Here is a 72,089-nt window from a genome sequence, read left to right as displayed (position 1 = left end):
TTGTGAAGATAACAATTGACCTGACCCCTGATGAAGCCAGCCACACAAAATATCCGTGAAGAGAAGAGAGTGGCAGGAAGGGAGAATAACAGGGGCAAAGGCTGTGATGCAGGAAAATCATGAGGAAGGCCAGCATTTCTAGAGTCCAGTGAGCAAAAGAAAAGTGGTGTGAGAAATATTGGAGAACAAGGTACCTGAAGAACTTGAATATCGTTCTAAATACAGTGAAAGTCCATTAAGAGTTTTATGTTCATGGTTGACAGGCTCTTTTAAAAAAATATATAACAAGTGATTTTTTTAAAATATCAATTGGATAAAGAAGGAGTTGCCAGCAAAGGAAAATGAGAAGAAATGAACAGTGAGATGCATGGAAAACTTGGAAAGTCAGGTGTCAAAAGACAAAGCCGAGAGAAGAAAGAGAAAAAAGTGACTCTCTGGGTATAATGCAAATTAAAATCTTGAATGGAAGAAAAAGAGAAACATATGCATTAAATTCTGAAAGATGGGAATCATTGGCAAATATGAAAATAGCATCTTGAGTGGAGTGGGAGAAGGCAGCCAGACTGCGGGGGCTTGAAGTGAGCTTGAAGAATGACTGGGAAATGAGGAAGTGGAGACAATGAGGGGAGACAACCTTTCAAAATGTTTTGCCTTGGCCAAGAGCCAAGAGATGAGGTGGTAGCTCAAGGCGCTGTAGAATCCTGGAGTGAAGGAAAAAGAACGTCAAGTTGTATGCTAGTGGGAACTTCCAGTTGAGAGGGAGAGGGCGATGATGATCAAGAAGAGATGTAGACCTTAAAAATATACAATAAAAAAATAAGAAAAAGAATGGAAGAGGGTGTCTGACTGCAGTTGCACATCGTGGAGAAGAGAATGGACTCGGGGTATTTCATACATTGTAAAGGTGGGGGAAATGACTGAGAACATATATATATATGTGCATGTATAAATATGTAAATGCGAATCTGGCTCAAAATATAAGGAAGTTTTTCTGTATTCCTTTACATTTCTCAATGAAGAATGTACAAAAAGAGATGGGAGAGGGGAAAGTTTGAGGAGAGAGAAGAAACTATTAAGTAGACTTTTTTAAAAGTGGGAAAGTGCATAAGGTAGGTACCAATCTTATCTCACAGCATTGTTGTACAGCAAATGTAACTTTCTATACTCTTTTATAATAAAGCTTAATCTGCAAAACTCCACTAGGTGATGGAAGCTTAATGTTAGCCAATTTGGGAGCTTACTCTTTTCTTAAAGATTATATTTGATTTCTAGTATTGGCTGGGGGCTTAAATAGTGCCTGGGCATGAGGGTTGTGACCTAGTGGTTATCAAAACCACTCCGGCATCCACCAAGATGTCTTTGTTCCTATTCTGTCTTGACTCTTGAACTCACAGAGATCATCTTAAAGTTGTCCCTGGTCTCCAGCTACAAAGCTCTTTCAAGGCCACTTTACCCTTAACTAACTTTGTTCCACTATGAAACATGAGATTATTCCACTGCCAGAAGTAAGGATTTTAGAAGTATTAATGTCAAGGATTGGGAAGAGGGACAGACAAAAGGTCATTTGATGTGTGGATATTAAAGAACTGATAGTTCAGGCTGTTAACTGGCTCATTTATATGGATATTACAGTTATCATAAATGATGACAGAACTAGAGATAAGAAGACAAAAAGCAGGAGTCAAAGTCATATAGGAAAGATTGCAGGACAGGAGGCCAGTAGTCAGCAGCAAGGTTAAGAAAAAATGATAGAAGAGTTGAAAGCACCAAGTTTCAAAGGACCTGCATTTTTGTTTTGGGGTTCTTGTTTATTTGTTCTGAGACAGGAAAGAAGAGACATGGTTTGGAAGCAACAATTGAGAGCCAGGGATACGCCTACACCATTTTCTGGCCTTGAGTTTTATGAGACATGAGAGAAAAACAGGGTCTTTATTTGAGAGAGCCGTAAGAGAAGCCTCATCATCAAAGGAAAGCCAGGTTAGAGAAAAGGCAAGGATGTAGAGGGAGCATTCAGAGAACCATTTGAAGATACAGAGAAATCAGCAAATCACAGTGGAGAGAGGAGGCTAGAGGTTGGATGAGTCTAGAAGTTGCACAGAGTAGGGGAAGATGAGCATCCAGTGTTCTATGGTTTGAATGTTCACGTCCCTCCAAAACGCATATGTTGAAACCTAGCCCTCAAGGTGGTAGAATTAAGAGGTGGGGCCTTTGAAAGGCTATTAGGTCATGAGAGCTCCTACCCAAAAGCGATTAGTGCTCTTATAAAACAAGCTTATTGTCCCCTCGCACCATGTGAGGACACAGTGAGAAGATGCCATCTATGAGGAAGAAGGTCCTCACCACACACTGAATCTGCCAGTGCCTTCATTTTGGACTTCCCAGCCTCCAGAACTGTAAGCAATAAACTTCTGTTGCTTATAAGCTACAACGTCTAAGATATTCTGTGACAGTAGCCCAAACGGACAAAGATACAGTTGATAAAAGATGACAGGGAAGGCATGGATATATGACCATCCCAGATTTCTTCAACTCCCTGATCCTGAATTACTTCTGTGTAAATTACTCTACTATGGAAATTACTTCTGTGCATATACTTTTCATTACACATAGAGTAATGTACATAGAGTAGATGTAAAAATTAAAGGAAAGTACTGGGAAATATTTAAATGCTCAAGCCTGTAAAGAGGGGCATAGAATCAAATGTGGACAACCCAATCAACAAAACCAGAACAATCTAAGAAAAATGTTAAGATAGAGTAAACGTTAAATCTCAGACGTCCAAGGGTGTGGACTTTCAGAGGGAAGAGTGGACAGGAAGAGCTTTGATATATACTGCCCGATGGCTCCTGAAAGGTGGAAACTTACCTGGGTCTAGAAGCCTAGATGGAATTAGTGCAGAGAGAAGAGAGAATATTCCAGGTACACCAATCTTTAAATTTTTTTTAATTCCCTTGTCGCTCCCTTTTGAGGAATAATGCTAAGGCTTCAGGCTCTCTTACATGTGATTCTTTCCCCTGAGTATCTTGGAATGATGCTCCCTTTTATCATCCCCACATTTTCTCAGGATCTACTCTCCAGATCTAATTAGTTCGGCACTTTAAAGCCAAAGACGCTTCTCTCTGTGCTCTTTCAATATCTTAACATCAACAAGAAAAGTTATCTTTCACGTATCATCTTTTCATCATACCCCTCATTTTATTTTTTCTTTTTCTCTTTAGATTTTCATTTTCTATTAATGCATTCATAGAGTTTGATGCTGTGTTTATTATAAAAGGCAGGTGGTACCAAATTATAAAACAACAGGGGCTATACAGGAAGAACTAAAAATCTTTTAATATTCTTTTCAGAACTTGAGAGTCTTTTCATTTTTCTCTTTTTATAGCACATAATTAAAAATAACTGCCTCCTGTTTAGAGCTCACTATGTGCCAACCACTGGCCTAAATACTTTCTATATCTTATCTCGTTTAATCTTCTCATAAACCCCAATGAGGCAAATACTACCTGTATCTCTATGTCCCCGATAAGAAATTGAGGTTAGGTTCAGAGAGGTTAACTAACTTGCCCAAGATCACAAACCTAGGAAAGGGTGGAGCTGAGGCTTGAATCAAGAGCTTAACCATGACCATTTAGTGTCATGGTTACTTGTTGTGAAATATGAGCCCCTCTTTGACACCTGTGAGTAAGCGAATCTAGGCACAGGCCCTTGAATCTATAGACAACCAACATCAGTTTTCCAGATCTTCAAGGCTCTGTATTGCAGGCCACAGAAGACAGCTAGAATGATTGAAGGATTCGTTGAGGAAAGTTCATGAAGAAGCCACTAGTCTTTTGAATGCAAGCTGCAAGATGTCACTCAAACAATTGCCAAGAAGATAAAAAGCATTGCCTTCTCTCATAATTTATCTAACTCTGAAGCTAGTTGGAAGGAAACATCTAAAATTAAAATTATAAAGAAAATTTGAGGAGGAACATTTGTGCTCTGCATCTAAAACCATGCTTTCAAAGGCATTGCTGTTGTTTCATTAGGTTCATTCTTATTAGCAAAATTAAAAAAAAAAAAATCTAGCTATAACAAGCCCCAGAACTTTTGGATCTCCTGTCTGACAGGCAATTTTGCTTTCTTAAGCATTTTGATAGGTCAACTTTGCTCTCCTGCCAAAAAGCCTCTGCTGAGAACACCCCGTTATTAGTACAAATCTAAGGAGCTATCACCCTGTCCTATTTTCAATTGAACTTGACCTTGGAGAAATATTAAAAATGACTTGTTTAGAAGAGAGAAGAAGAGAATTACTTCATTCTCCTGCCTCTGTCAGCTCTTCCTAATCAGAGGAATTTCACACCAAGAGGAACCTGTGACATAATGAATTACTAAAGTGTGAAATCTACCAGAGGAGGTGTGCTGCTGCTCTACCATGATGGGGCTGAAAATGTACTACTGTAAACAGATTTTTATAAGACATCCCTTGTCATTTTGCCTTGTGAGATGAAGTAATTTCCCCATCACTGAATCTTTAGATTTGGACTTAGGAGGAAAGCAAGAAAATGCTTGGTTCTATTTTTAAGAAAAAATTGTTATTATAGTTCACCTTCAATTTGATCTTCAAATTTATAAATGATGTTACTTACATTTTACAATAAAAGAACAAGAAGTTATCAATTTTACCAGCCAGAGATCATTTTAAATTTAACAAGAACTCATATTTTTTTATTTGGGATTCTTCAAAGTATGTTCAAGTCCCCTCTGGGGAGAGGTGGATGTTTCTGATCATCTTTTGGGATCCTCAACATTTCACATGCATCAGCCCCACTTCAAACTCATTTTCTTTTGCTTTGTCACCAAGGGCAATGTCTCATAGTCACTGACTCGATTTTCTTCTTTATTTAGCACATCTAGTCAGTCCTCTGCTCCCCTCAATTATTTTGAAGGTGTCTCATTCTGTCTTAGTCCATTTGTGCTGCTATAACAGAATGCCACAGACTGGGTAATTTATAAAGAACAGAGATTTATTTTTCCACTGTTCTAGAGGTTGAGAAGTCCAAGATCAAGGCACCAGCAAGTTCAGTTGTCTGGTGAGGGCTCTCTGCTTTCAAGATGGCACCTTGTTGTTGCATCCTTGAGAGGGAAGGAACACTGTGTCCTCACACAGGGGAAGGCAGAAGGGTAAGCTAGCCAAATGCTGTGAGAAGCTTCTTTCATAAAAGCTTTAATCCCATTTATGAGGAAGGAGCTCTCATGGTCTAATCACCTCTTAAAGGCCTCACTCTTATCACATTGGCCAGTAAGTTTCAACACCTGAATTTTGGAAGGGACAGTCAAACCATAGTACATGCCTACCCTTTCACTCCCATTTCCATTACTACCACCCTTCTGGAGCTGGTCTTCGCAATGACCTTTATATAACGGAAATCTGGCCCTCCCAGCCTGTAGTCAGTTTCCAACACCATCAGAATAAAGTGCCAATGCCTCAAAAATCACTTACAAAGCCCGTGGTCTGGCCAAAAGTTCCATCCTCAGCTTGGTCTCCTAACTTCTGCTTCTCCCAAATTCTGTCCCCATCTTCAATAGTTATGAACTGCTTTTAGTTATTCTTCCTTGCTGAGCGGCCAATCACTATGTTCTCTCTCACTGCTGCATCCCCCCCTTCACCTCACCCCTCCATCCCTTGCCTGGTTTCCCCATTTGCTGTCACCCCATAGGTCTGGTTCAAAGCTGCTCCTGTAGCATCTGTACTCCCCATAATAGGACATTTCCATGTTATCCTATTGCAGACTTGCTTATTTCTCCACACAGAGGAAAATAAACGAGTTTTTGTGATGTTTGTTTGTTTTTTCATTACATTTATTCCTAAAGCCTGGCTCAGTGCCAGATTCATAGCTATCACACAATATGTCAAATAAATAGATAGAGTAAAATTCATTATCTAACATTTACCTAAAATGTTATTACCTGCTAGTTTTCTCTCAACATTGCTTGGTGTTTGTTTTAGGCAAAATAATGGTCTCAAATATCTCCATGTCTTAACCTCCAGAACCTATGAATAACTAACATCGCAGATGGAATTAAGGTTGATAATCAGCTAACCTTAAAATAAAAAGACTATTCTGGATTATCCAGGTGGGCCCAATTTAATCACAAGGGAATTGAATGGGAAAGAGGGAGACAAGAGGATCAGAATGAGACATATGACATCATAAAAAAGACTCCACCAGCCATTGCTGGCTTTGAAGATGGAGGAAGGGAATTATGAGCCAAGAACTGTGATCAGCCTCTAAAGCTGGAAAGTCAAGAAAGTGAGTTTTCCCCTAGAGCCTCTAAAAAGGAATGCACCCCTGCTGGCACCTTGAATTTAGCCAAGTGAGTATTGACCATTTCAGACTGTTGACCTCCAGAACTGTAAGTTTAAAAAGAAATGTATTGTTTTAAGCTACTGTGAAAGTTGTCAGAATTAAAATGGAGTCACTAATATTAAGAAAATGGTGACAGGCTGGGCGCAGTGGCTCATGCCTGTAATCCTAGCACTTTGGGAGGTCCAAAAAGGCAGATTGTCTGAGCTCAGGAGTTCACGACCAGTCTGGGCAACATGGCAAAACCCAGTCTCTACTAAAAATACAAAAAAAAAAAAAATAGCTGGGCGTGCTGGCACATGCCTGTAGTCCCAGCTACTCAAGAGGCTGGGGTGGGAGAATCACCTGAGCTGGGGAGGCAGAGGTTGCAGTGATCTGGGACCATGCCACTGCACTCCAGCCTGGGTAGCAAAGCAAGATTCTGTCTCAAACAAAAAAAGAAAATGGTGACAGATAGAGCTGAGGAAGGCCATGAAGAGAGGGTTCTCATGCCTGTATATCTGATTTAAAAAAAAAAATCAGGCACTACAAAAACTAACAATTTGCAGAAAGACCTTCCACAAAAAATACTTCTGCAAAGAAATATGCCCAGTAACTCCCTGTCCAGCCTTGGACTGGCATCACATTTGTTATTGATCTTTGTAGGCAAGGATAATTGCTTCAAAACAATTATGTAATTCTTCTCATTTTTAATTTTAAAAACTATCAAGCAGGTGCACTGGCTTACACCTGTAATCCCAGCACTTTGAGAGGCCAAGATGAACAGATCACTTGAGGTGAGGAGTTCAATACTAGCCTGGCCAACATGGTGAAATCCCATTTTTACCAAAAAATAGAAAAATTAACCAGACATAATGGCACACGCCTGTAATCCTAGCTACTAGGGAGGCTGAGGCAGGAGAATAGCTTGAGCCTAGGAAGCAGAGGTTACAGTGAGCAGGGATCATGCCACTGCACTCCAGCTTGGGAGACAGAGTGAGACTTTGTCTCAATAAATAAATAAATAAATAAATAAATAAACAAACAAAATAAAGTAAAAATTTCATCTTCCTTTACCTCCCTGAATATGCACATAGGTTACTCCCTGAATATGCACATGTGTATTCTCATTGCAATGCTCTATTCCCAAACAAATATATTTTCTTTTAGAGATTCTCTCTCTGTTATTTAGGTTGACATTAAGTTTGTGGCGATTTGCTACAGCACCAATGGGAACCTAACACAGTCTTCCATCAAATTTTCATCTTGGCTTAAGTTCTTTTTATGTAGAAATGTTTAGCAACTTCCCCAATCTGGGGTAATGCTTCTTCATGGAGGGGTGTGTGTGTCTGTGTGTGTGTGTGTGTGTGTGTGTGTGTGTGTGTTGGAATGGGGCATAGAAGGTGAATAGACATCAGATCACCCCAAAAGTTCTTCCAAAATCTACCATCTTAAATAAGGCAGTGATAGAACGGTGTATCAGGAAAGAATTGGAGAATATTTTTCAAAATATTCAAGTCTCCCTCTACACACAAACATACACAACAGAGGACCACTGCTCTAGAATCTGTGACTGTTGACCTTCTAGTCCTTGAACCAATACAGTTTCCTCCATTCAGAGAAAAAAGTGTCTGACAGTTCTCATAAGGATACTAGGGAATGAAGCCCAAAGCCAGGATGGGAAAGAAAGGAGTCCTATTTCCAGGTTTGGGGGTGGGGGGAAAGAGCACGGTGAACTAAAATGGCACAAACTACTTTTGAAAACAGTATGAATGCAAGAGATGATGTGCTCTTTCTATTTTAATAAACTACATTCCACCAACAAGAGACTTAAAAAGACTTCAAGGCTGATGGAAATTCAAACATTCCTAGAAATGGCAACTGCTTACTCACTTAAAACTGGCTGTCAGGACTGAACTGGTTGGGGCCCTCAGAGACCAGAGTTCAAAACAATCATTTTGTAGATGAGGAAATCAACATTAAGAGGGGGACTTGTCCTAGTCACACGTTTGTGGCGATGACAATTTCAATTCCAGTTTCAGTGCCTTCTCTCCCTAGCCCACTTTCTCTATAATCACAGGTATGGGGCAACACATGCAAGCCTCACCTTCAAATGATGTGATTTTGATCCCTAAAATAAACCCTGAACTTCCAAACCTGCACCATTAGAAAGCTGACTGAGAACCCTCTGCAGCTTTCAGGAAGTGCACACTCTCCAGTGACTACTTCAGATTCAGTAGTAGACAATAAAGAGCCAAAAAGGATTTCTAAAAGACACCACTGTAGGCCAAAGAAGCTAAATGGTAAGGGACTCCTTCCAGTGGGAAGAACCAGCACTACCAGATAGAGCTGATTAAGGAATTTACTTCACTGCTTAGGTTGGGAAGTATCAAAACACCTGCTGAGTTGGATTTGCTAGATGACATAGCTATCTGTGATTCAGTACATCCCTTTCTGCACTTTTCTGAGTGAAAGTCTTCATGGTAATTACCCAGTTCCTACCCTCACCATTGCCTACTGTGTGGAGTTGGGGATGAGGGGTAATAGACCATAGGGTGACTCACCCAAATCTGATAGAAATGACTCACATCACCCTGAACTTCTGGGCCCTCCTAATGCAATTTACCAGATGAGACTTTGTAGTTGTCTTTCTTGATGGGAATGGAGCAGGTGCTGAAATGTGTTCTATCAGTGAGAAGAAGGGTGCACATAGGTATTTGGCTGGAAGACAGATAAGCCATGGCAGAGACTGCTATATGTCTCTCATTCTCTCCTTCTCTCTCATAATAATTAAACTTCATGTTCTAGCCATGGGGTAACATGCCCCTCAACAGAATAAAGACCACCTTTCTTAATCTTTGTCATAATTAGATGTGGCTATGTGACTAAGTTCTAGCTATAGAATTGTGAAATAAAATGATATATGAGACAATGAGACTTACAAGTTACGTCCTTAGAATAGACATGCTTTTTCTCCTTTCCACCCTCCTGCTCTCTGGATTGTGGAAATAATGGGAGGAGCTGGAGAAAACCACCTTGATCACGGAAATGGATGCTACACATTGAGAATGGCAGAGCAACAGGTGGAAAGAGCCTGGATCCCTGATGAGTGAATACATTCATCATAATAGCACTAGACCACTTACCAGAGAAACAAACTTCTGACTTACTCCAACCACTATTATTTGCAGTTTCTATTTTAGATATTGTGAAGGGATTGTGAAACAAGTTGATGACTGTACCTGCAGGCCTGTGATGTTGGTTTATAATTAAGAGTTAAGCAGAATAACAAAAACTATAATATGATTAAGTTCCAAAATATCTTATAAACTGGATTCATGAACTTTTTATTTAGAGTTATGGCCCCTTCTAACAGTGATAAAACAAATAGAAATACAATCATTATTTAGATATGTAGATCAAGAAAGTGGAAAAAGAACAAGCCAAACACCTAAATAATGATGGACCCACAATCAGAATTTTTAGAATTTAGTGCTACTGATCACAACCTCATTTCTTCTAATAGCAGCTTCATCCTGAGATGGTCAAGAAGACATTATAGCCCGGCGCGGTGGCTCACGCCTGTAATGCCAGCACTTTGGGAGGCCGAGGTGGGTGGATCATGAGGTCAGGAGATCGAGACCACGGTGAAACCCCGTCTCTACTAAAAATACAAAAAATTAGCCTGGCGCGGTGGTGGGCGCCTGTAGTCCCAGCCACTCATGAGGCTGAGTCAGGAGGATGGCGTGAACCCGGGAGGCAGAGCTTGCAGTGAGCCGAGATCGCACCACTGCACTCCAGCCTGGGCGACAGAGTGAGACTCCGTCTCAAAAAAAAAAAGACATTATATACTTTTTATCTTTACTGTGATATTTGCAGTTGCACACTACAATGACTAATACGAAATTCAATCATTAAATGCAATGATGTTAATTTAAATGTTAGCTTTAACTTCTTATGGCATCACTTCTAAAAATTTGTCATATGAATAGTCACATGTGAAAAACTGCAAAAACATCATAAACAACTTAAATGTCCATCAATAGTAAACTAGTTGATATGGTCTGGCTCCGTGGCCCCACCCAAATCTCATCTTGAATTGATCTTGAATGATAATCTGAATTTAATCCCCATGTGTCATGGGTGGGACTAGGTGAAGATAATTGAGTCATGGGGGCAGTTACCCCCATGCCATTGTTCTCATGATAGTCAGTGAGTTCTCACAAGATCTGATGGTTTTATAAAGCGCTCCTCTCCCTTCACTCTGCACTTCTCTCTCCTGCCAGCTTGTGAAGAAGGATGTATTTGCTTCCCCTTCTGCCATGACTGTAAGTTTCCTGAGACCCCCCCACCAGCCATGCAGAACTGTGAGTTAATTAAACCTCTCAGTTCTTTACAAAGAAATAGCCAATTTCAATAAATTTCTTTATAGCAGTGTGAAAATGGACTAATACACTGGTTGAACAAATTATAATATATTCTTATAATTAACAACTATACAGTGGATAAAAAGAATGAGGATATTGTGTGTATGAATGTAATCACCAGGCTAAAATGTTAATTGCAAAAAAAAAGCAAGAATTGTTTTAGAAATTTAGTCTATTTACCAAAGGGTAAACAAATTATATAAATGAATTATACAAATCAATCTAGTAATATGGATTGGCTTTGTGCTGGGAAAATGAGTGGAGAAGGGACAGAAGTGGTTAGGAGACTTTTCACTCTAGATCCTGATGTACCCTTGGGAAATCTCAATCATAGGACTCTATTACCTATTCAAAAAGTAAATCACATTTAAACCATAGGATATTGTGCAGCCTGTATTGGATGGAATTTAATGTACTTCACAGTGATTACCCCATTTGGTTTGAAATGCCAAGGGAGTAGGAGGTATTTTTATCCCTCTTTTGTAGATCATGAAGATCAGGCATGGAAGGGTAGAGCACTTAGTTCTGAATCAAAACCAAGAGTGAACCCAAACAAATATATATGGGACTTAGTGTTTGTTTGGTGAAACAATATGGCTCAGTGAGTAAAATCCAGGCTCTGACAGCAAATGGCTGGATAGAAACCCAGCTCTGTCAATTACAAAACAAATTCTTAATTAAATCTCATTTTTTCATCTATAAAATGAGTGATAACAATAGTATCTACTTCATACACATAGGGTCAGTAAAGACTGGATTAAATAATTATTGTTGTATTTGCAGCATGTACTAAGAACTTAGTAAATAACAGATATTATTTATCCCCCTCATTATATTTTAACAATGACTTAAAAAGTCTTGAACTAGTATTAAGAGTTAATGTTTTCACTGGTGCCAACAAATAAAATAAACCAAAGAACAACCACTGTGTCATGTGTTCAATAAAACCCATCTCATTTTCCACTTGGCCACACAGGAAGACTCATTTTTCCATACCTTGTTATAGTTGGGCTGGGACATATGGCAGTTTTGGCCAATGGAGAGTAGGTGGAAGTGACAGATAAAACATTCTGGCATGACTTACAAAATCTCACCGCTTGAGTCTCCATTGTCACTTCCCCCTTTTGTAGCAATCTTGGAGACTGCATGCAGAAGATGAAGATATCACAAAATGGAAGGAGCCTGACCCTGTAGGACTGTGTGCACAAAGTCCCTCTGCTCATTGGCATTGGATTGTGATGCAAGTAAGCAATAAACTTCTTTTTTTTTTTTTTTTCAGTAGAGATGAGGTCTTGCTATGTTGCCCAGGCTGGTCTTGAATACCTGGGTTCAAGCGATCCTCTGGCCTTGGCCCTCCAAAGTGCTGGGAAGCACCTCTAGCAATAAATCTTGAAGCAACTCAGATTAGGGGTTGACTTGGTGTTTTTCATTTGATTGATTGGTAGTGTTGGTAGAGCATAGCAGAGCCTTTGTTTTACATGGCTTTGTGAAATAGCGCTACCTGTCAGTAGCAATATGTTAAAAGGTTTCAAATGTTTTCACCTCATGAGAGTGAAGAGACACTCACACTCTCATGAGTAACTCTCTTCCATGTTTTCTGTTTTGTTTGTTTCCCAAATGGCCATAATATGGAATTGAAATGTTTGCTATGGTGCTGGGTTTATAGGACAGTGTGTCCCTCTAAATTTCTGGGGCCTTTGTTGCAATATGCACAGATTGCCTTAAATACTTACAGCCAGTGGGGAAAACCAGCTCTTCTAACTAGAAAATGTTACCTGCTAAGATGAAGGCATAAAGATAACAATAGAATATTTATTGGTTATTCCAGTTTTTAGAGGGTGAACTTCAGATATTTCCTTTTGCTTAGACAAGGAAATAAGTAACATGCTTCACAGAGATATCCTGAGTTTCTTGGATAGCTCCCAGTGCTGCCAAATGTTTAGAAATATTCCCAACTACTGAGCATTTTTACCTAAACCTTGTGGTTTTAGAAAAGTCCACACAAATCAAAGTTATGGGCAAATGGAGAATTACTGAATTGTATAATTTGGCTGATCCCTTTAACGTAAGGCACCCTTATTTTAGTTCTGTCAAAGCCTCTCATTTATTACCCACTGTGTTGCTGAATCTTTAAATTTAAAATAAACAATACCAACAAAACCAGAATGACTCAGAATGCCAATGCAGTATATTTTCTTTATTGAAAAAAAAGTGCACTTGAATAACACAGCTGTGACTTAAAAAGAAAAGAGAGAAATTATTTTAAATATATGGATAAAGAGAAACTGACAGAGATAAAAAGAACCTAACCCATTTTTTCCTAGTGCAGTAGTCAAATGTGTCCTTCAGTTTAACACACAACTGGGCTAGAGAGAATGAGTCAGAAACTGTAACATTTTCTGAGTGTTCTCATAGAGAGTACTTACAAATGCTGTATGCAGGTTGACTTGACAAATTATGCTTCTAGAAGTTTCCCAGACAATATTAAAAGTTCTAACCATCTACAGGAAGAAATAATTGGTGGTTTCGAGGACATTTTTATAACAATAAATACATCAAGAAGTTCAGTTGCTATCACAATGAATGAAAAGCTTAAGCGATTCTTTGCCTTCCCATTGCTTGAATATCCTTTCCATCTTGGGTCACTATTCTACAAAAGTCTGTGAAGACTGAAGAGGGAGTAGCTGATATATGTTACATACTCATGATTAAACTTCGATAACACTTCAGTTGGCATTGGCCATGTATTTTCTCAAGTTTAAAAGACAAATACAAATAATACACTAAATTCTTTTCTGCATTTCAAAAAATATATTGGAGCTTGCCATTCATTTCTGAAGCCCTGATGAACAGGTAAGAGGTTTCTTGGCCTCAGAATATAGGTTCATATCTCTTACCATGGTCATCATCATTACTATGACTGTCTGCATCCAGATTATTGGGACTAGCAGATTTGTTCCTGCCCTCTTTAAAAGAACATTTTTGAGGTGCAACATATCCACTGATTTTTAGCATCTGTTCAACAGGTTTTTATACCTATTCATAGAGAGCAGAACAATGCAGATACTCTATAATCTCTGAACCATATTCTCGGAGGCCAGATTCATCTATATATTTACACTATTTATTTAGGAATACTGGGGTGGGGATGGGGGTTGTTCGATATTTTACCAAGCAGCGAGTTGAATGCTTGCTTTAGGGAACATCAGTTAGATCTTAGAGATGGAAGCCCAATGGGAAGGAAAGAGTTCCAGGAGTAGTAGCCAAACCCTGATGAACTCGTAACTAGAATTGCTCGCTGTAATGCACCCCACTAGCAAATGATAAAAGCAGTTTACGTCTGACCTTTCTGTAAATAAAACTGATTATCACAAGAGAAAGAAATACCTAATTTTCCCATTTGAGGGAACTCCAAAAATAATGCAATAACTCACCACATGTGTTTTAAATTTGTTTGGTATTGTATCTATGCATACACAAGTGTACATAAAGATATACATACATACATATATATGCTATATAAATAGATGAATGGATGAATGAAGAAGAAAGAAAGAGAAAGAAGGAAGGAAGGAAGGAAGGAGAGAAAGAAAGAAAGAAAGAAAGAAAGAAAGAAAGAAAGAAAGAAAGAAAGAAAGAAAGAAGAAAGAAAGAAAGAAGAAAGAAAGAAAAAGAAAGAAAGAGAAAGAAAAGAAAGGGAAAGAAAGAAAGAGAGAAGGTGAGGAGGAGAGAGTGAGAGGGAGGGAGGGAGGGAGGAAGGAAGAAAGGAAGGAAGGAAGGAAAGAAAGAAAGAAAGAAAGAAAGAAAGAAAGAAAGAAAGAAAGAAAGAAAGAAAGAAAGAGAAAGAAAGAAAGAAAGAAAAAGAAAGAAAGAAAGAAAGAAAAAAGAGAGAAGGTGAGAAGGAAGGAGTGAGAGGGAGGGAGGGAGGAAGGAAGGAAGGAAAGAAAGAAGGGAGGGAAGATAAAAGAATGAGAAAAGTTTTTTACCCAAATTCTTCCATGGAGTGGTCAAATATACAATATAGCTATAATGGTATTTGTTATTTTATACTTTGGATAGCACACTACCTGTCAAAACCCCAAAAATATTTTTTAAATAAGTAACCCTGGGCATAGTGGGATTTTACCTCAGTGGATTTAGACTGCAATTTCATCTCCGCATGTGAAAATTATCTTTCATTTCAGCCCTTCCCTGTGTTATATTCACTAGGCAGAGGTAGCAGCATGTCTGGAAGTGAGACAGCTATTCCTCTCTAGGCTCATCTTGTCCAAATGTGCACATGCTCCAGAGGTTCCTCCCTCATCGTTCCACAGAATACAAACCAGACACATTGCAAATATATTAAGTCCCTGGTTCATTCTGCTACTTATTTTCCTTGTTCATCTGCCTCTGGGTCCTTGATTTCTCTTTCTATGCCCTGGAAGTTAGGGCCATAGCTCTTTAGCTTGATTTCCTAACCTTTGCACCATACAACCACATGCTCACCAAGATGTATATTGAATACACTTTGATGATTAGAGCTTTCCTAAGGATACATGAGTCGCTGTTTGACATGTCACCATGTACCTCTCTCTATAAGCAAAATGAAGGAGGAAGGTTGAGAGAAGAAGTCCCATGGCCTAGCATCTAGTATTTTGCATGGGACTAATTTTCTAGAAATAAATGTTTCAGGTATACTTCTCCTGGTGCTCTTTTTTGACCTCCACCTCACTCTAGCCCCAATGCTTTAGCCTAGATTTTTCTATATTAAGATTGAAGCCAAAGAGAATAGTTTTGGTTTTCTCTGATTCTGCTGAAAAATTTCAAGCACTTTGAGATCCTCTGGTTTTATCTAAGCGTTTGCCTGTTTAAATTTTTTTTCATATGTGTGAATAAGGAGTTATATGGAAAGACTCATGTCATGCTGTGAACACTAATATTATATTGGAGGGAAAGTCATTGATTATGTTTGCCTTTATATGTCTTTGTGCAATATTGTTCTAGTTGTTTCCATTAGATTGTGTCACTATTTTAATTTGCAAAAATCAAATAAGAACTTTTTAGAAGTCTTCTTAGTATTTTTGTAGTACCTCTAGTCTCTTTAGGGTGAACTAAAATATGTCTACATTTTCTCTCATTTTGACATTATAACATAAGAGGCAAACTTAATTATGTGGGGAAAAATTTTCCCCCAATAAATCAACTTGCCACTCAAAATATTTGCAATCTATATGAGGCTTGTTCTGAAAAATAAATTAAACTGTTACTTTTGGGGATTTAGCAATGGAGATTGTCAAATTTTTCCTGAATAGTATGGTGACAATTACTGACAACAGAACTGCCAGAGCCTATTCTAAAGCCAGAAAGACTTCCCACCCCTTCCTTTCCACCCTAACTTAACTCACCTTTCACTGATTTATCCTCTCCACCTCTCCCACAAATTATATGCTGCATTCTTTCACTGCTAACTTCATGTGACCCTGAGACTTGCAGTCAGGCATCTTTTTCACTTTGGAAATAATATATACCATATCTTCCTATTGAGCAAGTAATTACTGACTTTTACCAGATCTCCACAAATCCCTTGGAGAGTTACCCTCAAATAAGCAAATTCCAGACACTTCTTCCTACCCATGCTATACTCTAAAGCCTCCTTTTTCCTTAATGATATTATTTGTGTGGAGTAACAACCATGCTTGGGGTATTCTGCAAAACATCCAATTAACCTCCAGTAGATAAAGCAGGTGGAAAAGCTCTGAACCATGAAGTCTACTGCAGCTCTATTACTTACTTTCTGTGCTACCTGGGATGTCTTTGATGGCAGGGGGCTCTTTGAGTCTCAACACCTCCAGGAATGAAACATGGATAGGCTGACTGACCTTCCTATGGCACATCAGTGCTTTGGACATTAACTGATTTCAAATTTTGGTGTTAGCAGGAGTTCCCTGGAAGCACAGAATGAGCATTTTTCACTCTGGATTATCTCAACCTAATTAAACCATCCAGAAATAAAAAATTTAACTCCTATATCATAATGACCACTGACTACTAATATGCATACTCGGAACAAGGAATCAGGTGGCCAGATGAAGAAAAAAAAAATTCACCTTTCCTTCTTCCTAGTGTCATGGATCCCAAAGTCAATACTTAGTACATCTCTTAGGTTGATACTTAGGTTGCGATTGACTCTTTTGTTTTGCCCTGGCTCACTGCTCCAGGATTGGTTGATCTTCCTCTCATCAGTAAGACTGTTTCAGAAGAGCAGGTCTTATGCTTGCACACCTAGATATGTCAACTCCTGCAGAGGCTCTGTTGTTATTTGGTGCTGCCTTTCTGCTCTGGCTTTATAGCTTGTATTTTTTTAACCATTATCATTAATAGTCATTTGCCTAGAACTTTGAAGATTCATATATTATTTGACCACTAGAAAATATTTTAAGAATTTATTGTTAATTTCCATTTTCAAATAAGCAAACCAAGGCTCAAAGAGATCAAATTGTTTTCCTGAGGCCATGTTGTCAAAGGTATAAAGAGTGATTCCTTAACCCTGGTGGTCTGATTCCAGGACCAGCTCTCTTTTTGCTATATCATGGTGCCTCCACGTATTTAATAATACGTTTTAAATTTACACCTTCCTTAATTACGAGAGTGGATATAATAAACAGTGAGATCATGGTGCTTTACTCTGTGTCTCTCCTCTTTTAATCTGTCTGGAGACATTTATTTTTAATCACCTACAATGAATGACTGCTTATTATATAATTTTATGGTCCAGGTCTAAAATCTACTGAATTGCCTTTGGTAATTATAGCATGTGGAAAAAAATCTATCACATTTGCTTACTTTGACCTACTTTAACGAAGTGATAACACTCATTATTTGCAGCTGTACGTCCAAATGTTCCCTATCTCCATGCAAGTTTGTCTCAGCCAGAATAAATGCCCAGTTAATCAGAGGTGTTTAGTTTGCCTTCCTAATGCTCTAATAATGCTGGTGCTTAATTCTCTGTAGCTATTACACAACTATCCTTCTTCCCATAATATCTTTGAAAATAATTGCATCTGTATTTTAATTTTTGCATATTTTTTTTACTCAGGGAATAATATACCAAACATGTCATCTAGAAAATAATACATTGACCTTGACAAGGAACATGAGATAGATGGTAAATAGCCACTCTTCCACCTCACCATTTGGTCCTCTTCCCAGCTATATCATGGATACCTCCACTGAGGAATCCCTGAGTGGTTCCACAGAGCCCCTCCCATCACTGTTGGGCCATGAACTGGAGCTTCCAAAACAGCCTGGGGATGACTGCATATCACAATGAGCACTGGCAGGGTTTTTCACGTGTAAAGAAGCAATGGACTATGATGGTAGTTCACAGTTTGTCCTAAGAAAACTAAATCTTTAGATTTTCCTTTCCTACCTGAAAATACGCAAAACATGATATAAATGCTAAGAGAAGCACTAGACCTTGCCTCTGAAAAATCCTGAAAACAGTATTAACACTAATGGACTCTCCACTATCAAGTAACTCTGGATTAAGGCAGTCTCCCTTCCCTCCCAGTTCTTTGGTTCCCCAGTTTACACCAACCAGAACAAGCCAGGAGTTGGGGGAATATTCTATTTGTCAATGCAATATTCACAGTGCAGCCAAAAAAAATTGCCCTGGACATAAATATCTACATTCTGATTCCAGCTCTGTAATGAACTTCAAACCTCTGGCAAGATATATATCTTTTCTGTTTCTTATTTGCTGAATAAAAAAAAAATGCTTAACCTAATTTTTTTTGAAAGGCATTGGGAAGTTTAAGCCAATAGAGGTGAAAATAATCTACAAAGCACAAAACAATTTTTCTATGGAAATATAAAATATTACTAAACAAAGTTCTTAGCCTAATGACTGATCGTGTATGTTCTGTTGTATTTTTGTTTCCCTTGTTAGCATAAGAAAATAGGAGTACAACATTATTGATTAATAATATTTTATACTTCCACAGAAAAAAAATTGTTTTGTACCTTTTAGATGATAGAAGGTACAAAACAACTTTTGTACCTTTTAGATTATTTTCGCCTCTATTGTCTTAGATAAACTTCCCAGTGCCTTTCAAATCAAAAAGTGGAATACATTAAAGCCACCAGAGGATGCTCATGTCATCAGATATTGTTAATACCCCTTCTCCAACTGCATAGCATGAGGGTTGGGAACTCAGGTTCAAGGGTCATTCAGACCTGGGAGAAAATCTTGCCCCTGCTGTGACCTTTACCAAATTATTTTCTATTTCTGAGCTTTAATTTCTTCATCTGAAAATGGGGTAATATGTTCATCTGTCAATCTCACCTCATAGGATTGTTATAAGGATTAAATGAAGTAATTCCCATAAAAAGCATTTAACAGCAAACCTGACACATAGTGAGTACCTGGCAAATGTGGTAAATACTGTCTCTTAACATTTCTTCCTCACAATGTAAATAGACTCTCCTGGAAATAAAGAATTCCTGACTCAATTAAGTTTGGAAGATACTGCTTTAAATTAGTTCTTAGGTGAAGAACCATTAATGTATTCACGTATGGGACAATTCTTCAAAAAAGAGATGATATCTAACACTTGCCTAAAACGTTTGGAGATTAGAACACTTTATTTTTGCAGTAGTTTTGCAGGACTAGGTTTCTGGGGATCATGCTTTGGGAAATCTTGTTCTCACAAATCAGATATTCATAATATTTTCATGAAATCCCAGGACCTCATTTGTCTCAAAATAATGGGGAGAGATGGGGAAGGAAAGAAGTGGATGAGTGTCAACATGAACCACAATATGCTATGGGTTGATCATTGTTGAAGCTGGATGATGGATACATGGGAGTTCATCATAGGATTCTTTCTCTTTTGTACATGTTCAAAAAATTCCATTAAAATTTGTTAAAAGATATTAAACAAACCAGAAATATATATGTATACACACATATATGTATTATATATACCTACATACATGCTGTATCTTAATACATACACCAAACTCTAAGAGAAATGGCTAATCTCCCGAGATCTACAGACCCACTCAAGCAAAAGTAAGTCATCTGCTTCTTTCACTAACTTGGCAATGAAGCTCTTCTCACACTTCGGAGCCTAATGAGGTCAACTGTGGTGAATGGCAGTCAAAGGAAAACCTATCTGGGTCATTCAGAGGCAAGTATCGTCTCTACTCATGTCAACCTTCTTCCCTTCTTCCCCATAAAGCCTTTTACAGAAAAAAATAATGGAATAGAAATTATATTTTTAACTTAATTTTTTTCTGTCATATTCCTGCCAGATGTGCTACTACAGTCAAAATCAACCAAAGGTTTTGACAGGAGGAAAAACAGAATCAGTTCCTGAATAACAGAGACTTGAATCACCAAACATTCAACGGACGTGGTACAACAGTAGTTTTGACTTGAAGACTCGTGTTCATCTGTCATTTTAACTGAAGCTGTCTTTTGGGAGTGCCAAGGTTTCTAGCTGCCAGGGAATCCTAAGGTCTTGCAATTGGCCTAGAACCCATTTCACTTGCCAAAGTACCTAATTTATTATATTAAGAAAATTCTATCTCCTGACAACAACAAAATCACCAATCAACTATCACTTTTTGGCTTTTTAGACAAAAATTCTCCCTAACTTCTCTCTTGTTCTAAATGTTATTATTTTAACCATACCTCATTACTTTTTATTATGCCCAATTAAAGGTACTTGCATATTTGCATCATGTCTTTCATGGTTTAAACTCACTTTGGCACATTGACAAAATCCTATTATTGTTTATTTAACCTTTAGAAAGTTCACAGATAGCTAACCTACCTGTCACCAAGATTTGTGTTTATGCATTAGGCATTTCCCAACTGGATCATTTCACAGACTCCTGGCTGGCCCTTCTCATTCATTCATTATGTGTTTACAATTCACTCAAAATTTACAAGATGCTTGAGTTTGTTTCTATTCTCTAAATTTCCCCTTTCCACTCTCCCCCTGGCCTGGCATAATGACTTTCTTCCTTATGTAAGAGTTATCTTTAAAATTAAGGTAGAGACTTCTTACTTTGTTTCTGTTGCATAGTTTCCAACAGAGTAAAAAGAAAGAAGGGAAAAAGCTATTTTATTGAATTATGGGGATAATTTCGATCGCATTTTTACAAAAAAAAATTGATTCAGGTTGTCTTAGCTTAACCTCTTATTCTTCAAAGACTTTTGAGAGGAAGCATCCCAAAGAGCTTTAAGCAGGAAAAAAAACACATACACAAGGAAGTAATTCAATTTCAAGAACTGGACAGTTTCTGCCTACATGGAACTCACATCTGGAAACCTGCAGTTAGGCTGGGGCAGTAACCTACACATTAACTGTAGTAAGAATATTTGGGGAATAGAAAGCCCACACTCTCCTCACTGAAACTGGAGCTGACCTTGAAAAACTTGAGAGGTGTTCAGATGCTGTGGTAAAGGCATCAGGGACAAACCCTACTGATGATGCTTCTTATCAGTGAAAGACCCCCCTGCACTGCTTTGCCAGTCATAAAAACAGATTTTCACCAATCCACACTCACCTCTGCCCAGTACATCATCTGCAATAGAATAAATCAAATTACAGATGTGGAGTGTGGCTGCTCCAATCAGAGACACAGCCTGATCTCCTTGAATCAGGCTTTCCAGGCCAGCTTTCACAAGCCTCAGTTCAGAAGAAAGTGAGGTCCTTACTGACGAGACTGAGGTGTGCACTGCAGGATGTTTAAAGCATGGGTTTCTAGCACTCTCTAGTTGTAACTCTGCCACTATACTAGAGTGAGATAACTCAGCTAAGATACTTGGATAATCCTAGGGTGCATCATTGTTTTGATATTCTTTGTGAATTATTTTTTCCTGACAGGGTAAGTGGAGTGGAGGCGAGAAGTCAGAAAAATAACATTTGTAAGTTAATTTCTCTGCATGTGCCAGACGCTGTGTAAGCACTTCAGATGCACTCTTCACAACCAGAACATTTGTTATTCCCACTGTAGAGAAGAAAAAATTGAGTTTTAGGGTGAGGCACACAGCCAGTAAGTGGAGAAAGTCCAAAACTAAATTCAGAGCCTAAACATACCCCCCACACACCAAAAGAACCAGGATTGCGATGGACATTGACACTGAGATGGCTTCTCCCAGAACCCACAGAGTCCTCTTTCCAGGTGCATCCCGCCCTGTTCCCTTCCTGGATGTTCTAAAGGCCACAATTCTAGTTCAGGCTCCTTTCTTACCTATAGAATCTCCAAAGTCTCCCAATACATATCCTGGTCTTCTACTCCTAAGCATTGCCTAGAATGAAATGCAACCTCCAAAGACTAACCTGTAAGACCTTGCAAGATCTTCTCCCTACTCACCTGTACTGCCTAATTTTCTCCCATATACCCTTCCTTTTTATTTTTTAAGAATTTTTTTTTACCAGAAGAGAGCATGAACACAGTCCTACACTACCACAAATTGTGCAGTAGAGTTTCCCATATTTGAAGGTATCTCAGGGATCAGTACATCTGTCCTGAAATAGATAAGCCTTGCCCTGGGAAAACAATCTTAGGAATTGTGGCGTCTCCCTGCCAGGTATGTATCTTCTCCTACATACCCTTCAATCCATCCAATATAAACTTTTGTCTGTCTTCCAGTATGACTCAGCTGGGGCTTCTGGTTATGTCCCTCCACCTCCTTCTATGCCTGAAAATTTAATCTGTTCTTTAAGCTTTTGCTCAAATAGTGCTTCCTCCTTGAAGCCAAACTACCTCTCCAACCCCTGACTCTGCCTTTTCTGTTTAAGTATAAGCTCCTTGAGGGTTAAATTTGTGTCTCATTCGATATCAATATGCAGTCACATACTGGGCCACGGCCACATAACTAACCAGAGGCAGAATTCAGTTCTGATGACTCTCTTAGCTATGTTCTTTTCAACAAGTATGCGGCTTGGGGCTTTGCTTAGATCACAGCAGGATTTTACGCTATTTTCTTGTGTTATTCAGAGCAACCAAGGCAAACTGTATCCTCAAAGGTGTGTCCTTCAAAAACGGGAGAGGAAAGTCTTATCCCACTTTTGGATTATCTAGAACAGATTAGCTTGTGGAGTTGTGAAGACTGAAGATGTCATTTGGAGGATTTGAACAACAGAAGTGTGGGAGGATAAAAACAATCAACCAAATAATATTTTTTCACAGTATAAAAAAAACTGTAATGATGTTAATTCATGAACAAATTTTTATTAGCTCTCATGGCCAATCTGCCTACAGAACAGACTCCATCATGGAACTACACTGCCCTTCTTGCCAGGCTCCACAGCACTCTCATTTGGCAAGACAATTTCAAATACACCCTGTTACATACCAGCCTCTTCATCTCAAGAAATACAAATTCCAACCAACTACTCTGGATGTGCCTTTGAGTTTCTATGGAACTAAACTGGGCACCCATTTCCAAAGTGGCTATCATGTTTCATTTCAGAGCAAAAACTGGGAAATTTATTGAGCAAGAATCTGAATTAATCTAGGACAAAAGATAGGAAGAGTACAGTTTTGGGTGTGAGGAAAATATTCTGTGTCTCATATCAATAGCCTAAGTCATATTTTTTTCAATAAGGAAAGGCATTTCCTTTCTTCTTGCTAGCCACCATCCACATTCAATGAATAACAAACTCTTGTCCATGTTTATTTCCAAACTACTTCCAAAATCTCTCTGCAGCCCAGGTACCAGCATTCAGACCCTTAACAGCCCTTCTATGGATGTATTTTCCCCCGATTTCTTCTTAAAACTATCCTTCAATGCTTCTCAAACTGTGGAGTGTATAAGAGTCACCTGGAATAAGAATCCCCTGCTTTTTTTTTTTTTTTTTTGAGACAGAGCCTCACTGTCACCCAGGCTGGAGGGCAATGGCGCCATCTCAGCTTGCTGCAACCTCCACCTTCTGGATTCAAGTGATTCTCCTGCCTCAGCCTCCTAAGTAGGTGGGACTACAGGCACATGCCACCACGCCCAGCTAATTTTTATATTTTTAGTAGAGAGGGGTTTTGCCATATTGGCCAGGCTGCTCTTGAACTCCTGACCACGTGATCTGCCCACCTTGGCCTCCCAAAGTGCTGGGATTACAGGCATAAGCCACCATGCCTGGCCTCACCTGCATTTCTTAAATGCAGATTTGTAGCCACTATTCCACAGACAGTTGGATGTATGAGGTGTGAGTGGGGCCCAATGATTTACATTTTAACCAAGCATCCCATGAAACTCTAATATAGGTACTTCAAATGCTACATTTTGATGAGAACAAGGACAACATTGGCCTGAAACTATAGGATTTAAAATAAAAATCTTAAAACAATTTACATATACTAAAATTGCTCACATATTTTTCCCACAGTCAACATGGAAACAGTGAAAATTATTGACCATGATGACATAAATGTTCAAAGACCTTAGTGAATTGACTCCTTTCCGTCTCTTACCCAACTTCTCAGAGCCTCCAGAATAATACCATGCCAAGACATTCAGTGTGCTCTTCCTCACAAAGCTCTCTCTGGTTTTGAAGACCCTCCTAGAATTTTTTTCTGACCAACTTCCATTGGGGATTGCCTCTTCCAGCAATGTCCCTGGGTTCCATCCCCTCCCACACCCATGTGGCTTAGGAGAGCCCTCCCTGTGCAGTTTTCTATCATAGCATTCCCCACAAGGTAGTGAGACTATCTACAGTTGACCCTTGAACAACACAGGTTTGAATTGCACAGATTCACTTATATATGTGAATTTTTAAAGAAACAAAAGTTACACCAAGTGTGCCTGCCTCACCTGCCTCCCCTTCCACTTCCTCCATCACTTCTGCCTCTGCCACCCCTGATGCAGCAAGACCAGCTCCTCCTCTACCTCCTCATCCTACTCAATGTGAAGACAATAAGGATAAAAGCTTTATGATGATCCGCTTCCACTTAATGAACAGTAAATATATTTTCTCTTTCCTATGATTTTCTTAATGTTTTCTCTAGCTTACTTTATTGTAAGAATACAGTATATAATACATATAACATACAAAATATGTGTTTATCTACTGTTTCTGTTCTTGGTAAGGCTTCCGGTCAACACTAGGCCATTAATAGTTAAGTTTTGGGAGAGTCCAAAGTTATAGGCAGGTTTCAACTACATGGCTGATCAGTGCCCTTAACCCCTGCATTGTTCAAGGGTCAACTGTACTTTCTTATTTGTTTTTCCACCACACCGTGACCTATTTTCATATAAGGAGCATGCCTTATTTTTTGCCTAGTTTCCTATATAGGAAACAATAAATAATGTCTATTGGGATTTATCCTCAGATGCTATCACACCCCCATACAACTGGTTCCCTTATCCGATAAACCAAGTTAGGATTTGATGCGCCTGGTCTAGGACCTCCCGACTCCCTTAAAAGGAATAGAAATCAGCTCTAATTTCTCATCTCAAGTGTAATTCAGGCAAGGAAATAGAATTATTGTAAGAGACCTAGAGTGAGATTTCAAATCAAGCACGATGAAAGAAGAAATCTACATACAGAACAAATCGGTCAACCATATAGCAAAGTACTAAGAGTCATAGGCTTTAGTGGCAGACTGAGAAAGCTGGAATTCCAGCTCTTCCATTGACAGGATGTGTGATTTTGAGTAGGCTCTATAAATTCTCTGTGCCTCAGTTTCCTCATAGGAGACAAAGAATAACCCCTAAGGCTGTTAAAACAAGTTAAAAAGTAGAGCAGACTTCAGCAAAGTTTTTCCATAAAGGGCCAGAAAGTTCCTATTTTAGGTTTTGCAAAACTGACACTCTCTCTCTCTCTCTCTCTCTCTCTCTCTCTCTCTCTCTCCTCAAAAGGAAAAGCGGCTATAGACAATATGTAAACAAGTGGGCATGGTTGTGTTCCATTAAAACTTTATTTACAAAAACAGGCAGTGGGCCAGATTTGGCCAGAGGGCTGTAGTATACTGACTCTTACATAAAACCAATGCTTGGCATATGTTAAACTTAATAATATTGTAGCTTTTATCATTTTGCTTGGGGAAATTTGCTTCCCAGCAAATAACTCAAGTTTCAACCTTTTATACAAACTTTAATCATATTCTCACTGTAATGAGAACACATTTTGCCTATTTGTATTAATTGGAATCAATACAGAATGAGCTGACATCTAAGACTCACTACCTCAGATTTCCTCCCATTCCTCATTTATGTTTGCATTAGAAATAAAACCAGCAGGGTATTTTCTGGAATATCGCTTCCCCTATAATTTCAACCATTCTGAAGTGCAGAACTTAATTTGAAAAACCTATAAGACACTATAATGGGAAACATGCCAATAACAGCAGCAGCCTGACTAATGTGAATGGTTTTGTTCATTTGAAAATAATTTATATTGAATGATGAACTGTTAATAATTGTATTAAATTAAATTAAATTCTGAGAACACTGAACGAAACCGAGGCACTAAACTACTGAATGTGGAATAAATTACTCCCTTTCTCCTCTCTAGTATCACATTTTTACTTATACTGTAATATATATATATATTTCTACTTATATGGTAATATATTATATTTTATATATATGTGTATATATATATTCCTAATTTTCAGAATTACTTAGAGATTTCTGACCAGCAAGTCATGGCATTGATGCCACTACCCAGGAAATTTAGGGTGTCCTGGGGTGAGTCCAACAGCCACACATTCTTGTTGTGATTCTTATTGCGCTGCTAAATTACAAGTACAGTTACTTAACCACTTCTGATATTTGCTCCAGGAGCTAAAAATAAATTTTTTTTGAAAAACAAATTTAAAGAAGCCACACCTGCCTCCTTTTTGTACAAACTTTTGCAAGCATATTTTTTTGGCAGGGTTTGTCTAGAAGAAGTTGTTGCTCTACTCTGCCCACACAGTCCTCAGCTTATTAGATCTTATAAATGTCTGTCTTCATTTGCAGGGCTTGGACCAGCAGCAGCTGCTGCAACCCAGAATGAGACAGGAAATTCTCTTGCTTATTGATGGTCTCAGACACTCACATTGCCTCCACTCTCCCTCTCCCTTCCACCATATTTGCTCAGCCTCAATACACTCCAGTTGCTCTAACCCTTGTCATGAACACCTTTGAGCCAGTCATTTCTTACAGTGAAGTCTACATAATTTCCCAGCTCCCAGCTGACCTGACTGCTGATTTTCCATGCCTGCTGAGGTACCTCATCTAACAATACCGAAAATAGCTCAAAATAGGTGGGTAGGGTCATCTCTCACCTTGGAACACCTTCCCATGCATTGGAGAGATATCATCTTTGTGGAGTGTGTGGTTTCATCACCATCCTGAGCTAAGAGCCTCATCCGTGCCCCACATGCAGGCTCAACTGCAGATTAAGATTATCCTATGGATGAATGCCCTGCCAAATCCCCACTGGCAGTGAGTTTCTGCAAAACACTAGCTTGGATGTGTTTGTACAATGTTCAGGCCCAGTCCTATATTTAGAGAAGAGTGCCTGATTCTCCACTTTCTGGAAATGTCGTGAGTAACTTGCTGCTTCAATGCTCTGATTCTTCTTGACTTCCAATCATTTAAGTCATTTTATCAGCCTGGTCTCACACATGGCTTTGCTTCTACATGGATGGAATGTCAAAATGTGTAGATTCAGATCTATTCTGAGCAGTTTGAATAAATCCCACATGCTTGCTGACAAATTTGGCTCATTTTTCAAATGGATTAGGTGCTTTTTTCCCCCTCTAACTAATTAGATTTTGTTCATTTTATTCATTTGGGTGTGTATATATGTGGATCGAGCGGCTATTGGAAGTGAATGCCACTTTCAAAGTAGAAAATACTTAGATAAGTGTAACTCTTGGTATTAAGGAAAATACCCTTCTTGCTGAACAAATTAGCTCTAAGTAGTCAATCCCAATATAGCTGTATGCGAAGAAAGGCTGACTCACCCAACAGCTTCACTTTCCCCTTCCCTGGTTTCTTGAAGAGGTGAATGGGCCTTTGTCCCTAGTGTTCCACTGGAGGCTGTCATCTCAGAATTCTCCCCGCAAGATAGCTGATGCCATAATCTCCCTTTGTCCTGAGGGTGAAACATAACTTAGAGAGTGTCCTGCTCACAGATCCCCAGTATCCAGGGATACTTTCAAGACTCCAAGTCCTTGCTCTTACACAGCTGCCCATTGATTATGGTACTATTTCTCAGGACACCTCTGACTGTGACCACATCCAATGGGAAAAGACTTAAAAACACATTAGTCTTAACAGAATCATTGACTTAATCAAATTCAATGGGCAGGAAAGTCATCTTGTTAAATTACAGATTCTGATTCAGTAGTAGGTCAGGCATGGAGCTGAAGTTCTTTTTTTCTAACCAGCTCTCAGGAGATACCCAAGCTCTGGGTCTGCAGACTACATTTTGGGTAACAAGGATTTAAACCACCCTATATACAACAACATTATACACAGACATTAACGAGTTTAAACTCCTGGATAAGCCTCCAAAAATGGAATATTTTCTACTTTAAATACACTTTTATGTATTTAAAGTCAGAACTGGAGGTCTTGATAACTGAGAATTTCTGTAGCTGGCATGAACCTCAGCAAGAATTTCTGTTTCTGCCTGTATTCCAGAAAAAATCTATAGTAAGAAGTTGTGTTCCCATCTCAGCAAACTGTCAAGTGGAAGGCTGAATATCTCAACCCTTTCATGAAAGCTAAATAGGCAAGGTGCTCTGACCCCCTTCTCCATCTCCAGTATGTCTCCATGATGACTCCCACCGGAGTGGAGTAAATCTCTATTCTCCTTGGTCTCATGCCTCCTCCAATCATGGCTCAAAAGGGCAAATATCTCTCTTAGCATCAGTTCCTCACACTACAAGTTTCCTGCGGCAGAGCTATCAGTTGCTATTTCCACAGAATCTTAGTGTGTTTCTCACTTTCTCAAACAGCTTGAACATCCCCCAGATCTATGGTGACCAGACATATTGAGAAATGTCCTCCTACCTCCTCAAGAACAAGATTCACACCTATCACTACAAAACCCGCTTGGAATAATCACCTATTTCCTCTAATAGTGATGATAACAATAGTTTCCTTTTAATTTATATTTTCAATGGGCCAGAACTGTCCTGAGAATCTTACAGATGATACATGAATCACAACAAATCCTAATGAGATGAGACTGTCCCTGTTCCACAATGAGGACAACCAGCGACACTGAGAGGTCAAGTAATTTGCCTTCACAGCTGGTAAATGACGGCATCTGAGTTTGAGATCAAGTCTCCTAATTCTGAAACTGTACTCTGAACTTCCATGCTGTGTCTCCAATGCTCTAGGTATTGTTTGGAAGAAAATGTTGTAATCCACACTGCCCCAAATCACCTGGCCAGCTCCATTTTGCTATATCCTGAGGAAGAAAACTGACTCAAGAAATTTTCCTTTTCTCAAACCAAACATTCAAACACCCAAAGATAACAGGAGAACATTGGCCTGGTAATGATTGAATTCTGCTCTAGAAAACCTTGCAAAAGCCCCATATTTCTCTCCTCATCAGGGGAAGAGAGACATATGCAAATCAATACCCAGGACCTCTCCTGATATTTTGCAGTTTCTCTCATCAAAGTAAACCTATAGGTCTTCATCTAAAAACTATTACAATTAAAGTATTTACAATATACAGAAAGGTCAAAACTTTGCCAAAACCCTCAAATCCCTAAGGAACTAAAAACACATCCTCCCCTTCTTTTGTATCTTCCAAACATTCAGGACAGTGTATATGGCAGGTGCTTAAAAGTGTCTGAATGCAAAGCTGAATGAGTGAATGCAGTATTTGGCTATGTAGATTTGGCCAATGTTAAAACCAAAATAAAACAAAACTAGTAAAGCACATGTATACCTGAAAGAATTTTTTCTCTCACATGTGTTTTAAGTAATAGTTGCCTGTCTATTCCAGACCTCGTGGTGCATGTGAGCGTATATTTGTCAGGCTAAGGAAAGAGGGTTCAAAGTAATTGAGAAAAGCAGTTTGAATGATAATGGTTTGATTCAAATTTCTTGAAGTATTTTTAGAATATATCCCATGTAGTCCCATAACCTGATGAACAAATATGCTGAAGGTTATATCATTTAAAAATCATAGAGGGTCACAGTGATGACCAGGAATTTTTGCAATATGGCATCCACTAATAGCATGAGGCTTTGAGCAAAGTCTGTACTGACTGAGAGCATGCCCTTAAATGTGTTTTCTTAGCAAATTCCCTGTGGGTCTTACATTTCTTGCCTTTTGCCCCATTTTAACAGAATGGTCAACCCTTTGACCTCCTGAACAATGAGGTCTGGCTCCCTCTCTACAAAATTAGTTATTGAATCAATCAAAGACTGATGCTATCTCTGCTAACCTTTTTTCTTTAATGACATATATCTTCATTCTATATATAATGTTCTCTGACGTTTTGGCAGCCTTTAAGACATTTCATTATGCCAGCATCATTGATCCCTGCAACAACCTACTCATCAGCTAGCTCTGACTCTTCCTCTTTCCCTCTCCTTTCCTTTGTCTTTTCTCCCTCATTTGCACTAACTTAATGGAGAAGCATTTTTATTCGTAGATTTGTGGCTCAGGTTGCTAAAGGTCATTAAAGGCAGTGGTGGGAAATTAAATGAGATAGATTTTTGTAGTTACCGTTTCAGTTCTAAATAAGCATAATGCTTGAGTCTTTCAGGGGTACAAACCTGAAATTACATTTCTAAAAATCAAAAACTTGGATTTTACTGTGAAATATATTCTTATTGCTTCATTCTACATGGAAAAACTTAAAATATATTTAGATTTTATGATGATCCTTGAAATCCAACTTTTCAAGTTAGTAGGGCATTTCTACTCTCAATTTCCATTTTACAAATTTATTTACTCATTTATTTGTTAACAAGATAGGCCATGTTTAAATGAAAGTCCAGGGATCTAGGATTTTACATTCTTGATTTAATACTCTAGCTCATGTTTCCATATCTCCCCCAAGTCATTACTTGTTTGATTTCAACCATTAACTTTCCAAATGTCCTTTATGCATCAGGCACTGGGCCAGTTATGAGAACCCAAAGGAGAACAGGCATAGCTACAAGCTCAAAGATTTTGCAGTCTTTCTCATAACCTCCCAGACATAAAATGCAATATATCTTTTTTAAGCTAAAATTGAATTTGTAGATGTGTTTGAGGTCTGTATAGAGTTTTCTCAAATCATTGGAAGCCACTGGGGAAGCAAAACCCACTCAGGAAGTTATCCACTGACAGTCTGGTGTACGTGAGCCAAACTTCAATGACTCCTTGCTTTTTCTTCCTCCATTCTACCCCAAGGACCACATCTCTATCAATTCTGATGCCTCCCAGCTCTGAGAGTATTACCCAAAACAATGTAGAACCAAAGCATGGAGGACTTAAATCATATTTTTCAAATTGATAGTGGATATTAACTGTAGGATCTCCTCCAAAGCTCCTACAATTTAAACTCTTTTTTTCCTTTTCACTATGCTAATTTTTCTTATACATGCATTTATAAAGCCATGTTAAAGACCATATTCTAGTTAAACAGTTAAATAAGTCTATTTTTAAACAGTTAAACTATCTGTCTTCAGGGACGTTTGTACAATGTTAATGTTAAATTCCACCTTCTAGACAAATCTACACCAACCTGAGTGTTCTTTTCTCCTTTTCTTACCTCCACCGCCATCCATCATCCACTTCCACAATCATCCCCCAACACAAAAGAAGAAGGAAAAAAAAAACCTCCATCACTTCACTTTCTTCAGGTCATTTAAAACCAGCAATTTCTCTTTTAGCATTTTTGTCATACCTGCTTCACTCTGCAACTCAATAATCTATAATTCTATCATTATAATGATATAATGATATAATCTATATATCATTCAGTATGACTTTAGACTATTTTTAACTACCTGTTTTGAATATCTTTACCTATGTTGCAAATCCTCCACATTCAACATATTCTAAATATAATTCACTCTCTCCCCCATCCCATTCGCTTTCCTGTATTTTTCCCCTCTGTAGACACTGTTATCTACATTATTTCCTAAGCAGATGGCCCCAAGTTATCCTCAACTCTTCTTCATCCATGTAATCAATTACCACTTTTTTGTCACTTTTTAAAATATTTTAAACCTAAATTTTCGTCTTCATTTTTAAAGCCATTTTTTAATTCAGGTCTTCATAAGTTGTAATTTTGTTATAAAGCCTCTTAACCGGTCTGCCAACCTCTAATCTTGATTCCCCACTCTCATGCAGACAATCCACCTTCCACACTGCCACCAGACTGGTCTTTCTTCCCCAGCCTAAAATCATGAATGGTCTCCCTATCACCGTCATGGTAAAATCCATATAACAGCATAAACAACAAGGCCTTTGGAGTCTGATTTAGCTCCTGCCAGACTACCACTCTCAGCTCCACTTCTGACCACCACCACTCGCCTTAATAATAATAAGAGCAGTTGTTAGTACACAGGGGTGCTTCTCTATCACCGGCATATTGCTAAGTGACTTATGTGGGTATTATTTCATAAGTCTCACAATGACCCTGTGATACTATTGTTATTATCCTCATGTTTCAAACTTGCCAAAGGGCACAGAGGAGGGGTGCAAACATGACTGTGCTTTATAGCTGTGTCCACCTCTATCTGACGTGCCACATGCTCTCACACCTCTATAATGTACACGTCTGTTAAAAAGTTCCTTGCCTCTCTATTCTAATGACAATTCTGCCTCTTCTTTTCTCCAGACTTTGATATTCAGGCATAAGCCCCAAGCAGAGTTGTTGCTTTTTGTTGTTGTTATTGTTGTTGTTGTTGTTGTTGTTGTTTTAATCATAGAGCATGTTTTCCAACATCTATATGGCATTTATCTTAAACCAATGACACACATCAAGTCATTCCTCATCCCACACCCCTGACTGACAAAGAACAAAGACAAAGGAAATGAAGGTGCCATGTACTGAGGTTGAGCCTTGGAGGAGGGTATGATTCTCTACAAACCTTCAAGTGGAAGGAGTGGAGAGATTATCAATGGTGTGAGAGGGGCCACCCTCTTCCCCTATTCGCTGTTCTTGCTGGCAGTTACCAGAAAGTCAGAATCACAATTGATGAGCAAGGCTTAAGTTCATAGCAGAAGGGGAGGCAGATGGAATAGAGAAGCATAGAGAACACCTGTCTAGTCATTTAATTAAAAGAACTGCAATGTAGATGGCCCTGCTTATCAGATTAGGAGAAAAGATAATAGACAATGAGCAGAAAACCTATTTGGACATAGTATCTACATGCCTTCTCCTTTCAGTAGCTTTTAAAGGGCAGGAATCTGTCTTTGAAATCACTCCATCTCATTCATATCTACATCTCTTTACCTATCTGCCTCAAAAGGTGTTTGTTTAAAAAAAGAATGAACAAAAGAAATAACAAGCTAACAAAGAGAAGAAACAACACTTACAAATAGCTATCTTCACTAAATTCACTTCTTAAGCAATTACAACTCATAATGCCCTGTTACATCCACTGTTTTAGTAAGTAGAACTTAATGAGAAAACCCATGTGGGTAAAGTTATCATCAGCGGAAATTACTGTTGTCTTCAAATTTGGAGATACAGGAGAGTTTTCCATTGAGTGATTTAAGGTAAAACTGATTTCCCCAAAGGACTCCTCTGTGGAATCACTGCCATCACAGTATGAACCTCCCCCAGCATGAAAAATGGCTGTGAGAACCAAAGTACCTACCAAAGAGCCATGGCCCAACATACATGATCGTCCACCTAAATGAGCCCCAGAAACTGCCTCCCTAACCTGACATTAAGAAACAATAATGACAATGATGTAATAAAATTAAATAACCCCCTAATATAAAACTTCTCAACAGTTTTCTCACTACCTCACACTCAATTCTGTTTGGCATGACAATAGGTTTTAAAGTACGAGAAAAGAAAGTTCCAGGGATGCTCATCCTGATAATATTCCTTAAATTAGTATCCTGTAATCTAGTTTCCATTTAGCCATTGGAATTTCCCAGCAACCTCTGGCTTGAGGAAAACTGTACAAAATATAAAAATATAATATAAAGACAAAAGTGTGGCCACAATCAAATGTTTACAGCAGTGAAGAGGCAAATAAGTGAATACGTGTGTCCATAGTGATGCTGTATCCATCTTCATACCTCTTCATGAATTTCCAGCACAGCAGAAGACTTCCTGACTGAGGTTACGGTGTGCAGCCTAGATACAGGAGAAGAAAAATGCAATTTAATATCTACAGGTACACACACATAAACACATATGTACATATACATACATATGTATATGTCAAACTTGACTACCATGAGGTTTATGTGCACAAATCGTGAATTAGCAACAGACAGAAAATAATAATTCAATTTGAAATATTCAAAGTCAAGGAATTATTTGGGCAGAGTTTTCCAAAAACAAGCCACTCATTTACAGCACATTTCATGTGCCATCATGAGTTTCCTGTTTTCTAGAATAAAATTAATTGCACACCTACCTGCACTATATATGTAGGCCTTGTGATTCACCTACTGAAGGAATGTTCTTTATGAAGACAGCATTGCAAGCCAAGGTGGTCAGGGGAGGTTTGGTTATGATAGCAATGCCAGAGTTTGCAGCTTTTCTCTCCCTTGTTATCTTCACTCAGTACCAGGAATGCAAATGACTCCATCCTTCACTGCATACCCCCAATCAAATGTTTGAACCCCCAGTGCCTTTTGAACATTTCTTCTCCATTTGAGATAGGCCTAGCATCTGCAGCCTGTTTCCCCTGTCACTGCCCATAGGTGCCCTCACTGATCTCTGTGTAGGCAAAGGCCTATGACTCCATGAGCTGTACTGCCAGTGTCTTCCTTTCTCAGCCTCTGGTTTGTTAGCTTTCAACAATGTACAAGAGAGTCATCTGGGAGAGGTAAACAATTAAACAATGGAAGCTCAGGACCAATCCAGACAAAGCCAAATCTCTACAGATGGGGGCCAGGCAGCAGTCATTTTTCAAAGTTCCCCAGGTATCTCCATTACACAGCCAGGGTGGAGCAGTGCTGTTTACAAAATACGGTAGACTACATCTGGATACCCAGGTATAGGAAAGAATAACATTCCAGAAACAGCTCTTGGCCACATTTGTTTCCTTTGGTTCACCAACTTCTACCAAAATCTCAGGGGATTCAATTCAGGAGGAAAAAACGAGTTTAACTTTTAATAGACTGTTAAAATTACCCAAAATTTATTTACACAATCCCATATTCAATACATTAGCTTTATTATTTGATTTCAGAATATTTCCCAAGAGGGTGTCCCCTTATAAGCAAAAACATTTCAGGGCGCAGAAAAGAAAAGAATAAGGATATTGGTTAATCCAGTTTGATTCACTTGTTCTGGTTTGTGCAATAATTCTAAACTAGCTTCACATCACTTAACCTTGCTCTGCAGACCTGCACATTACTCACTTGCATAGCTTCTTAATAACAACAGAGAGAAATTAGGTTTCTTTTTGGCTTCTTTGTAAAGATAAAAAGAAACCTCTGGTGGCTACCATCCACCCTTCTGCTCTTCTCTGAAGCAGCCCCTTCTAAAATCTATGACTTAATATCTCTTCAGCATTCCTTCCACAAAGAGGCTTCAACCTCTAGCACCTAAGGGCTCCTCACTGCTTCAGCTCTACCGCCTGCTTTTTACCGTGAAAGCTGACCCTCTAGAGAAAAGAAATAGCCCTGTCCTCCTCCAGCAGAGCAATTGCTATATTTCGTATAAACAGCTAATAGGAACCGGTGAACCGAGCTGTCTCTTGCCTGACTGATTTTCCCAAAGGTCTGTGGCCCTAAGTCACTCTCTCCCACATAAATTTCCCTCTTCCCATTGTTGAGTATTGAATATTTATGGGCTGCTCACAGTTGTGAGTGAATGTACAGAACACAGAGGCAGTCTGAGGCAAAATTATGAGGTACGTGAAATTTGCTTGCAGTCATTCCTGTCAAACTCCCATCTCCTTCAGATGAAGAAGTGTGCCGTTACTTTCTCCCACAACTGCTCTATTAAAATTATTCTGTCTATCTGCATTTATAACAAAATATCAATAGCCAGTGAGGATATAGTGTATTACTTCAGAAAGAGATGCATTTTAGCATTTGGATTTAACTGTTCAATTCAACAGCAAAGGCAGTAACCACCAAAAAATATGAAAGCACTACTAACAACTGTCCCTTAGATCTTTTCGCACATCAATTTTGCTTAATTCTTACAACTTCAGGAGATGGGTATTGTTACTGTTTATTCCAATTCTAGGCTCTATGTAGTTAATTTGTTCAAAGATATAGAGCTATTGTAAACATACTGTAAACAACTGAACATTAAATACTGGTCTTCCATCTTCAAATTGTGTGTCTCTTCCCCTGTACCACAGCAATAATGACAATACTACCTTTTATTTGTGCCTTTTTGTCATGTTTTCATTTGATCCGTGGTGAGGAACCTAAAGTCCAAAATATTTGTCACTTGCTCAGGCACAATGAAAGAACAAGACAAAACCCACATCTTCTCATAGCTAGTTCTACTTATTTTTCTACTGTCCCTTACTTACTCAAGGGAAGAAGTATTAACAAATATCTAGAAATCAAGTAAATAAGAACAAAAAGCACTGAGACCAGGGGCCCTCTCAACACCCCTCACCTCAGACCATGAATTCAGGTGCCTCTTCCACTTTTTACTGCTAATACTGACCCTGAGTGGACACAGAAGACCACCAAAAACCCCCAAGTCTTTACTCACCCTGAGCTTTTTGGGTCTTTAGGAAAAATGGTACTGGATTCCCAAACTCTTTTCATTGTGTAGCACAAACAGTATCAACCAAGGAGGATACATTTTGAAACCCAGTAGACTTGAATTTGAATTCCTCCTCTGCTACTTTCTGGCTGTTTAAACATGGACAGCTTACTTAACTTTAATCTTACTTGAACCTCAATTTATTCTTCTGACAAAGAAAAAGAATAACCCATGGCTCTTGTGAAAATAAAATAAAAGAAACCTGGCACAGAGCAGAAATGTCATCTCCCTTCTTCCCTTCCTTCCTCTGCCTGCCCAACTTTTATGCCCTTAGCTAGTGGTAGTGATGTGCCAGACAAGAGAATCATTCTATTGTGAGACCAAAGCCATGTGAAACAGTACTCTTGGAATAAAATGGATTTGGTCCCAGATATGCAACGTACGAGCCATGGATAAATAGTGGTTATTGCTCAAATGGACACATCTCTGTATCTTAGTTGCTCCAGGATCAAAAAAGAATCACTTCTCACTATCTATCCATGTCATACAACCTCTACATAGCTGACTACTTGATTTCAGGAATTTTGATAAACAGAAAATAAAGCCCTTCCTACACTACTCCTAGGCAATGAGCTTTAACCCTAAGAAGACAGCACATCTGAGTACCTTGAACCCTGCTGGATTTTGAAACAAAGAGAGCGTAATTCATTTCCAGCTTGTGAAGTTTTACCTGAAGCCTTCCAGAGACTTCTTCTTGGTTGCTTTCAAACCACCAGTTTGGCAACAGGCAAATTTGTAATCAATAACTTGGTAAATGATGGGATTGTACATCGCTGCAGATTTTGCAAGTAGGGTTGGCACCACAGAGAGCTGTATGGGAATGGAGTCTGGGCTTCCAAAAGCTGACCACACAGATACCACTGCATAAGGAATCCAGGCAATCAGGAATCCAGCACAAATCAACATCGCTACCTGATGAGGGAAAGCAACAGAGAAAAGAATCAAGATGACTGGTAAAGGACATGAGTCTGAAACGATCGGTATGTAGAAGGATCAGGTCACCTCTCACAGCCAAGAAAGTCTGTCATTGTTTTCATTTACTTTGTACATAGGAATCATTTCATATGGACTTCTGAGAAGTTCAGCCAAAAGAAGTGATTACAATTTTTTGTCCCATTTACCACATCCTATCTAGTCTCCACTCTAGAATTTGAATGTACCCAAAGACCCAAAATATAACCCTCAAATAGCTGTCAGATTATGCCTCCATGGAGCAGGAAATCATAATATTTCTGGACTTCTCAACCCACATTCACTTAAAAACTCGATGGAAAATATATTCACCTTGACGAAATTTTAAATCATCCATATTCGCCTCAGGAAACAGAAATTCTGCCCTAGTTTGAAATTCTAATTTGCATTTTCAGAAATTTCTATTAAATGTTATTTCTTTTGACTCAAATTTTTCTCAGGTTTGAGACTCAGATAGTGGAAATTCACTAGGTACATAATGTAAAATAAGTCATTGAGATTTAGCCAAAGTGGCACAGTTGTATGGAACAAGACTTTTTCAGAAAACACTTTTCACTCTGACAAAATTATAATCACCTTTGGGGCCTCTTTATTTTCAGACCAAAGAATAATTAGCAATAGGGTTTTAAATACCCTCACAAGTCTCTCGCCATCTGCAATTCAGTCCCTTTAATAATGTAGTCCTAATTAGTGCTGTGTAACTACCTGCCTGACCCCTATGCATCACCTCACTTCAATTCAACAAACTCTTTTTAGCAAGTGCTTTGTGTAAGACCCTATGCCTTGTGCTGTGGGGAATACCAGTAAAACCTAGAGCCTGAGTTGTATCCCTCTAGAATACAAATAACTACAGTACAAGGCTGAATATGATTTAAGTGGCAGCTCAGAGGAGGACACATGTACATCCTATGGGGCAAATTGGGGCGTTTCTTTTTTGAGACGAAGTTTCGCTCTTGTTGCCCAGGCTGGAGTACAGTGGTGCAATCTTGGTTCACTGCAACCTCTGCCTGCCAGGTTCAAGCGATTCTCTTGCCTCAGCCCCCCAAGTAGCTGGGATTACAGGTGCACACCACCATGCCTGGCTAATTTTTGTATTTTTGTAGAGACACGGTTTCACCATGTTGGCCAGGCTGGTCTCGAACTCCTGACCTTAGGTGATCCACCCACCTCGGCCTCCCAAAGTGCTGGGATTACAGGCATGAGCCATCGCGCCTGGCCTATTGAGGAGAGTTTCAAAGAGGACGTGCACCTTGGCAAGTAGAAATAAAGAAATAGTGGTGAAACAAAGTAAAGGCATAGACAGGAATGTGAGAGGTCTGTATAGGAACCAGTGAGCAATTCACTGTCGTAGGAGAAAGCAACAAAGGGAAATGAGGCAGGAAAGAAAGATTCAGGGTTTTGTATGGCATTGTTGAGCTTGCACTTAATTCTATATTCTTTGAGACACTAGTAGGTTTTTGAGCAGGAAATATGATGAGAGCTCTGCTTAGGAGGATTAGGCTGTAGAGTAAAATGGCGTAGAAAAAAATAGAAGGTAGAAAGATCATTGTTTATTCATTCAATCAACAAGTATTACTGAGCATCTTCCACATGTTTTGTGTAAAGGATAAAGCAATAAACAAAGCAGACACATCCTTGCCCATATACAATTTCTACTCTTAGCACGTTTGGTTAGGCAAGAGTCTAAAGAAGAAATAAGAAATTAGAGTATTGAGACTGACAAATGAAATCAAAACTTTGGTTTTTATTTAAAACTTGTGCTATTTCAGGCCCTAATTGAGAAAGCGTACACTAACTTCAAAGTATCCTTACACAATATTATCTACTAGGATATTCCTTCTGTAAAATAAATTTGAAAACTGTATTCAAATCAGTCTTCTGCGTAGTAGACATCTATTTGTTTTGGAGGGGGGTTGTTTGTTTGTTCATTTGTTTGCCTTTGTTTCCACCTTCCCAGTGTATCTCTTCTACTTTAGCATCACCAGCATCCCTCAATCTGCTAGGCTGCTTTAGGAAGTTGACATCATGGGTATCACATGACCCAAGTCCGACCAAGCAGAGGACTACACATTCCTGGCTACAATAATAGGAATAGAGAACAGCGCATGACTCAAAAGATCTTGATCAGACCCACCTTGGGGATTTTATAAAGGAGTTCCAGGAAAATTGGACTTTCCTATAATCTCTGAGTAAGGATGGAGCTATGCCAGGTATCACTTCTTTTTACTCCCGTCCCCCACTTTAAGAAGCAAAATAACAATTCCCAACATCAGGGTCATGACAAGTTCTAGAGAATCAATGATAAGGAGTGAGGCATACAATGTTTTCTTAGAAATAATTAAAGCAACACTATTTGTGAATGCCTTTTTTGTTTTAGACAGTTAATTTGATGTGTTTTTCCCATAACAAGGACATATGTGTGCACGTGCATTTCAATACCCTTTAGTGGCAGGCAGGAAATGGTCCACAGCCTTCGGTCTACTTGACCTGTGGAACAGCCTGTCTATGGGGTGTGTTTGCCCTGGGAACCCGCCTCTGTGGTGTGTATAAGAATGAAATATGGAAAATCTAAAGTCTAACCTAAAGTCTCAGGTTCTAAAATTCCACCCAAGAATTTCAGAACTCATCTCTGAACATTAACTGCAGCACACACACACACACACAAAAATTAATAATATCAATTTTGTTACATTTTACAAATAGAGAATCTGAATCCCCAGGAAATGAATCAAGTGAGCCCAGATCTCCTGCATGACCTGCAACCTAGCTTTCGGTCCTTGGCCAAAACTCTCACCTGTGCTTAGCAGTTAAAATGTCAAGTCCCAATGTACACATGCAGCTCTCCCATTGGACTTGCTTTTCTATCTTTCTACGAAGCTTACCCAGGAGAAATTTTTATTTGGTTATGTCTGTGTGACTTTTGCTTGTAAATGGAATGGATGCCTCAAGGCTCACAGTGAGGGCCTTCTTTTTCTAAATCCCCAAATAAACACTAACTATAGAAATAAAGCTTGCTTTAGCAGATGTCTAGGGACTTAACATAGCTCCATCTTTGCTTCTTTGGTGAGTCATATGATGAGTTCACAGTATCCCAAAAGCTGTTTTCTGTGTTGCTGCCAAAGTCATTGACAAAAAATAGATTAGCACTTAGTCCATAATATTTTCTACATTTTACGTGTTTTCTACTTTTAGAGGAGTGTGCAATTGGGGAACAGGAAAGACTTAAAACATTTGGATTATGTTATCCTTCTTAAAAGGACATAGAAGAATTAAATATACTGCAGTTTTACAAACACGTAGCAAATGAATCACTGTGGTTTTTCTGGGATTAGAATAAATCTAAATACTTAAAACTGAAAGACTTAGAAATTGAGTTTAAAGCAGAAAGAGGGACAAAAGGCTAGATCTAAAAAGTACTACACAATGTTATTTATGTTTCTGAAGTGAATACAAAGTTAATATAAGGCACATTCACTTTCTATAACCTTTCCATTTTAAAATATACTCCACAAACTATTAAATATTTAAATGTAAAAACTATTTTAAGATATAGGCCACGAAAGTTTTCAAAACTTTCATGTTACACTCCGTTTTTGTCAGCACTTTCTACTCAGCTTGGAATATATTTAATCTTTTCATCAGTCTGTTTTTGACTTTCCTCAATTCTAAGTGTGCCTTAATTTTTATTTTCTAAAATCTCTATTCCAGATATCCTTAAGCCAGTTCTAACACAGGCTCCTGTACCCATCAACTTTTTCTAAGTTGTTTATTTTTTTTAATTACTTCACTTTTATCACTGCCTTTTTGGGTCACTGAAAAAGCAGTAAGACTTCAAATCCTAAATTAGACAATTTTTGTGGGTGGAAATTCACAGGGTACGTGTTTAGCTTCTACAAAAGAATCACACATCTGCAACCCAGTTCATTTTAAGTACATCATGCTACAGAGGACCAAGGGATATAGCCAGTTTCCAGTGCCAGTTCAAGCTGGCATTGTGTCACAAAAGCAGTGTTGTCCATAATTGCTCAATTCCAATTAATCAACCAATTAAAGCAATAATAGAATAATGTGGTTGAAAGTAAATCCTCCAAGGCTATGTCTCTGGGTCTAATACATCTGAAGCATTCCAGCAGGTAATGTTTCTAAGAAGGAGTTTCCCTCCTTTCAATGTGCTGAGGCAGTGTGGAATAGTGGGAAAAGTCATTGGCATGGAGATACTCTGAGTAACTCCATGATACCAGTCATGGTTCAGCTCGACTGACCAGTGTGAGTGGGGCAGAATCGCTGATTTTCTAGGAACAACTATTTCAGAGGGGGTGCCCAGCTCCTCTCTCCAGGCTCCTTTGCCCAGATGCAAATAAGACTTCAGCTAACACTTGAAGCTGCATGCTACCTTGAATAATAAAATAGATTAGAAGATACAGAATTGATGTGAAAATAAGGTTGAAAAAGAGGGCCAAAGAGATGAAATAAGTTCCCCGTCAATAACAAGATTGAATCACATTACAGAACCAATTAGACTGGGGATAACAAAGATATTTCAGTGGCTAGTGTGAGATAATGTTCCCAGGAGAGATCACCTCTATGCATTAGGGAACAGGAAGAATGCACGTTCTGCATCTTTCAGGAGACAGCACAATTGACAGGAGCATGTGGGTGACAAGATTTTGTTTTTCTAGCTTGGGTCTAGCTAGATTTTATTCCAGCCAGTAAGAAAATAATATTAAAAGACAGTAATTCCAGTTATGAGACTACTACCTTCCACATATGGAGCCATCTGTCGTTGAGTGATTCTACCAGTGGCAAGCAGGAAGGGAGGGAACTTGACAACTGTGACCTACCTTCTTTAGTTCCTTCACATACACATACAAATAAGAGTGGTGACACTTACTTAGCTTTCACATTACCTTTTAAGAAATTAAGTAATTTGACAGCTTTGAGTGTGTCTAGTTGGAATTTCTTCCTTCCTTCTATTTTATCCACAGAATGATAATTAAGGTCAACTATCCTAAACCTTCCTCCATAAACTTGTAAAGAAAAAATTTCTGACATCTTTGGTGTACCTTCCATCTGTTAACCCTCATTGTGATTTAAGCAATAAACATGATTCATACTTCAAAAAAAAAACAAGTAAAGAAAAACAAGAATTTCACACTTCCCAATTACAATTTTCTCGAATCTTAAAATACTGCTACTCTATAAACAAGCAAAAGCTACAACTGAAAAGAGAGGCAGTAAATTAGGTCATGTCACTCTATGCATCTGTGTTTTGGGGTGTTGGTCCAAAACTGAATACAATATTTCCTGACTAGGCAGTGGCTGGCTTAAAGAACAGAAAATAACTTACAAGTATCCGGTTCAACAAAACAGGAGAGACTTCACTGTTAGTTATAGAAGGCCCAAAGCCCTTGAAGTGGGGATATGCCGCTTGGGGAGGAACAAATACTCAGGTTGGAAGGCCATGTGGTTCTAGTAACAATAGCTATTGCCAGAGACCTTTAAACAATTGAACAAATCTAGTCATTTTCATAGACACACAGAGTTTAGAAGGTAACTGAGATATGATTTCATTCTCTTCCTCGACTTTCTTTCACGAATGAGAAAACTAAGGCCCAGCAAGATTAAATGGTTTGTTTTAGGTGAATTCATCAAGATGCTGAGTTACAAGCAACAGAACTTGACTATGGGTGAGTGAGATAGAAAATACATTTATTTAAAGGATACTGGTTAACACAAAGTAACACTGGGAAGCTGCAGTTTACATTGAGATCAAGCAGAGAGAAATGCTACCCAAAACTGTGACTGAGAACTGGTTCTGATGCAGAAACTCCTGCTGCTGTAGCCATGGCCTCAGGAAAGAATTCCCTGCCCCTAGATGCCATATCATTAGTTTCTGGGACACATTGAGGGCTGGTGCCCAAGTCCATAGCTGTAGGGGAATTCTGGGAAATGAGTGGCTGGTCTTTTCAGCATCTTTTAAATTCGGAGGCACAATGCTTCTCCTCTCACTCTAAGCAGGGCACAAAACGTTGGAAATTCCTCAGACACAGAAGGCTTTCAGCCTCTGGCAGGCAAAATAAAAAACACACATTGACTATGTAACACCTCTCAAGGAGCTAGTGGCAAAATTGGGGTTGACCCCTAGTTTAAAACTTTTTCATGATTAAATTGCTCTGAAGTAATCCTGCCTTCCTTCAACAAATATATACTAGCACTTACCATGTATGAGTCATTGTATTAGATCCTGGGGACACAAAGAAAAAAAAAACATGATTGTTACCCGCTCAGGGCTCATCAAGTAGTGGTAACAAAGAAAAAAAGGGAAATGAACAAATAATCCCCAAAATAAGTATGAAATCGTAAATTAATTAAACATTGTGACATGTTCCAAGAAGATTATGTAAAGGCTGCAATGAAACATTGTAATAGGAGGATCTGAATTCAATTTTTGGAAATGCTTCTCTGGGAAGTGACATTTAAGCTAAGAACAGAGGGATGTAATTAATTAATTGGTTTTGGGGTTTTTTTAAAGCAATACAGTTCAACTTTCCCATGAACTGCCCTTAGAGTCCACACAGGGGGTCTTCTGAATCTGATCCTTCAATGATAAATAACATTTGATGAGCTATAAAAGGGAGGAGTCATTTAAGGGAAATGGAGCTTTATGTTTAAGAGTTTTAGAAAGATTTCACAGTCAATGTAAAAGAGCAAAGTGAAGCAAAATGCCCTGTCAGGTATAAAAGAAACAGAGGCACTAGAGCGAGAGTTCAAGGGACCTCTTAACATTCATCAAGGTAATTAGATTAACTTAGTTTATTCAATTATGTATTTATTCAAGCAATCTTGATTAAACAGCTAGCAGGTGCCACACTGTAGTGTCCAGTGGCAAACAGGACCCACAGCACTTTCCTTTGCCTCACTTACTGTCTTACAAAAGAGAGCTATAAACATGTGATTCAGTAAAATATGACCAGTGTCACTAAAGATAACGTGGCAAGTGCTCTGATGGCTCATACATAGCAGGCGGACTTCAACCAGGAGAATCAGGAGGGCTTTCTGGTATAAATAAGGGACAGAGAAATTCAGGTGCCCAGGGGATCTGTATCATAACTGTAGACCTGGAACACTGTAAATGATTGATGTGTGTTAAATGAATTACTATGAAGTACCAACATGTATGGCATAATAATATTTAGAAAAAAATAATTCATTCTTCTGGGATTGTCTTCCTGTCATTGTACTGAAACTGCCTTGGCAAAAATTATATCAGTAAGAAAAATTTAACAGTGAACTGAGCTGTTCTAATACCCCCATTTTGACTTCCTTTAATTATTCCTGGGATTGGGGGCTAGGTTGACTTTGAGAGATATTTAGGCTCAAGTTTAAATGATAACGGGCCTTTCCCCAAACTCAAGCACTTTTGAAAAGCTAATGGGAGGCTGTCAAACTGGGGGAATGAGAGGACACTGTTTTCTGCTAAGGTGCAGACCTAAATGATTGTCAGCCATTATTCTGGAGGTTATAAGATATGTAACTTCCCCAATTACTCCTGCAAATAACATCAGTATTGTAGAACCTAAGATTGGCCTTTTGAGATATCTTTTCAGGTTTTTTGCATGTCTGACACTCATAGCTCCACCTGGACCCCACGGCTCCTGTGGCCCCACCTGGGCAGACTCAACTCAAGAGGACAGCTTCCACCCCCTATGATTTCATTCCCAACCCAACCAGTCGGTAGCAAGCACCCATTGCATAGCAATCCCCACCCCTTCACCCAAACAGCCTTTGAGATACCCTTCACTTACAAACTCTGGATGAGATTGATTTGGGTACTAACTCCATTTCCCATCTGGCATGGCTGGCCTCATGGCTGTTAAACTCTTTATTGCAATGCCATGGTCTTTCTTTGTGCAGCAGGCAGGAAGAACCCCTCAGGCAGTGACTTTACCATTCCCCTTATTTAATCAGCAGCAAGAGTATTCACTGCGTTGTGTGAAGATTTTTAGAAGTAAAAGTACCTAAAGAAGTAAAACCTTCATTTCTCAGCTTCTAAGTTTTAAAACAGAAATTTGAAACTCCCAGGAGAGAAAATAATTGAGAAAAACGGTTTTGAGTGTGGGGAAAAAAAGTGACATTGAATATCCACAATCAGATGCTTAAAGGACTCAGGGCATTAAGATTACTGTGTGAAAAATTTAGAGGATGTACATGGAAATAAGAGCCAGTTTTCCCACTCCCAAATAGGTACAGGACCTACACCCTGAAGGCAAGTGAGGACATCAGAGGAGTTGGTAACCTACCCTGAGAAGGTGTCCCGAACCTACCCTACTGAGCTTAACACCAAAGGCTGGGGGTGGGGGTGGAAGAACAACAGAACTCTCAGGGATGTGAAAGCAGAAAACATGTGCCTCACTTGCCAGGGTCCCGGCCAAGACCCAAGATGCACCTGAAGGGTTGCAGCAGAAGGGTGGGGAAGTAGCTTACAGTGCTGATGAGCCTAAAGATGCCTTATAGTTGGAACAACAAAGATGCAAAGTGACCCATGAAAACTATAACTAAGACCACAAGGAACCCTAAATATTTCAGCAATGCCAGGGTCAATGAATGACAACACCCAGACCAGGAGTCCCCTACCCATTAGCACCGGCATTGTGAAAACCTTCCTGAAACTTTTAGGTAATCCTGGAAAGAAGAGAGAAATTACTGATTTCACTGGATTTATCTTGATTATCCAATAAGAAATCAGTTTTACAAGGTCAAATGCAAGCATAGAAATGAGATTAGGCTGTCATAGAAATATAATCATATATACATATACATATACATATATATATATATATACACACACACATATCACACCTCTGTTTGTAGCCTGTGAAATTTCAGGCTGCTACAAAAGTCTAGCAAAACCATCATTTTTTAAAATTAATTAGAAAAAAGCTACAAAGTAGAGAAAGGTTTGCAGACAGAATGCCAACTTTTAGCTTTACGAGATCAGACCGGCAGAATACTGGCCCCAGTAATAACCCAGCTAGAAATAATTAAAGTACACAGAAAACTAAGTGATTTTGATCTCAGAATCCCGGAAGGTAACCTTTAAGTAATCAGCTTTTAGACCAGGCTGTTCTGAAGATCAGAAGCACCAAGAGAGCATGCAATTTGACAATCCTGAGCAGTAGCTAAATGAGCAAAAAGGTTTCTAAGGCTGTGGAAGGGCCCAGTATAAGGTGGTTTCTACTTATTTTTACTCAGTAGAAAAATCAAGGTCAAAATTGAGTAGTAGTTAAAAAATAGTTTCAATTTAGTACTGAAGATGTCACAGTAGTTATGTTTGTTTCTCAGTATCAGTTAAATTTTGTCTTACATTTTCTGCACAAATATTAATAATTAGAAACACTTGTATTTATGTTATTTTAATATAAGTTTATATAAATAAATGAAATATAGACATATTAATATAATATTACATATTATATGATGTCATTAAGTATATAAATTAAAAGAATATACATATATACGTAACAAAATTATATATATGTATTCCTATACTTCATTTAACATTTCTTTGGTTAATCTGGTCTAGAGTGAGCCTAACTATTTGATCTACCCAGTCCAAGTCAAGCTGAATAATACAACAAATCAAATTAAATGGTATATGTGCTGAGCTATACCTCATATGTATAATGACCTTCAAAAACATTGACTCATATGTATAATAAGTTCTAGAAGCACTGACTGGTCTAAACATTGACTAGGTTCATTTTTCAATATGGCTTGAATTTTGGCTTAAATTTTCTGCACAAATATTAATAATTAGAGATGTTTATATTTAGGTTATTTTAATACAGGTTTATATAAACAAATAAAATATAGACATGTTCTTAATATATTACATATTATGTGCTATAATATCATTTAGTATATAAATTAAAAGAATATACATAACAAAATTACACATATGTATTCCTACACTTTGTTTAACATTTCATTTAACCTGGTCTAGGGCGAGCCTATTTGATCTACCCAGTCCAAGTCAAGCAGAATAATAACAAATCAAATTAAATGGTATATGCTGAGCTATACCTCATATGTATAATGAGTTCCAGAAGCATTGACTAGACAAGCTTCTCACTCCTCAAGAATACACAAGAGGACAAGATGCTAGAATGTGAGGGGGTCAAGTTGAGCAGTTCAACTGACAGGAGAGAAGATGATGGGTAACAAACTGGGAGAAAGTGAAGAAGAGCCTTATGGCAATCAGGACCCAGATTTATTGAGCAAGGCCGACAAAGTGTCAAGGCCAATGACATAACAGGGGATGGAAAACAGAGAGGTGAGGGGGATGGCAAGAAGAAAGCACATTCTGAGACAGTGCTGCAACTGTATGCTACGTCAAACTACAGGGCAACAAAATAAACTTCAACATCACATACCAGTGTGATGAATGTCTGCACATCATTTCTTGGGCACACTTCCATAAACTATTGAAAAGCAAATTTTTCATCATTGGTACATTTGCCCAGTTTCTAAAATAGTACCTGGTACAAAGTAGGATTTGGATTAAATATAATTCAAATTTAACTAGGATTGATTTGTTTAAATTTCTTTTTTGAAAGATGCAGATAAGAGCTAAAGGGAGAGCTAGAAATGAAGAACCTAACTCATAATGCTTCATTTTATGAAAATATTTTCCTACTTTATAGCCAATTATAACACAGAAGAAGTTCATGCTTCCTGAGTCTGCATTTTTGTCCAAGAACGGTTCTATTATTAAGCTATCAGTATAGATTTAGAGTGATGAAAATATCCCTCAAAGCTTCCTCTACTTGGCTTGTAGAGTTTGAGCATAACAGTCAACTGGAGCCATTAGGAATCTAGCTCACAGTATCTGATATGGTTTGGCTGTCCCCCCACCCAGATCCCATCTTGAATTGTAGCTCCCATAATGCTCATGTGTCATGGGAGGGACCCAGTGAGAGGTAATTGAATCATGGGGGCAGGACTTTCCCATGCTGTTCTCATGATAGTGAATAAGTCTCACAAGATCTGATGGTTCTATAAAAGGGAGTTCCCCTGCACATGCTCTCTTGCCTGCCACCATGTAAGACATGACTTTGCTCTTCATTTGCCTTCTGCCATGATTGCTAGGCCTCCTCAGCCATGTGGAATTGTGAGTCAATTAAATCTCTTTCCTTTCTAAATTATCCCATCTTGGGTACATCTTTATTAGCAGTGTGACAGCAGACTAATACAATATGCAACCAAGAGATCTTTGCACAACTCCAAAAATTCTGCAATTTGGAGAGAGGCATATTACCAGAACCAAGGCTTTGACCTACTAAAAAGCCATCTCTTATCTGGGGGGAACTGTGTTTCTCTGGGTCCCTGAGACTAGTGGTCTCCAAAGCGAACATGAGAACACTTGAGGGTAGGATACCAATCAACATGATTGATTGGGATACAGGAAGAAATAATTATAACTTCAATCTACCTTTACTTTTATCTTTAAAATAGAAGACAAAAATTGGGGGGTTAAATTAGGGGGTGCTAATATTTAATACAAAGCTTGATGGTATTACCTGTATGTCATTTATATTGAGGGCATGTGTTGGAAAATATTTTTTCAGTACAAGGGCAAAAAATCATGAACATGTGAAGACCACTGCTTTAGACTTTACCAGTAATTCCTAACAAGCATAAAGAAAAAGGAGAAACCACGGTTGCTCTAACACCTTCTATGCACCAGATGACAGAATAATATGCTTTATCTCTTTGAATTCCCACCATAACCCAATGAGACAGATATCACTATTCCTGTTATGCAAGTGAGGAAATAGGGATTCAAGAAAGCTAAATATCTAGCTCTAGGTCACAAACTTGGCAGGTACTGGTGATGGGATTAAACTCTAGTCTTGTTCTTTTCCTTACTTCATGATATCTAAAGAACTGTCACCTCTGAAACTACCATTTACCAAGGTACTCAAGCCTGCAGAAACTGCTCATGTTCATAACACAAGCTTCCCATGGGAAAGCACACATGGTAAACTCTTACTCTATAAATAATTCAAGTGGTAGAATGTCCCTAATGATGTCCCAAAGTCCATGCAACACAGAAAATACTGTGAGGTATTGTATGATTCATAAAAGTTATTCTTATTACCGAAATAATGAATATGAATCAATAGTACTCTATTCAGTAGAGAAGATACGCCCCAAATTGATGGGTTATACAAATTTGGTAGATATTAAAAATGTATGTGTGTGTGTGTGTAAGAGAGAGAGAGAGAGAAGAGAGAAGTGGGGGAACAGAGACAGAAAGAGGAGAGAGATACCACAAAGAAAGGCTTAGCCAATCATCAACAAAGTTCAGAATTACGTAAAGAATAGAGATTCTAAGTTCTCTCAGTCTCCAACGTTCCCTATCCTTTGTACCCTATGAAGTTGTAAGTAGTCAGAAAACACATGTGTAAAATATTAGTGCACTTACCTTTGTCAGTTTCATTTCCAGCACATGGCTGCTATGGATCCGACTGTCGAAATGAGCTACTTCTTTGGAAGAGGACTTAACCTTGGCAATGATCTTTACATAGGAGAACACAATCACAGCCGTTGGGAGCAAGAGGCAGAAGAAGAGGATGTTCAGGATGAAAACCTGGCCCCCTACCGAGGCCTGGGCCAGCCACCAGTCCAGGGTGCACGAGGTTCCAAAGGGCTCAGGTACGTAGTCCCCCAGACCTACCAAGGGCATGGTGGTCCAGAAGGAAGCATAGGCCCAGATGGCTGCCAGGCAGATGTAGGCGTGCTTTCTTTTCAGCCAAACCCCTGGAGGCGGAAGAAAAGCATTACCCGGATGTAATCTGCCCTACACCCAGATACCTCCCCTCGATATGTCAAATTCCACCTCCAAAGATTTATTCCATTGATTTCTGGGAGACCTGGGCAGATAACTGAAGCCTGAGGGAGAGTGGAGTAAACGGAAAAAAGTTCCAGAGCTTGGGCCTTTCTCCAGGAGAACACAATTGGAAGGTTTTCTCTAGGCATCTGGGAGCTTTGGGAGGGAGAAGTGACAACAGCTGGGAAAAGGGACAGGAAAGAGATGAGAGGATGCTGAAGACAATGGAGGCCCTTGAGAAAACATCTCGGAAAGGGTGTGTTAGTGGATCATCCAGGGAAAATCCTTCTGGGAGGTGAGGAAGCACAAAACATGGCTTGTGTCTTTAAAACACCCTTCCTCCTAACAGCTTTTGTGTTGCTAGTCTTATCTGGCTTCCTAAGAACTTGTGGAAGGGGCTTGGTGGCTCATGATCATGACACTATGGTTTGAGATTAAAGTCCTTGACTGTGTTTAGTAATTTGTGGAGCAGGTTTGGAATCTTCAAACGTCATTCACACAACAGTCGCACTCACACAGCCACAGCAGGAGAGGCAGAGAATCTAGGTAGGTTGCATCATGTTCTGCAAAGTAATTCTGTGAAGATATTTTCAGGAAGACAAAAAATGAGCTCCGTTTTTCAGCACTAGTTTCTGTTAACCAAAAGAGAATTCCAAGCGGAGGAAATAGTGCAGTCATCTAAGAAAAGCTGTAAAGCACTAGTGATCATTTTCAGAATTCAACACAACCACCAAAGACAGGTCGGCCTGATTTAGTTCAGCAGCCTCCACAGGAAATTACCTTCACACCTCACTCATCACCTCGAACGAAGAGGGCCAGGAAAGTGACTCTTTACTGCCTTGGTTTTGTGTTAGCAGAGAAGAAATATCAAAATATACTCAACAAAAGCTAAATGATTACTTCAATATAGACTCAGGGCCTGCCTCTGCTTAGTGCAATGTGAGGTTTGGAAAGTCGGTCAGGCCTAATTCTTCTATGTCTAGTCTTTGACTGACCTTGTGCATGCAAGACTATATTGCATATGGGTTAAATAAAATAATGTAAGGACCTGCTTTGCAAACTAGAAAGTGCTATATTAACATGAATGTTTTACTCCTGTGTAAGTGTATCTCATTTAGCACTAACAAGAAATATAACAGATTGTTTCTATACTCTATTGTCTCCATTTGTTTCAAATACGTGGCATTTTGTGTCATGAAATGCAAATTTCATGCCCAGCCAGATAGGGGTGGCAATCATGTAGCCACAATATAAGTCAGCTCTTGTTTCTCCACTAAAACTGATAAAACATTGGCACAGGTAATCACATATATTCATGGGAATGTGCATAGGCATACGTATAAGCATTTATGGTTAGGGTTACTTGTGAGGTGTTTTATACTTACATTCCAGTATGGTGAAAGGCTGTCAAGTACAGGAGGGAGTAGATTAGTAGATTGGTTCTGTGTTGCTCCAGAAGTCAGAACTAGGACCAATGGGTGGAGGTTACTGGGAGGCAGTTTTGTCTTAATATAAGGAATAACATTGTAACAATGAGAGCAGACCAATCAGAGAATGGGCTGCCTTGTGCAGTAGTAAGCTCCCCGTCACTGGTCACTGGAATTATTCAAGAAGAGGCCAAGTGGTCGTCTCTCAGGGATGCCTTAAAACAGTTTACCACGTTACATGGGAGAAAAGTCTACACGTCCCCAAGCGACCTTCTAATTTCAACATTCTGGGATGCTGTGTGGAGGGTTTAATAGTGCATCAGATTAAATGATGAAACCACACTACTGAGGTTCAACCTTAGAAGAAGCTGGAAAATATACACAGTTCCCACATATGGAGTTACGACCTGCAATGATCCTGGCAGTGGGCGGCATCATCTCTTTAACTGACAAAGCCTAAACTCAAGAAAATATTTAAAAACAGAGGTATCAGGGTTTAGTATTCCTCAAACACTCTCAGGAAGTTTAACTTTTTTGCCTTCTTATCTATAAAATCTATAGTTAAATTTAAAATCTCTTTGGTATGAACAAAAATAAGTCTATAGAAAGAATTAGATGTTGACGTCACACAGAATATGTATAGTTGTATATTTTATATCTTACTGGAAATTTTGATTCAAGCTATTTCTATTGGAAGTTTTAAATGTTTAAAAAAGGAGATGTAAACTTTAAAAAAAAAAAAAAAAGGTAGTGCTGGATGATGAAGAGAATGGCTCACAAGCCCCTGCCTCCCACCCACCCAAGCAGGGATTCTTTGCAGTTTGGGGACGTAAACTGTAGCAATACAAAGAGAAATTCTACCATATTGACAGTGCCAGGTCAACTCGATTTTTCCCACCTCAGCCTCCAGGCCCTGCTCTGACACCACAGTCTGTCGTCCATCACAACCACTCTAATCGACAGATTGACAATCAATGCAGATTTATCCAGAGGAAGTCAGTACTATTCCTTGGTTGTGCCTGGTTCTCAATATTAAACTTAAAGGCCCAAATGCAATTCTTCCAGGTTTAATAAATTCTGAGAGCTCCAACAAACAAAAGTACTAGAAATTATTTTTAACCTGTAGAATGGTCTAATCATTAAAAAACATAAGGCCCTGGAAACTTATTTTCTGCTGATTCACCAATTCTTGTAATCACTCATCTGTCTACCAACCAACACCACAAAAAAAAATGTTGAGCGACATTTCTACATGTGTGTCCTTTCATGCAGAAACAGTTACATGACTCTAATTTGGAGGTGAACTTTTTGGAATTCCTTATCTCTGAAATCACAGGGAGCGTGAGTCCTAAGGGAGAATCTTAAACAGCTTTTCTTATAATTACACTTACTAGGTGGGGAATGAGCTAAACATCTTGGACTTAACACCTTTTCGATGCACTTTATTTCTTTTGTTTGCACGGAAAACATGATGGAAGCTTACACACTATACAAGAAAATGATAGTTTTTAAAGCATTATAAACAAACACCAGACATTACTATAAAATATGTATTAAAAGAAATCTACTTTGACATAGGTTAAAATCCTTAAACATGTCAGAACAAGATGATAGGCTATAAATAGAAATATTCTTGATCTCTGAGGTTATTCATAATCTTTGTTTATTACCTGCATAAAATATGTACGGTTCTAACACTCAGTCCACCTAGCTTTAACTGTCAGGGAATGAGAAACCTGCCAACTTACCATAAGATAAATAGCAGATTTTCAAGTATCGATCCAGGCTGACAGCAGTCATGGTGATAAGGCTTCCACAGCCAAAGAAAAATCCAGCCCATCCATACCAGCGACAGCCGATCCAGCCAAACACCCAGCGGTGACAAAAGCAAGAGATGATGGTGAACGGCTTGCCTACAACTAGAGCACCAAGTGACTTGTCAACAGAAGTTCCTCTGGTTACTGTTTCCCCACCTACCTCAACTCACCTGAACCTCCTCCCCTAAAGCACAGGGACACATGTGAACACACACAGATACCCTTGATTACACAGATTTCCTAGATTAATAAAAATCCAGCAGTTATCTATGAATAAACTCAGTTTGAAGCTACCCAGAGAGGAATTTCAGTCATCCCAATAGCCAAAGACAGTGAAAGGATATAGAGGGAAAACTTTTAAGGAATTATTACTTTTGAAAAAACTGTCTCAAAGAGACCTGGCTTCAGGAATTACAGACATGATACTAGTAGTCAGTGACTACGATCTGGTCACTTTTAACGTTTTGTTGCAGTCTTTCATTCAAAGGCTTAGAGAAAGGGGAAATGTATAAAATCTCTGAGAGAAAATACCCTCTTCAAGCACAACTTTTCTATTCTAGAGAAGTTCTTTCTCACACTAGTCTGTTAAGATTTTTTTTTTTTTACCAGAAATAGATGTTAAGTTTTATTAAATGCTTTTTCGGCATCTACTGAGGTGATCATAACATTTTTTCTCATTGAATCGGTTAATGCTTGTTATTAATAGATTTGCTTTTGAAACATACTTACGTTCCTGGGACCAATGCAACTTTTCTTAATAATAAAACTTCCAGAAAATTGTCTCAATGAATAGAGGAAAGAAGAGATGGAGAAAGAGAAAATGAAGAAAAAGAAGAGAAAGACAAAAAGAATATGCAAAATGGTGATTTCCATCCACCTCATCCTCCTCCAAGTGGGGCCTTTTAGAACCTGTATAAGGCATGAGATTCCTTATAATGAAAAGGGGAATTTGGTTTTTTTCTTTTGGAAGCTGCATCCTTCTAGGAGGAATATGTTTTCTTTTTTTTTTTTATGTTTCTTTTTTTTCTTTTATTATTATTATTATTATTATTATTATACTTTAGGTTTTATGGTACATGTGCCCAACGTGCAGGTAAGTTACATATGTATACATTGCCGCATTATTCACAATAGCAAAGACTTGGAACCAACCCAAATGTCCAACAATGATAGACTGGATTAAGAAAATGTGGCACATATACACCATGGAATACTATGCAGCCATAAAAAATGATGAGTTCATGTCCTTTGTAGGGACATGGATGAAAAAGAGGAATATGTTTTCTAACACACCAAGATAACCTTGTACATTAGGAGTTAAGTGTCTATGAAAGGGTTTGGGAGGGGAAAGAGAGAGGCTATATATCAGAGAAAGCCTTAATTAGAGAAGCAGTGAACTAGCTACTGTGAATATAGAAAAGGAGGAGGTTTAATAGCACTCTGGAGAATAAAGATTATAAAGAGCACGGGAGAAAGAAAGTATGAGTTTCAAACACATTTTAAAGAATTTTAAAATTCTTTAAAATGATGTAGACATTTTAAAGAATGATGTAGACAACTTTCTCTGAAATGTGAATTTGTCCTTTTATTTATTTAAAAAATAGAACATATTTAGTCTTTTACTATTTCCTTGTTACTATCAATGAATAAAAAGTGCTTAAGAAACCCCAGAAAGTTGAGTATTCACAGGGAAGCAATAGGATGGGGGAGGTGAAGGAGGGAGGATAATTATATAGCCCAGCAATTTTCATGTGTTCATACCTAGACCCGAGAGGATTCATGGAGCTCCTCTATGAGAGAGAGAGAGACACACACACACACACACACACACACAGAGAAGACAGAGAGAGAGAGAGAGTCCCCTGAAGGGGAAGTAGGTGGGTCATTTAGGGAAAGAAACATTAAGTAACCAAGGTTCCATGCTCCACCTTCTGTCAATCAGGAAAGATAATTTTTTCACCTGTTTTATATATTCAGCTTCTAAGTCATGCTCTTTTTCAAAGAAAAAAAATTTACTGTTTTAAAAAAACTGCTTAGGAATTTTATTTCAAAATCCTTTTTGTTAAGGTTAGAACCAGATTTCCACAATTCCCTCTGTTTCAGTTGTTCCTTTTTTTCTTCTTCTAAGTTATATCTTATTCAAATACGGTATAGCTATTTCAGTAAATGTGAGGTCCAAGCTGTTTACAACCAGATCCTGATTTCTGGGATTTAAACTATTTATTCCTTGGCCCTCCATTAGAATTTTTTTTTTTTTTTAACTTTCTAGAAAGCATTCTTCTACTTTTACATCATAACCTGTAGCCCTCCCTATTCAGTCCTCACCACACCCCCACACCTCCAAAAAAAAATGTACTCAGGAAGCTCTTCAAACCTCTAACTGATCTACATCACAAAAGAAGGTTCCCTAACCTTAATGCTTTAGGAAAGCTAAGTAACTGGCATTCACAGCCTGCAGGTGCTAGCTTCCAGCCCTCCCAGGTGTGTTCCTCTATGGTATACAAAAGTATTCAGGAGTTCCTGTTAGTTCAGTGAATCAACACATATTTACTGAATGCCTTCTGCAATCTAGACACACATCTCCTCTAGTTGTCTAGATGGTTAGTGCCACCTTTCAGCTTGCTAGACTAGGTGCCCTCATATGACAGCCTCCTAATTCCAGTGAGTCCACAAGGAAATGGAGCGTAAAATAACTATTTAGGTTTGTGGGGTTTTTTTCCATTCAACAACAAATTTTTCAATGCCTAGTATGTAAGAAACACAGAGCAAGGTGCTAGAGGACCAAGTGGAGATCAAGACTGACAAGTTTATTTTCTAACAGGTAAAGCAGACAAAAAAAAACACCTAAATTTGTAATATAAGATGTGGTATGACAGAAAGATAGGTAGTGATTAGTACAATGAAGGAAAATAAAGCAGAGAAAGCAGGTAGACGGAAACTGTTGTTTTACATAAAGGCATTAGGGAAGACTTCTCTGAGATGTGACATTTAGGTAGACACCTAAATCGGTGGGAAAGAAGTCAAACAAACTTCTGGAGGGAAAGGATTAGAGGCAGAGGAAACAGCAAACTAAAAGGCTTGAGGTGGGTGTCAGCCAGGCGGGTGCTAAAGGCAGCAAAAAGACAAGTGAAAGTGACAGAATGGAGTAAGATTACATCTGTTGTGCCTGGGATCCTGATTAGCAAAAGCGATTTCAGGCTTCCTTCTTCAGTAGAGCTTTGGATTAAACTTTAGGGTGTCAGCTAGAATGTCTCTCTCTCTTCCACTTAGTAGAATGTTTCCAGAACCCGGCTGCACATTAGAATCGCTGAACGTATTGTTTTGCTTTGCTTTGAAATAGGAACATCCAGGGTTCCATCCCTCCCCACAAACCTCCCAATATTGTTATTTATCTGGAGTGAGTTCAGGCATTATACATATTTTTAACACCACCACCACCCGCCCACCAGGTTATCCTAATATAACACGACTTTATCCTAAGAGGTTATCCTAATATAACACGTGTATATAATACACACGACTGGGAGCCCTTGATATTTAGTCAACAAGTATTAGTTGCATAGATGCCATACATCTGGCCTCCAGGAGGTGCTTATAATGGAATATAGCTGAGCAAGAAAAAAATAAAGCAGGCAAAGTTTTAAAGTTTATTGGAAGGGAAAATGTATTATAGGTGCTCCAAAGTTGAAAAAAAAATGATCAGGGTTAGTGAAAGCTGTTGTATGAAAGAAAGTGGTTTCTGGTGAATTACTCTGAAGACATAACCAGAGTAATGAGGGGGTTTGCGCCATTCTAGAGCCCACTTGCTTGGCTGAAAGCATGTTTCAACGCACCAGGCCAATTAAGGACATTTTTATTCAAGCCCAGTCTAGTTCAGCAATGAGCCTGCTATTATTCACCGATGAAGGATGTAGCTGGAATGACATGTTTCGTTCAGGCATGTTACGCTCAATACTAGGTAGACACCTTAGGGACCCGCGGGGCGAGCTGGCTGGGAAACCTACCGTTCCTGTTGCGACACCGCCATCGCGTGGCAACAGGTAAAAATGGCAGCCATTTTGCAGCCTCACAAATCCCCTGGGGTTCGTCCTGTTTATTTTCACAAAACCAGGCGTGTGATGCTCTTCTTAATGTGCATGTGCATTCGCCATAAGCGTTCATAATGTTTATGCAGGTCCATACTGAATAAAGCTTTCCCAGATAACCAAGACCATCCAAACTCTGAGTAAGCACACATCTGCTGTGTGCTAAATAGTGACTCAGAACGCGGAGGATTATTGTTGAGCCTTGTTTTTAGAGATCGGCAGAAAAATCCACTTATGAAGAGAGAAACAAATATCGGAAAACTCTTTTTTTTTTTAAATTAAGGTCTCGCTTTTTCACCCAGGCTGGAGTGCAGTGGTACTACCATAGCTCACTGCAGCCTTGAACTCCTGAACTTGATCAAGTGCCCAGCTATTTTTTATTTGTTTTGTTTAGTTTTACCCAATACCCAGACTTCAAGGATAAATTTGTTTTGTAGAGATGAAATCCCACTACATTGCCCAGGCTGATCTTGAACTCCTGGCCTCAAACTTTATACCCATCTCAGCCTCCCAAAGCTTTGGGATTACAGGTGCAAGCCACTGTGCCCAGCCACAAAACATTTTTTAAAGGAGGCTTTTGATGGGAAACTACTAACAAGTTTCTAATGGTAAGAGGAGCTGCTGTGTACTGTTCAAACAAATTGCCCTACTCTAATGACCTAAAACCATAAGCTAAATAGCAGATGTTGGGATTCAAAGACAGATTAGAGTCCAACTAAGCAACTCTGAAGTTGTACAGAAGAAAGTGAAGATTTACTTAAAATGGTTCATATTTTTAAAAGTGAATTATAGTGAAGGAAAATTTTTTTCCAACTCCTTGCCACATTATTAGAGAAGTGAAAAAGAAGCCAGTGGTTCTCAGTTTTGGCCACACATTAACATACTTGTAGATTCTCATTTTAAATATCCTGATGCCCAGGTAACATTCTCAACCACTTAATTCGGAACTTCCCCAGGTGATATTTTGTGAATTGCGTTTGAGGACCACTGAACCAGAAGCTTCCTATGCTTGTGATATGTCACTAAGTCATGATTACATATATCATCAGCAGGGCACCTCTTTCCTCTTCCTACATTCACCTCTCAACTGTCTTCAACTGTCTTCAACTGTCATTTACCCTTCAAGATTCCTTTGTTGATGTTTATTTTAATCAGACTTCCGTTGAAGAGGTGTAAAGAAGCTTAAAATATTGACCTGAGATTTGCCTCCTGATTTCTGATTTCTGAATTATTTAGCCCACTACACTCTGAGACATCTGAGGTACCACATATTATTTCAAATTGTGCCTTCAGCATCTAACATGCCTGACACACAGAAAAGACTCCATAAATATTAAATGAATAATCTTGTCAGCTGGACAGCACCCCATTGACTTACCACAAAATTCTGAAAGGTGATTTGTGAAGCGAAGAGTGGAAGGAGATGTGAAGGGAGGATATGTCAGGGGGTGATGTTGGAGACAGTGAGTACTTTAGAATAGGGAGTAGTTTAAACCCACAAAGAAAACACAGCATGGTTGTGTTACCTGAAATCCCCAGATCACAGACTGCTAAATTGATAGTCATTATTTCAGCGGGTCTCAGCTTCTTCTTTCGTCTAGAAGACATATAAAGGACATATCCATTTCCAAATGTGGACAGAATCCCTACAAGGAAAAATAAAAATTCCCATCGTTAAAACTAGGATTTCCAGTTCACTCAGATATGAAACACTTCTCAACTTCAAAAATGGACACCATAGATTTAGAGGGTAGTGAGAGGACTCTAAATAAAAAAATCTAAATTAAGAAGATGAAATAAAAAGCATGAGTTGTGAGTGACAGGCCAATGGGGCAGGAGTCAGGGATCATAAGACTGAACTTACCCAGAAAAAGGCATCGCTAACTTCCCCGTGAGGCTCAGGAAAGTGTGGGAATCCCAATGGTCAGTTCTTGTCCTGGCCCCCAGGGTGGAGTACTTTCCTCAGCCATTTTTATAGATTATTGGCTTTATAGAACTCCCTCCCTCTGATCAGCAGGGTTAAACCCTTAGCTCTTGATAAATTCTGAAGATGAAGCCAACCAAAGAAGGTGCCTTCAGTATCACTGTCAACTCCTAAGGGAGCACCAGTGTTCAGGAGAGGCAGAGGCCAGGTATGGCTGGCATAACTCCCTTCAAGAAAATGGACATCTCCCAGAGACGCCCCAGGACTTTTGCCTCTTCGGGAGACATGGACACTGACTGTCTGGCAGATAGAACAGCCTTCAGCTGCTACTGGACTAGATATCAAGGGTAAGTGGGTGACAATCGAGAACCTGGGCACTGTCCCTCCCACCAAGGGGAGAGAAAGTGACCCTCAACCCACCGAACCTACCAACAATGCCATAAGTGTGTTCCCACTTTTTCATATCCTTTTGTTAATGACTAGTTGCCTTTGGCATTACAATGAAACTGTTCGAAAGTTCTTACAAACCCAGTTTAAATCCAAAAAGACCCAATCCCTACTGACTTTATTTAAGAAAAGAATACACCTACTTCCATAGCTTAACATGTAGAGTAGATTTCTTCAGGAATTCTTGCTTCATAGTGTAGCTGTGTATAAATGAGAATCTGGTACAGCTGCCTTTAGTAGTAAGGAATAAGGAGAGTATTAACAGGAGAAACCCAGAGTTTTCTATTTTAATTTCTACTTCTCCACCACAATTCATTTTGGGGGCAAAGAAAGAAATGTGTGATTCAGCTGATGGTATGAAACCACCAGGAACTAACTGCATTGTGCTCTTAGGAAATTCTGACTCCCTGGAGTCAGTGCTGCTTAATGGTCCATTAAAACCTCTTTAGCTTTCATAAAGCAGAAGAAGAGAAAAATAAAAGAGATTACGGAGTTCCAGAGCAAACCAACTAAAATGAAACTTAGGTCTCACTCAAGGAAACCAGCTAGGAAAGCAAAATGTGAAAACGTGGCTTGAAAAAGTATAAACTTAATGCCACCTACTTTGTATCCAAAAAGAGTACAAACAAGTATCCATTTTCATTTGATACACAAGGCTCATTGAAACACCTTTCATCTGTCTACATCTCTTTTGAAAATATTTGTTTTCTTACTTTTCCTTTCTTAAATTTTCTTTACTGACCCTGCTTCATAAGGTTTCACCCAGTGCCCAAAGCATTATCAAAAAATAGTCACCTCTCTATTCATTGCATGTAAAGTATTCTAACAAGCAATATATATATATATATGTTATAGATGAGTGTCAGGAAAAAGCAAATTTATTCTTAATATTAGTGAAAAGACAACCAGATTAAGAAGATAAAGACCAAAGTGGGGACACTTTTAGATAATCAAATCCTATATCATTTATGGATACAAAAATATCATATATATTAACTGTTAATAAACTTAGTATTTACAATAATAGTAAAAGTGTGGAAGGTAAAAAATGGATTTGTAATTTATGTCTCCTGTATTTCAAACTCAGATTTATATTGTTATCTTTCCATTGTCTCTTAAGACTTCTAGTATTTAACAAAGCCCACCAAGAATGTTTATTCCACTCTGGCTCCTTAAAAGCAATCTGGACACATACATCTTGGCCAGGCGCGGTGGCTCATGCCTGTAATCCCAACACTTTGGGAGGCTGAGGTGGGCAGATCACTTGAGGCCAGGAGTTCAAGACCAGCCTGACCAACATGGCGAAACCCCGTCTCTACTAAAAAACACAAAAATTAGCAAAGCATGGTGGTGCACACCTGTAGTCCCAGCTATTCAGGAGGCTGAGGCACAAGAAGCACTTGAACTTGGGAGGTGGAGGTTGCAGTGAGCCGAGATCGCACCACTGCACTCCAACCTGGGTGACACAGTGAGACTCTATGTCCAAAAAAAAAAGGAATCTTGCAACATCTACACTAGCCTATTCTAGGAGAGTGAAAACCAGACACACGGCCAAGTCCAAGAAGCGGGTCTAGGGTGAGTCCAAACCCCTCCAGCCGACCCCTCTCCTCACCCTGCGTGACTGTTCTCTAACATACCATTGGCTCCACCTCCCAGTGCCCTGATCCTCCTGAAGCTCCCCCTGTCCAGGGACTCTTTTTGAACCTGTTTTTCTGGCTCCATCTCAGCAAACCCACTGGAATATGATTGTGGATTTTCCTTCCAACTCCATGTGTATCAGGTGGGAAATTCTCCTGATTTCCTCACCCTGGTTGCCTCTCTTCCTCCAATCCTCCCTGCTTAAGATTGGGAATGGACTGACAGGCCTCTCTATTTTGTGTTGTCTGGAGAGATTTGTCAGGTTATTGATGTTACTTTTTAATTCATTCCTTGGAAGTGATGGAGCTATGCTAAATTCAATTGATCAAGTTGCTTATTTTTCTGCCTTTTCTGGTAATTGAAAGTACTTAAGTTTAATAAAAATGCAATGTGGATTTTACAGAGATAAGATAGTCTCTGTTCCAGCAGAATGTTTGCCCGTTTTATTCTCTGCTCTATTCCCAGCAACTTAAAACAGTGGCAAAGAGTGGGTGCTCAATATATATTTATGTTGAAAAGAGATGGGGGCTCATTTATAAGAAACAGAATTTAAACTAGTAAAACACTAACAACAATAAAGACAAAGACCCAGGGAATCACTTTACAGCAGAATTTGGTTGAATCACATGAGTTCCTTTTGCCTCAAGTACTGACCATAGAGGGAGATCAAGTATTTTCTAATGAGTTTTGCTACTTTCAGGAGGTTAAATGAAATTGTTAGCCAGTAATAAATAGATGAGAGAGGGAGAAAAAGAGAGAAAGGGAGGAAGGGAGGGAAGAAGGGTGGAAGAGAAAGATAGAAACAAAGAGAAAAAGAGAGAGAGAGCAAGTTTGACCCAACATCTGAAAAAATTAAAGGCAAACAAACCTAAAGACATAACCCACCTTCACACTGGTCACCCAAATTTAAAACAACAATTTTGAATTTAAGAAAAGTATGGTGGTTAAATCCTAACTGTCAAGATTAGTGCTATCCAATATAAATGTAATGTAAGGCAGAAATGCGAACCACATATGGATTCTAAAATTTTCTGGTAGCCACATTAAACAAAGTAAAAATTTACAAAGTAAAAATTTAATTTATAAATTAAAAATTTACAGTAAATTAATTTTAGTAATATATTTTATTTAGCTTAACATACCTAAAATGTTGTAGGTTCAATGTGTATTTAATTTTTAAAAATTAATAATGAGATATTTCATACCACTTTTTCTTGTACTGACCCTTCAGTATCTGGTGAGTATTTACACTACAGCACCTTTCAATTTGGAAAAGCCACATGTGGCTACTGAATGAATGATATCATGCGGTCTAGAAGCAGGTGCACCCCTTTGTCGATTATGCACAAAAGTCTTTTGAACCCGGACTTTCTTCCATTTATCACCAATACATTTTTCAACTCTCACCGAAATGGCTTAGCTATTTTGATGCAACTTTACTTTTAGGTGAAGTAAGCTCAGTGTTTCTGCCATTACTATAGCACTATAGCACAATAGCACAATTGAGTTTTGCTCAGTTGTGAGAACAGGAGACTGACCTAGATTATTTTTAAGGCCCATTCTCAACCTAAAATCTTATGATTATATCAAAAACATTATTAAATAATAAAAGCACTCTGTTTAAATAAAATGCCATTATCATTAATTTTGGTGTTCAGAAAGTAAATCTACTCCCAAAGTAACCAAAATGAAATGGATAAATAATTTTGCTGTAAGAGTTCTTGGATTATCAATGGAATTTTATTCCTAATAATAATGATAATAAAGAGTCATTTCTAGGAAACATTTATTGAATGCCATAATGCCATTCCATCTTCTGCCTTTCCCCACTCTTCACCTCCACTAAACTATCCACTTAAGTATCAGAATCCTTTTACAAAATCAACATATCAGCCCATGAATTTTCTAAATGCAGCCTTTGCGCAGAAGCATTAAGGAAGCTTACCAATTATTGTCAGGTAAAAGCCAGCCACTAAATCCGCTTCCCAAGAAAGTTTGGAAGCAAAGGGATCCCCATCTCGAAGGTAATGTGGCAGGCGCTCGTCCTGAGGCAGGGCAGTGTGATTTAACGCCATTCTGTTCTCGAACCACGAGGGAATCTGAAAAGCAAACCAGTAGAGATCTCAGCAGACCTGAATAAGCCAGCTTGAACCATTTCATAATCGTGGCTCCTGTTTTAAAACAAAAAGCAAGTTCCCAAGGTCATGCATGATTCTCTAATTAATAACTGGTAAAAATTTTAACATTTTTTCAATGATCCGGTTATGTCATTACTCAGTTATTCAGTTGGCAGATTATCCAAGCCTTCATTTTCTCCTCTGTTTTCTCATGCTACCCTCTTTGAGCCACTTCTTTTTTCTCTGGGGTGGATAAAAGGTTGAAGGCCAAACTGTCCAATTTACTGTTTCTTAGCAACTTTTGTAAAGGTCTGAGCAGGAAATGATATTGTATGGAGTGTGCACACATATACACACACACACAATATATATATAATTTATATATATAATTTATATATGTATATATACTTTATATATATAATTTATATATATACTTTATATAATTTATATATGTATATATAATTTATATATATAATTTATATATGTATATATAATTTATATATATAATTTATATATGTATATATAATTTATATATATAATTTATATATGTATATATAATTTGTATATATAATTTATATATGTATATATAATTTGTATATATAATTTATATATGTATGTATAATTTGTATATATAATTTATATATGTATGTATAATTTATATATATAATTTATAAATATAATGTATAATATAAATATAATGTACATATATAAATTATATATCATATAAAAAAAATTTTACATATATATAATTTGTTAGAATATAGTATTTTTTGATTATCCAGATTTCCCAGAAAATCATTTCCATTGTACATTCAATGAGGTTTAGAGTTTTGTAAGGAAAGAAATAGAGCATTCAGTACAAAGGAACATGGACACTTCATTAATTGAAGCTAAGAGCTAGGTGATTGTCAAAGTGATCTTGAAATTTGGAGCTATTTAGAAAGGATTCAAGCTGGGTTGTAACTCACAGGCACATCCACGGGAAGGTTTGTTTCTCAAGTTTCCTAGAGCAGAAAGCAATTTCATTATTTCTCATCACCACCCCAAATCCATACTTTCTATTTGCTCATTTATGCTTCTGGATGAAATCTTGAGCATTGAGGAATTTCTCAAATACACAGGTCTTAGTACTGTTTCTTTTGAATTGGAGTTTTAAAAGGTTTACACAGTCTTTGATGGGCTCTCTGCAAAAATAAAAGTCACATGATATCCCTCATCCTGAAACTTGGAGTCGCGTGTTGTTCTTCAGATAAAGTATGCCGCTGATGTTAAAACTTCCTTTGGAAGGGTCATTCCTTTGGCATGATTGTTACTATTTGTTTTGAAAGGGGAAGAAATACTAATGTGGCTGTTTCTCTTTTGAACTTGCATATTTCAAATCGAACCAATAGATGTCACTGTTCAGCTCTCTAGGCAACAATTTCGGGCATTATGAGATAGCAAGTGGAACACAGAGTTGTGTGTCCCACAGGTGGTGACAGGGTGATCAGCAGATATCTAACCATGTAATTCACCTTTGCAAAAGACATGAATTTAACCTCTTTCTAACTGCCAACTTACAGCTTACAGAGGAAGGGTAGTGACCCTTTCAGTGGCCAGTTGGCTGAAACTTCAGTCTTCTACACACAGTTTGAGGACAGTCATGTGCTAATGTTCATTCCAAATCCTTCTCCCTGAGATGGTTAGAAAGCTGTAGGAGAAACCTTTGGCTGCCAGCTGCACCACATCCCAAGACCTACCCCACGTGAAAGTTTATCTTTACCTTTCACACTCCTGATTCCCCTTTGACTGCCTCTTGTTCTGGTAAACTCTCTCCTCCCCAAAGATTGCCCCCGCCCAACTGGCTGTCCAGTCCTGTCCTCCACCTTAGCTTCAGAATCATAAGATGAGGGTTGGAGTCCAGCTGTGATACCCACCCTCTGATCTTGAGCAAATCGTTTAAACTTTCTGAACTGCAACCACTTCATCTGTAAAATGGGCAGTCTCCTTCTTACCCATCACTCATGCTTGTTGTGGGAGCAATAGGATATTGGATTCGAAAGCGTATTGTGAATGGGGGGTCCTGTTTATTTATTATATGCTGAGATGCTTACTTTTCCCAAACTTGCCCATCCATCAAGATACAGCTATTGTATAAGAGATTTCCTCAGGGTCCCATGCTGAATCAATGGATGCTTGTGTGTTAACTCAAGTATTCACTGAACATCTACTATAAACCCAGCATTTTGAGGTAGGACAACAGAGGTTTACCATGTTATCTAGACTTAGGGAGGGTATCTGTCATTTTCTGGACAGAGAAAAGATGCAACTAATGGTCAGAAAATATAATAATAATACAAGAATATAAAACAATAAAACGCTGCTTTACTTGGTTTTAGACAATTTTTTTTTGAGATAGGGCCTCACTCTGTTGCCCAGGCTGGAATGCAGTGATGTGATCAGTGCTCACTACAACCTCGACCTCCTAGGCTCAGGTGATCCTCCCAACTTAGCCTCCCAACTAGCTAGGACCACGGCGCATGCCACAACACCTAGCTAATTTTTTTTATTATTGTTATTTGTAGAGACGGTATCTCTCTATGGTGCCCAGGCTGATCTCAAACTCCCGTCCTGGGCTCAAGGGCTCCTCCCACTTTAGCCTCCCAAAGTTCTGGGATTACAAGTGTGAGCCACTGTACCTGGCCTAGACAATAAATTTTAAAGCAAGGAAATAATTCTGTTTTCTGAGGAATTAACTAGATTGTATGTGTAATATCAAGAATTGTCCTTCCTATATCTAGAAGTACCCAGGCCTTGCACAGCCTAAGACTCGATATGTTAATAATGAAAATGATAACATAAAACTTCACTTGAGCCCCCAAGGGGCTTTAATAAGCAACAAAAACTGTAGAGAATATTTTCAGTAAGAAAATGACATGAGCTAAGATTTGGAGGAAAAAATGAACATAAAGTATATAAGGGATGGAAAAAGAGTTGTTCCATGGGAACAGAGTTCATCATGGAGAGAAGTGGTAGCCATCTTGGCTTGGTAAAATGGGATCTTGTTCTGTAGAGCCTTGCCTGCCTGGCAGAAGAGTTGATTTTGACATATCATATGTGCACTTATTTTTTTTCTGACACTGATCAAAATTAACGCTATTGTTTAAGTTTGGAAATACAGTGTTTGAGAGTGTTTTTAGTTCTTTTCAAAGACACAACTTAGACACAATTCTTCCTGAGGAACACTGCGAGAAAGAGGCAGAGAATCCCAAATACATGGTTATTTGGGAATTCTTTTTTTTCCACTCTTCTTTATACATTACAAGCTAATTTTTCAACTTCACACTTTACACATATTTTCCCCTATATGTAATTTGTGTTCCATTTCTTCTCAGTCTATCCAAATTCCACTTGACCTTCAAGCTTTTATCCAAAGTCTACATCCTTCAGAATATAAAACTGGCTCCTTCAATCGCTACTAAAATACTCCTAGGAGAAATTAATCCACTTAATTTACTTAATTCTTCCTCTGGTTTACCTACACATGAGTAAAATAACTTTCAGTTCATAAAGAAATTAGAGGTACCAGTGCATAGCATGGGATCATTATCATTATTTTGTTGAGGTGCTATTTCATCATTGATACAGAATTATACTTTTTGCTGAAAGGCTATAGCAATGTAACCATCATAAATATTTTGGCAGAACACTAACTATACTACTGAAAATAATAAATGCAACACATAGTCATGACTGTATTTGTTCAGAGATATGTTTTAGAGAGTTTCTTTTTCAGTATTGAATGTGCCTGAATTACCTCATTGTGTAAATAAAATAGTCATTTGTTGATTCCTTCCCTCTTTTACCTCCTGTATTTGAAGATTGCCTACTGCCCATAGTAGATAGATGCTGTCCTATCTACCTTCCCAGGTGGTCAGGGCCCTCAACACCACATCCCCCAGTTCCCTGGGATGGCATCCTATGATTAAACCAATGGTTCCCAATCAGCTGCATATCTGAATCTCTTATGTACTTATTTTTTATTTTTTGTATATTGTTATTGTTTTATTTTGTATTGTAGCTACTCTTTAGGTACTGTAGTCTGGGTACAACTTCCAGGGTCTATGATATTATTTCCAAGAGGATCAGTTTGTCGAATTTTGTAACCATGGAAGCTTGCCTTTCTTGCACAATATTTCATGGCACTATTGCTTGGGAAACAACATATGGGGGTTGGAGGAAAGTATCCTGTTTAAAAGTGGAGGAGAAACTAAATGACTTGTCAAAATTTCTGCTGAATTTATGATTCTGTGAAAGATATAAATGAAACTTCTTGGAGTAAGTTGTATGTGATTATTCATGTTAGCATAATCCTTTAAGCCATAAAATACACTCCACTGCTCTCACATCTGCTAATCAATGGTCTTTTGGACCATGAATAAAGCTTCCTAAGACTGTTCTCATAACAGCTTATTACAGAAAAAGCTGCAAACATCCCCACTCTTCACCACCCATAAAAGTTTTAAATATCTTTTGAGTTACTAGAATTAGCCTTTTAAAATCCTCTATTATTCCACAATGAAAAATTAAAGAATATCTTTAGATGTAGCCAGAAGTCCTCATGTCCAAACTGAATGGACTTACAAATAGGTATAAGCAGATATGGAAAAGAGAATGGCACAGGTTCCCCTCCTAACATGAAATAAACACAAGTTCGTATCAAGAAACAGAGTCCAACTCTGTTAGACTCTATCTAGTCTTAAAATTATCTTCAAAAAATATCTGGCAATAAATTTCCCCCTGACCTGCTGAATTTTCTCTGGTTTAATGCAGGAAAGACCAAAAAGCATGGGCAGTGTGGAAAGGCACTTATGCAAAGTGAAAGTGTCCTGCCCAAAATGGTCTTCCCCACTGGCCGGCTCTGGCTTCTGAAACTTTTGCCATTTTTTGTCTGAAGCATTATCACCACGAAATTTCTTTCTAGGGATATACTAACTGAGAACATGAAATTTGAATCTACCAGAATCCATGAAAACTGCAACATAAAGTAGTTTCTGAAATTAATTACTTGAAACCTAGTAGAAGCCAGCAGACTTCAAAATAGGTGTAAGATGGTGCAGAGGAGTAAGTTGGAAACAAACATCGAAGGCTAAGAAATGTCCAGGAAGTTAACAAAGAAACACCCACGAACTAGAGAGAAGATGTCCAAGAAAGATAAGCAGGTAATATTCAATATCTAGAGGTAAAATGTGCTCAGTGTTAAGCCTGATAAAATGTAAGTAAGGAAACATAGTTTATTAAAAATTCAGAAATCTTTCAGCTGGTTTACATAGGTCTTTAACAAGTTGGTGATTGCCCATTTCCACTACTGTCTAAAAGGATTACCCACAATAAGCCTACAGGAAAAAGGGTTTGTGGTCAGATTCATTTTTATACCAACTTCAGAAATTTGTGCCAGCCCCCAGGCTGGTGTCTTATGATAAGGGACCAACAATTCAGGACTAAGCTTCTTTCACTCAACCCCAGTGAGCCAGCTGGCATGGGCCATGATTGTGTGCAGGGACTACCACATTGAAGACCAGCAAGTTTTCCCGGTCGTCCAGGGACGACCACACTGGAGACCAGTCAGTTTTCCTCTGACTCCTTCTGCATGCTAGCCTCTCTCCTGTCTCTATCGACCTTCGGATTTGACCTCCCCATTTGAACACCGCAGTGGTTTCAAGCATCTCCCCTTTCCTTTCCTATCAAAATCTTCTCTAAAAAAAATGGAATTGATAAATCTTGTTGACATGGTACGATATTTATAATACATTTTGTGGAAAAACACTAATTATCAAAGAGTTATGAAGCATTTTTAAGAGAAAGAAAACTATAGAGAAAGATACCTAGAAATATACATGCCAAAGGGTTAAAATATATTTTTGTTATGAATAGTGTTAGCACGGTTATGATGTATAATGATGTTAGGAGTAATTCTTTCTTTACTTTTTATTTGGAGAGTGAGGATACTTGGTAATATAGGCACTTTTTTAATTGTTTAAAAATGGCATATTTTGCAATATTGTCTATATTTTTAATAAAGAATTTGTTACAAATTATAACATTAGTGAAATTGCTACACCCATCCATTTATTCATTCATATATTTATTTACCACAGATTATGTGCAGGTGCTTACTCAGTCTATAAATTACTTCCCTTGGAAATTTGCCATTAATGAGATGCCTTACAGAAGCTGAAATTGAAGGTTTTTCTGCGAAAGACCTACTCACAGCCCTGAAATCTCCCCACATAGGTAAGCAGCTCACATCTGTGCTCTAAGCATGTGCTAGCACTGCCTTGGATGTGTGTCAGCCAGAGGTCACACCTTAAGGATTTTCTTCCTAGTAATTATGTCTCTTCTTCCTCATGAAGTGTTCTATAAATTCAATAAATTTAAGCTGTGCTCTTCATAATTATTTTTTTCTGTGTCAGCATCTATAAGTGCTTAACATGCAATAAGCCATAATGATACCAATAGTGATATGTCATAGATCAATTCTGTATTCCAGTGAAAAGATTTGGATTATTTTTGCATCTATTATATAAGAATATAGTGTTTTTCTTTTATACATGAAAAGAAAAACCTGAAAGCACCTTGACATGCAAAGTAGCAATCAAGAAATAAAATCAATAGGTTGGGGTCTCAAATACCCCAATCCAGGTCTCCAGAGGGGTAACCTTTACCTATTAGCTAGTGCTAATGAGATCCTTGCCTTCTCTACAGGGGAAATGTTCACAGGCACAAAGAAAACTAGTAATTAGCTGAGGTTTTCTGTCAAACAGAAATGCACATACACTTTTCGGGCTTTTTCTGCCATGGTTCAATATGATGCTAGAGAAGAAAATAAAAGAGTAGTATTTTTTTCAACATACTTAACTAAAAATATGGCAGAAAACATGGAAAAGAAGGGCTGGAGAAAGGAAGGAAAGTAGGAAGGCAAGAATCTTTTTCTCTACAGAACCAAGCCAGCAAAAGAGCAATCAATTCAATTCAATATTTTGTAAGCCTTGTAAAGAGCGGGCAGAGTTGTCTGTTGAGAATAATAACCTCCATGCCAATTTATTCCTAACCAGTTCAGCTTGAAACAAATTGACAAATCTAAGGTAATAGGAGAATTATGAGAAATAGACAGACCTGCTCTAATATTTTCTTAGATTGATAATATTTAAAGTGTCAACTGTCGTGTAATGACTACTATTTTAACCAGCTTCTGAATAGTAAGTTTCAAATTAGTTTATGCCCACACTCTCTCCAACCCAAGTCTCTCAAGCAAAAGGGATGAGGTGTAAATTTTTATATAACAATTACTATTGTAATTTCCGGGCCTCAATATTTCTCTTTCTCAGAATAAGAGGCGCTTCCTACTCAAGTACTAGACAAGGTTGCCCACCTCCTGGCATGGTGTCCGTTCTTCTATTTATCTCCCAGGGGACCTTGCCTACATCCAAAAGTCCTTCTTAGCAAAGCAATCAAGTAACCCAACCCTCTGCTGATAATGAAAGGGGCCACCTGATCTAAACACTGGCCTAAGAACATGCAGGAAACCATAAACCCCAGAAATGAAACCGGAACCACGGAATTCCCCACAGCATCACCAAGGAATACCAGACCTACAAATCCTTCTCAAGTTGGAAGCATCTTTGGACATTGTATTTATTGTAGGCAATTTATTTCCTCCTCAGCCCTCAAGAGTATAAAAAGAAACTTGGATAATAATAATAATAATGTTTGAGAAAAGGGCAATAAATCCCCTAATTTACATCTCAAATTCAAATACTCCAGCTCTGAGCTCCTATATCCATACAGATCATGTTAGCGATGATTTATAATTATCAAGTTGCCCTTAGTAATAGTAATAATCAACATGAAACATGCAGAATTTTCAACAATAGGATCTGTTTATTCCTCATCGAAAGGAAATATACAAGTTTACAAAAAAAAAAAAAAAACTGTGAGGAACAAATTGGCTAAACACCTGGGCAAAGAAACTCAGATTGCTTCAGAAAAGATCAGAAATTGCAATTTTACAGATTCTCACTATTTTACTGCTGGGTGCATTCTTTATTTTATTACTGATGTGAAACTCTGCTTCTGAGATGTCTTTTATATGCGTTAGTTGACAGA

At 38.4% G+C, this 72,089-nt stretch overlaps 1 protein-coding gene and 1 non-coding gene across 2 annotated transcripts; both read right to left on the bottom strand.

Annotated features, from left to right (window-relative positions):
- Positions 1-20,854: 20,854 nt before the first annotated feature.
- Positions 20,855-65,275, bottom strand: OPN5 (opsin 5). The gene is made up of 9 exons (XM_054493058.2): positions 64,913-65,275; positions 63,773-63,926; positions 59,345-59,464; positions 53,665-53,835; positions 50,085-50,419; positions 37,296-37,537; positions 33,958-34,015; positions 27,701-27,831; positions 20,855-21,754 (listed from the first exon to the last, which is right to left on the bottom strand). Exons 2-9 carry the CDS (start codon positions 63,900-63,902, stop codon positions 21,715-21,717), a joined length of 1,227 nt encoding a protein of 408 aa, XP_054349033.1. The 5' UTR covers positions 63,903-63,926; positions 64,913-65,275; the 3' UTR covers positions 20,855-21,714.
- LOC129039826 (U1 spliceosomal RNA) lies at positions 22,183-22,345 on the bottom strand. Its single transcript, XR_008503513.1, has one exon. It is a non-coding gene; the product is annotated as a U1 spliceosomal RNA (small nuclear RNA).
- Positions 65,276-72,089: the final 6,814 nt, after the last annotated feature.

This window comes from Pongo pygmaeus, chromosome 5 (genome assembly GCF_028885625.2).
Source record: "Pongo pygmaeus isolate AG05252 chromosome 5, NHGRI_mPonPyg2-v2.0_pri, whole genome shotgun sequence".
Classification (NCBI taxonomy): Eukaryota; Metazoa; Chordata; class Mammalia; order Primates; family Hominidae; genus Pongo; species Pongo pygmaeus.
The sequence above is the reverse complement of the archived record's forward strand: the minus strand, read 5'-3'. Positions and strand labels throughout refer to the sequence as shown.

Coding starts and splice junctions, on each gene's coding strand:
- OPN5 (XM_054493058.2), bottom strand. CDS start 63,902: ATGGCGTTAAATCACACTGCCCTGCCTCAGGACGAGCGCCTGCCACAT. Junction 53,836..59,344: donor CTGTGATCTGGGGATTTCAG/GTAACACAACCA, acceptor TTGGTGCTCTAG/TTGTAGGCAAGCCGTTCACC. Junction 50,420..53,664: donor AATCTGCTATTTATCTTATG/GTAAGTTGGCAG, acceptor TTCCGCCTCCAG/GGGTTTGGCTGAAAAGAAAG.